The sequence below is a fragment of the Oreochromis aureus genome, linkage group 7, assembly GCF_013358895.1.
Source record: "Oreochromis aureus strain Israel breed Guangdong linkage group 7, ZZ_aureus, whole genome shotgun sequence".
Classification (NCBI taxonomy): domain Eukaryota; kingdom Metazoa; phylum Chordata; class Actinopteri; order Cichliformes; family Cichlidae; genus Oreochromis; species Oreochromis aureus.
In genome coordinates, this window is record NC_052948.1 from 49908276 (window position 1) to 49980364 (window position 72089).

At 40.6% G+C, this 72089-nt stretch overlaps 3 protein-coding genes across 5 annotated transcripts; all 3 read right to left on the reverse strand.

The window, feature by feature from the left end:
- Positions 1 to 1247: 1247 nt before the first annotated feature.
- si:dkey-34e4.1 (carboxyl-terminal PDZ ligand of neuronal nitric oxide synthase protein) lies at positions 1248 to 51398 on the reverse strand. 3 transcript variants are annotated; one of them, XM_039615865.1, is made up of 12 exons: positions 51181 to 51397; positions 50766 to 51084; positions 48987 to 49058; positions 25091 to 25183; positions 24926 to 24984; positions 23431 to 23539; positions 22652 to 22793; positions 21136 to 21308; positions 16695 to 16856; positions 15524 to 15728; positions 14413 to 14743; positions 1248 to 3345 (listed from the first exon to the last, which is right to left on the reverse strand). In XM_039615865.1, exons 2-12 carry the CDS (start codon positions 50868 to 50870, stop codon positions 2781 to 2783), a joined length of 2016 nt encoding a protein of 671 aa, XP_039471799.1. In that variant the 5' UTR covers positions 50871 to 51084; positions 51181 to 51397; the 3' UTR covers positions 1248 to 2780. The 3 variants fall into 3 exon arrangements, 2 of the variants coding, with proteins under 2 accessions (XP_039471799.1, XP_031610488.1); XR_005613989.1 differs by adding an exon at positions 7157 to 7408 and having other exon boundaries at positions 3210 to 3345; positions 50766 to 51398; XM_031754628.2 differs by having other exon boundaries at positions 50766 to 51397.
- Positions 51399 to 59007: 7609 nt separating this feature from the next.
- On the reverse strand, positions 59008 to 66585 carry cacfd1 (calcium channel flower domain containing 1). Its single transcript, XM_031754541.2, has 5 exons — positions 65969 to 66585; positions 63603 to 63675; positions 62925 to 63050; positions 62661 to 62768; positions 59008 to 62261 (listed from the first exon to the last, which is right to left on the reverse strand). The coding sequence occupies exons 1-5, from the start codon at positions 66075 to 66077 to the stop codon at positions 62171 to 62173; spliced, it is 507 nt and encodes a 168-aa protein (XP_031610401.1). The 5' UTR covers positions 66078 to 66585; the 3' UTR covers positions 59008 to 62170.
- Positions 66586 to 67269: 684 nt separating this feature from the next.
- On the reverse strand, positions 67270 to 70341 carry ptcd2 (pentatricopeptide repeat domain 2). Its single transcript, XM_031754702.2, has 10 exons — positions 70216 to 70341; positions 69749 to 69841; positions 69534 to 69663; positions 69320 to 69437; positions 69138 to 69216; positions 68945 to 69036; positions 68734 to 68847; positions 68566 to 68640; positions 68366 to 68479; positions 67270 to 68044 (listed from the first exon to the last, which is right to left on the reverse strand). The coding sequence occupies exons 1-10, from the start codon at positions 70322 to 70324 to the stop codon at positions 67823 to 67825; spliced, it is 1146 nt and encodes a 381-aa protein (XP_031610562.1). The 5' UTR covers positions 70325 to 70341; the 3' UTR covers positions 67270 to 67822.
- Positions 70342 to 72089: the final 1748 nt, after the last annotated feature.

Here is a 72089-nt window from a genome sequence, read left to right on the forward strand (position 1 = left end):
CTCACACACACACACACACACACACACACACACACACACACACACACACACACAGCTTTTATCACTGACCTCGCTCCTGTCCATACACAGACTAATGACTTTTCAGCGGCATTAATGGGCATATAAAGGACGATGGACATCTACTTTAAACGGCTATGTAAAACTGAGGAGCCGAGGCTTTGGCGTGAAGCTGCCTTCCAGCTTCTAAGGGCTATGTTAGATTGATCGCAGATCAGATGCAGTCTTCTATTGAATGGGCTCACTGAACAGGATGGAAACCACCTCTCTGGAGAGAAATAGGAGAGAGAGGAGGGACAAGCTGCACAAGCATCCTGCATTATTGATTATCCAGCAGGGGAATTCCATGTTGAAGGTGAGAATGAAGGCACGCAGGGACCATACACAGCTCATTTCTTATCTCCAGACCGTAGCAGAAGTGGTTTTGGAATCCTTAGATCAGAGAGGTGCACAGGGAAATAACAGCATTGCCTTCTTTGTTACAACTGCATTGCACTGAGGCCCTGAAGGCTAATAAACCTGTCAGTCAGATGTTTGCACCCTGAAGCGACAGGGCACGCTGCAGAAGTGAAGTTTGCAGGCTCATGGACTAGAAAGAAGAAAAAGCTCACCTTCAAAAGGACACCTTGGGAGCACAACGCCTTGGAGAAAGGGACAGGAAGTGTCGGCAAGCCTTGAAAATGTTAAGTGTGTGGTAAAGAATTTGAGAGGCATGAATTCTTAATGTCAAAAGGGACTGTAATGAGATATAATGAATGCATAGCCAAACAGGCCAGAAGAGCTGACCATTTGTCTGTTCTGCTTTCCATTCAAAGCAAGGAGACGAAACCAACAGCACTGTCAGTCTTTAATTGGAATCCAGCCGTGAGCTGCTACAGTAGTTCCTCAGAGCCGCACCTGTGAGCTGATATCTTACACCGCTGCGTTACTATTTGCACTGTAATCTTCTCAAAGTGCCTTCAGCTCTGGCTGTGGTTCAAATGATGTTGACTGTACAGCGGTTACAGGAAATTACACTGAATGAAAAGGCGTGTGAACAAAGATCAGCAGCAGATTCAAATATGTGCAACGACAGGAAATGTAAGCAGTAAAGTAAGCACAGTTTTCTTTGAACCCCCTCCTTCCATAGCACTCTTCTCCCTAGGTGTCCTGTGTGCAGAAGGTAACAGAAAGTAAGGGTCTAAGACTTTGGTTCTTTTCAGGTGATCCACAAATAGCCAGAAACAAAGTTTTTTCTTCCAGCTGTTTCTCTTTATTATTTTTTCATCCACATGTTATTGCTGTTGAGCTCCCTGCCACATGTAATGTTGGGAAAAGCCTCATTTCTGTGTTTTCCCTGTACACCTGCAACTTTACACTCCCCCCATGTGACCTTGTGTGCTTTACCCCTCATCTCCATTTATATTCACTTCTACTCGCAGAAGGTGGCACTTTATTCGACACCTTTAACAAGGCAACAGAAACGTTAACGTGAAGTTAAACAGATCCTGCTTTTCATCGTCCATTGTTCCGATTATTATCTCTAGCATTTTCTTCAACATTTTATCATTTTATTTATAAAATGTCAGACATTCAAAGTAACTCAGTTTATTGAATTTTTCAATCTGGTTTGATCTATGGTGGAACATTTTGGCATTTTCATTTCAACTTCATACAGTTATTTCTTTTATAACTAAACTGTTGGGATGAGAGTGCAGTTTGATTCACTTTTAAACTACTCGAGGTCCTTTTCTCTCGATCGAATGCCAACAATGTTCCCACCGCTTAGGTTAATTCACCCTGAAAGCGAAAGCAGATTTGTTGGGTATTCAAGATTTGACAAAGATAGAGGCAAAGAAGAGAAAATCCATCTGCCAAGCTGTCTTTCTCCAAGGTCCTCTCTGATTCCCCAATTATCTTCCCATTCAGTATCTTGTAACAGACTCCCCACTCAGACGGGCGCAATCCATTACTTTCATGGTCATTAGCTTCATGTCGAGTTTCACAAAAAGAAAATGCTTTTAATTCAAAAATCCCCTTTGGTTTTAAAGGATTGCATCCAAAACAAATCAATCGAATAGACGGAATACCTGCAGACATTCCACTCATTTTCCCAGCAGTGCTTTAAGGCCCACGAAATGCAAGTAAGAAAAAAAAACATTCTAAAACCCACTAACCTCTGAGAGTACAAAAACATAATGCACAGCCCTACACAGCTGTGCGCAGACCGCAACACATCATTTTCCATTTTTACTGACTTTCTTGTTCTTTTCTTTCCGCCCACCATCCCCCGTCGGGTGCTCCTGCAGAAATCGAGGCTTCTCCCAACATCAAAATTACCAGCATTTGCATGGTCATCGTGTATCGCCACTCTTTAGTTTGTACCACAGTGAACCATTATACAAAATAACCTTTTAACGTCGACTACTAGCAAAAATAAAACGTGTTCCCTCGTTGGCTTTGAATTCTACGCTAAATTGACTTTAACAGTGCAAGAGGTGCTACATGTATTCTGCTAAACATTCTAGTCACTAAAAAGTAAATTAGCTCATTGTTTTATTACAAAAATACTAAATCTGTCCACAGGCTAATCATCTGTACAATAGAGTACTTTCCAGGAACTGGTATCAGCTACTGTGTGCCTGTACTGAGTCACAAGTGGGTGGAACGATTAAAGGCCCTGAAATAGAGCCCAGTGCAAACATAGGAGGGTCTGATAGTAAATATTAGATTAAAAGCTGATTGCAGAAGATGATGGAAGTTTTCCAGGGGAGCAATAGCTCCTAGCTCCGCTGAGGGACGTTAGGGTCTTCTTGGCTGCTCTCCAGCAGCTCATCCTCAGAAAAGCTGATGTGAAGGCAGGTATCATTCATCGGGGAGGAGAAGGGCAGCGGGTGGCCGCAAGTGTCCGACTGTGAAGTGAGGGTGGGGGCTTCAGTGGCATACGACTCAGCGGCTGAGAGAACGGTTTCCCCCCTCTCCTCCAGGGGACTGTTACAGCCACTGGAGGCTGTTAAAAACGTCCCACGGTCCCCGAACAGGTCGTCGTCGTCACGCAGGGGCGACAGCAGGGACTTGGTTTCGGAGCGCACGCCCGAATCCTCGCTGGCGGAGCAGGAGCTGCTCTCGCCGTTGCTCAGGGAGTGGAAGTCGCCGGATGACAGTGAGCTGGGGGTGATGTCAGGGAACGAGACGCTGCTGCTGCGGCTGGGGGCCGCGTCGTTAGAGGTGACCTCTGCGGGCGTGGGCGCAGCTGCGACCTCTGACCCTGGAGACAATGTCCTGCTAGCTCTCTTGCGGTTCATGGAAGGTGGAGGAGGGTCGAGTTTGGGGATTATCTGCTTGCACCTGTCGGTGAGAAAACAGAGGTTAGTGAAGGTTAGTGAAGCCTTCAATCGGCTACCATGTTGAGAAATTCACAGTAGATTCATGAGCACATTTTCTATTGTTTTTTATTTTTTTGCTTATTTATATTCAGCATCATTTTCTACATTACTAGTAGAAGAATGCACCTCGAGCCAGTTTTGCTCCATCAGTCACATTATACTCCATTAACCTGAGTGCACTGTGGTGTAAGCTGCTACTACACGACACAGTGACTCTGTTTCTGGCTCCCTGTTGTTCCGGCTGTCTAGGAACTTATCTACGTCCCACAGCTTCTCTGCTGGGGAAACGGAGGGACGGGGGAAGAAAAAGAGCCAAAGACTGCGGGAGGGGAAGCGTAAAGAAGCGAGGAAAAAGCTGCAGGCTTTCCCCCATCACGCAAGCCAGAAATAGCTACATTGCTCACTCGGATTTTACCACCATAACATCATGACAAGCACCAGTGCTCACAACCACACTCAATTATAGGCGTTCTCTTGGAAAATGATTCCTGACAAACACCCGATAACAAGCCTCACTTCCTCCTCGACTCCTCCCATTTACATTATAACTGTGGCTGCTAACTTCGTTCCCCTGAGAAATCCGGTCCGTGGTTGAATCCTGGGCTGAGTAATGAACTTATGTGACCTAATGATGTATTTACCGTCTCCACACGAGGATGATGATGACAGCTACAGTAATGGCAAACATGTAATGATGGGGAAAACATCTCCTGAGATAATTATCCGCCATTTCCTACACTAACAAACGGAGCAGCACAACGTAGCGCAGGAAGGTAAAAGTCAACCTGAACTCCACTGACTCCAAAGGCACAGGGGGGTATCATTAGTTAGCCAGTGTAGCTGCGGGGATTGCAATGCAGTTGAAGAAAAATGTAGCAATGAAAGGGCCGGCATTATAGTTTGTTTCAAAGGTCGTGGTTCCCTGAGAATGGAGCCGACTGCTTTAGGATCCCTCGACTTTTCCTCAAAGGACAGCATGTGGTAACTTTTTTATTTTCAGTTAAATGTATTGGAAACTGTTTTTATGGACTGACGCAAAACGTGGCACCTGCATCAATGGTGGCCACAGGCTGAGTTTTAATGAGGTTAGCAGGTTAACAGTTGTGGGTTTCCATGAAATGATGTTAAGAAATTTTTGGTGGAGACATTCATGTTTATACTCAAAGTAGCACACATAGTGATCCCTAAAGGCAAATGAATCCACTTGATTCTTACTCATATTTAGCTTGGTTTTGGGGTGGTAGGTTCACTGTTCACGCACAATCTGCTCAGCTACCGGTTTGATTCTGCAGCAGGTTTAAATGGTGTTATTTTTAAAGTGCTGCCAATTTGTGGCTTGGATTCCAGCTGGATTGAGCATCAGGCTATTTTCTTTTCCTCTACTTTCTGTCACTATTTTGATTTAGCACTACTCTGGAAGACCAGGACATACAACTGGGATTAGTGTTGTCAAAAGAACCGATACTACTGATATCTTTCAGTACCAAAATTCTGAAAATGTGACAGTACTTTTGTGTTTTTGCCTTAAGTACTGTAGCAGGCCTTTGTACTGAAGCTGTGAGTCTTCTGGAACTGAACGAGATGGAATATGCCAGAAGGTGTTTTAGTTTATCCTCACTTGCTAAAGAAATACAACAAGAACACACACAAGCACAGGATAAACTACACTTGGAAGATTGTGACTAGTACAGCTGCTGTAATGGCTCTGCCACGCTCATTAATAAGAAGGCTGGTATGGAAGTACTTAGTACTCGAGGTAGATGACCAACCAATTCGTCAACCAATTCGCCAAAGTTCCAATACTTTAGCGAACCAATTAAAACAATTGACATTCAACAACATCCAAAGTTAAGTCAGCTATAGTGCTGATTGGCTAAATTAAATTAAATTATTGCTTCAATAAACGCTCAAGCTAATGTTAATGTATCTAACATTACAACTTATAATATTGACATTTTAAATAAATACTCTGCCCACACCATGTCTGTATTTTAAAGTTACAGTGTGTAAAACCTCACCACTAGATGTCAGTAGATTTCTTTACCCTTCCCAATTCAAGTACACAATCCTAGCTATGGTGACCACCGTTTCTTTGTAGTGAGTGTAGAATGTCAGTCTGCTAACCCTTTCTGTTGTGAGTGAAACTTTGACATTTAGCAAATAAGCTCTCATACATTGTGAGAATGTAATCAAGTTGTTTATCAGAGCGAAAGCGTGATTAGTAACATACATCAGTCTAATATTAGCTGGCATGACGTTAGCTTACAACCAGCTGTTGCTGTTGTATAAAACATGTATTATCCTTCACATCTTGAGTCTGAAGAGGTAATTTTTTATATATTATTATGTATGAATGCCATAACAGCTTTCATTCCATATTATGTAGAGCTGCAGAGTATTAGTGATTAAACAGTAAATGCTTTGACGAGGAAATACTGAAAATAGGTCACTGAACTTTAAAAATCCAATCCTCAGTTAGTCCCTGTCAGGTGTACAGAATACAAGACGAGCTAAGGACTGGGGTCAGACTTTTGACAGTGAAATGGCCCACAGTGGCCCACAGTGATCAAGTTTTCCAGTGCTCATTATCCTATAAAGTTGTACAAAGTAAAGTGATTATTATGAAAGGACCTGTAATGACAGTACAAATACAGTTCAAAAGAGAATATGAGTCCTTACTTCTGGTGTATCATTTGATCAGCAATTAGATTCAGCTGATTTCACTGTGGATTTATCTTTTTGTGACAATGCAGCTGGAAAACTGCTACTTCCACTACTTCTAAATTGAGGCAGGGCACAAAGACAAGCATAGTCACAATTCCCGGCTGATCTCAATGCTAGCCAGCAGCAAATGACTCCTCAGCAATCTTCTACTCATCCAACTGGAATCTCATATAGGGTGTGATATTAAAGCTAGTTTAGTTGTTGTGCATCTGCCAGCTGCTTTGGATTCCACCCCAGCTCCTCCCTTAGTGCTGTGTGTGACTTAATAAATGTCATATTGGTCAGTGACTGCCACTCGGATCTGTGCTGCAGGTCTTGCGGCTGCTATGGGAGGAATGCTCCCCGTTGGCCTTTCCACGTTTCATAAATGCTGATTAATGTAAATTAATGGTGACATAAATACAGTTCTGTTTTGACTGTAGTGGTCCTGACTGAACTTTATTAATTACAAAATTTATGATGGTTTCTTTAATAGCTGCTTGTCAAACATGCAGCAGAACAGTACGTGAGACTTCTGGTGCTTTATGGCGGTGGATGGTCTTCTCAGATTCTCTCGGTAAATCAAAACATGCATGTGACAAAAACACACACTCACACTCTAAAATATCTCACAGAGCTGACTCTAACACATCGAGTCTAAGACAGGTACATAAAGATGTGCCGCTCCTCCAGCCCTGCTCTGACAGTTTTACAGCTCAGGCCAAACCTCCACAGATAAAATAATACCACGTCTTGACAAGAACGTTTCCTCTCTTCCGGCAAAACCGGGAGAGACAAAACAATCCAACAAAAGGTGGAAAACAGAGACAGAAGTGCTGTGCATAAAACATTTGTGACTCATTGATTACCTCAATGCTAATGCGGCTTCTAAATTTGCAGAAGCACATTTGAATGTAAATAGAGGTTACGCAGTCATTAGCAGAGAAATCACTGGTGAGACCTACGCACGAGCCAGCGAACACCCACACTGTTCATCCACTGCATGCACAGCCTCATGCTTGTGCCACAGACACATGCTCCACATGCTGGTTACCATGAGTAATACTCACATAGAGGGAGGAGAAGGGGCAGAGAAGAGGAGGAAGAGGAAGAGAGGAAGGGGGCTTAGGCAGTGGCAGAGAGCTCCCCGGGCTCCCAGGGAGAAGCAGGTTGGTGCAGTAAACGATGAGAGGGATGGGGATGGGGACAGGGCGATGAAAGGCATGAGCTGGGGGGTTTTAAGGCAGTGGCTGATGAGATCTCATTAGGAAATGAGGGATGGTTAGAGGAAGAAGAGGATGAGCAGGAGCGGGTCCTCACACCTGTACCAAAGAGAGGCAACAATTAGACGACAGAGAGTCGGGGAGCTATGCATGTGGAAGGAATAAAAGCTCACACCAGTGATTTCACAGGTGGTAACATCTAATACCACACAGTGGCAGACAGGAATGTAGGTATTCGGTTGAGCAGCTGGGTGTGGAAGTATTTTCCCCCATTCTAAACTCAACTTCAACAATTCAATAATAACTTCAGTGTTACATAAGGTGGAAACATGCACTTCCCTGACTAGAGCAAAGGTTTTTCCATCAGTCTGACTTGGTGCGTGGTGCTGAATACAGCTGCAAATGCCAGCAAGAGGTGAAAATCAGAGAGATAGCACATTCAAAATGCTTTGTGGCAAATACGCATTTTACAAAAGTCACCTTTAGCTGACCTGAAATCCAAAGGTAGCATTGCAAAGCACTGCATGACCTCAATTCCCAAAAATTTGGAGTGCTGTATAAAATGTAAATAGACACACAAAGCAAAGGTATGCAAATCTTATTTGCAATATAATGTAGAAAACATAACCAATGTTTAAAATGAGAAAATGCACCAATTTAAACAAAAAAATAGGGTCATTTTGACGTTGATAGTAGCAACACACCTTCTAAAAAAAGCTGGGAAGTTGGGAAGGGGCCATATTCACCATTGTGTAGTATCCTGACTTCTTTTAACAATAGTCCATAAACATCTGGGAACTGAAGAGACCAGGTGCTGGACTTTTGGGAGAGGGATGTTGTCCCATTCTTTTCTGGTATATAAATCTAGCTGCTCAACAGTCCTGGTTCTTCTTTGTCATAATTTTCTATTTCATAATGGACCAAATGTTTTAACTTAGTAAAAAGTCTGGACAGCAGGCAGGGCAGCACCTGGACTTTTCAACTCCAAAGCTGTGCTGTTTAATAGCTGGAGTAAGCCGTTTAGGATTGTCTTTCTAAAATATGAAATGCCTCCCTTGCAAAACCTGTTTGCACCTTTTAGCAGTCGTGATGCTTTTGAGATGTGCAATCTGCAAATTATGCAGGCAATAATGCACCCCGATACAACCAGAGATGCAGTTTCTATTCTTTACTCCAGAGAATGCAGTGTCCATGTTTTCCAAAAATAATTTCAGCTTGTCTAACCACAGAACAATTTTACACTTTAATTTAGTCCATTTGAAATGACCGTTGGTTCAGAGAAGACAGCTGGATTTCTGGACCATGTTCACATATGGGCATTTTGTTACATGTTAGAGCTTTAACCTCTATTTGTGGATGGAAAAATGAACTGTGTTTACAGACAAAAACTTTTGGAAGTGTTCTTGAGCCCATGCAGTGACTTAAAAGACAGAATCACGCCTGTTTTTAATGCCTTGCTTCCTGACGGCCAGAAGATCATGGAACTCCAGTATTGATTTTTATTCTTCTTCCTTACGCACAGAGATTTCTCCAGATTTTCTGAGTGTTTTGACAATGTTATGTACTACTGATGATGCTATTTTCAAATTCTTCACAATTCTACATTATTCTGAACTTTTCCACAATTTGTAGCACCAGGTTTTTGCAGACCAGTGAAACCACTGCCTGTAAAAACCATGTTACTGACCTGTTAACCTAGTTATTCCCCCCAACAGCTGTTTCTTTGTAGTGCTACTTACTTTTCCAGCCTTTTTTGCCTTTGTCAAATTCAAAAAGCGCTAATACCATTTTACAGACTTTTGTTTGTTTATTTACATTTTCACAGCACTTGAACATTTTTGGAATTTACTTAAAACTGAAAGGATTACTGTCATTCACAGTGATGGTTATCCTAACACTGTAAGTTACTGCATTTTTTCATGTATTGTAAACTGTAATAATTGGACTGAACACAAAACCTTGAGGCCTATCAATTACCTTACAACAGCAATGCAAGTCAACTACTTTAGGCATGCATAAATGTCATTCATAGCATATTCACCTACATTACCTCGCCTGAAAACAATTTGTGGTTAAATTAAAAACTTGCAAACAGAGAAAACAAAAGCTGCTGGTGTAACTACAGTGAAATATCTCCAAGCTGCTGTTGCTTTGCAGCTAGCTTTCTACATGCTACGTTAGCGATCCTGCAAGCAGCTAATGATGCATGGTTTGAACTGAAACGTGCCAGCTCTGACATCCAATCCAATCCAGTTTTTCGAGTCAGGACTGAACTGAGCTCACGACTGGACTCTATTAGAGTGGATTGGTGCATTGCTACTTGGTGGCACATGATAAATCTGCAAAGTAGTGATTAATTTTCCTTCCAGAACTCAAAAATATCACAAAAACAAAATATCTTCTTAATAAAAAACTTTTCACAGACAAGTCTATTACTGAGAAATGGTCAGTAGATGGAAACATGGAGTACCAGTGCCTTTTCACTGAATTATTTTACTACCAAAGATGTGTGGCAGCCTTTTCACTGTCTGTTCTTGAACTAATAAATCTCACATGAAAATAAACGAACAGAGCGGAGAGAGGAGCAAAGGCTTTTTAAAACATTTATTTACAACTGAAGTATATATGACTCATTTTTTTAACCATTAAATAAAAAGGAACAAAGCAATCAATCAAGAAGAGAAAGAAGAAAACTCTGGGCCTTTGGAAAAGCATCTTGTTTTTCTACAGAAACTAACACTTAACCCCAGCCGAGGGTGTTGGTGAGTTGTCCGTGTGGGACGTTTAAGTTTGTAGGTGGACGAATGTGAAAGTCTGCAAAACTTCAAACTTCTACTAATTTTTCTGAAAAGCAGAAACCTGCCAATTAGAGTGCCTGCCAAAGCTCATTCTTACAAACTTTCCAGCTTTGCAGACATCACATTCAGCCCAATCTGAGTCTGAAGGCACGGATGAATCTTGCTGAAAAACTGTCAAAAAACATTACAGTAACTGTTTGTGAAAAACAGCATGTAAATTCAGCGGACAGTATGGGTTCTGCCCAAATGCCTAAAACCATTATCCAGTACGCTCCCATCGCATTCGTGCAATCAAATTATCAGCCGGCGAGGTCTGATAGTGCAGCTCGGACACAGAGACCATGATGTGATGAAGCAGCAAAATGAAGAAAGGATGGAGGAGAAAGGAATATCATGAGACAGGTCAGGAAATGTGATTATGCAACATGCAGTCCTGTCGGAGAGAGTAGAAGAGAATGCAGTGTATACAGTGCAGTGTATGCCACGGGAAAGTATGACTCACTTGTGAATATAAGCTGGCTACTATATGTTTCTGTCTGAGCTCTGTGTGGGCAGACTGCAGCTTTTAGCAGCATTGTGGCTCAAGGGATGTCAATCTTTGGTCTGTCTACCACAGGTAGAAATATCTCAGTAACGTATGGATTGACTCAACATTTTGTACAAACGTCCGTGCACTCGGGAGTCTCCGCTGACTTTAGTCATCCTCTTACTCAGCTCAAAGTTGTGGCAACAAAGTGTATTTTAAGCCTACTATAACATCCTGTTTTGATCCCACTCGTGTTGTGTAAAGGTTGACTCACTACACGGCTGGCTATACACCGAATGCTATAAGCGGCGACGCACAGCACCGGGGACAGCTGGCGAGCTGAAGAACACACATATGCATTTGTAGGATAATGTGTGGCGATTTTGCATTAACAGTGCCAATAGATACTGTCGCTCTGCTTGACCAGTGCTAGATATGGGAGCAAGGGAGGGCGGGGAGGGGGGTAAAGAAGAGATGCGAGGGAGAAGATGGCACTGGAGGACCTGTCTAGTTGTTCGCAGAACATAAAATTGGGCCACTCAGGCTGTAAACATTGATCCGCTGGGGAAATCCAGAAAACAAAAGCAAATGGAAGCAATAAAATTTGCTATGCAGCGGGTGGGGGAGGGCAGACACAGGAGGAGTCTCACTGCGTCAAAGGTAATGCAAAGGAGTTTGGCAAACGGGTGGAGGGGACACACACAATAACACAAAGGAGATGAAGTTTCCATTTTTCCACTGCCGCCCCCACCTCCCCTCTATTTTTCCTATGCTGTAGCAAATTTACAAGATCTGGCTGGGGTACATAAGCTTCATCACATCACCTAATCTAAACAGCAAAAAAGGTCAAAACTGTTTGTTGTGTATTTTCTTTTCTTCTGCTCAGCTGTAACCCTGACTTTCATCACTTTATTATGTTGTTTGTGTAAATTTCAAGATTGCTATTTACATAAAGATGATGTCACTCAGGAGAGGACGCAAACACAAGCCAATACAGGAGGAGGAGGAGGAGGAGGAGGGTGGCAGCCAGGGAAAAGTCACTTTGGTGGTACGTTCCTGAGCTACTTCGTCTTTTAAAATAGAAAATGTGGTGGGGTAGTGAAACAGCGGGAGTGAGAGAGCCTCGCATGCGAGCCGCACACTCCCAGAAGAATTCAATATTCAGATGGAAATGTACAGTAACAGGACGGTTCTCTTTGGAAGACGTCTGAGGTTAACCTTTGTTTTTTCTTTTGCTTATGCAAAAAAAAGAAAAAAAAAGATAGTAGCAGGGTAGAGTTTCAGGTTGTGAACGGATGTGAGTGGGGACTGGCTGGGACTCTGTGCTGTAAGAAACCACAGGCTATGAGTCTGGATAAGCACAAGCAATCTGCCAGGTCAACTTCCCATTTTCCTCCTTCACTGTTTTGAAATCATCTTAAAGATGCTCTGTAGAGCCAGTTTAAGTGTGTGAATGAAAGGAAACTGGATAAAAAGGAAATTACCAAAAGAGTTTATCCTGACTGAGAGCTCTCCTTGATCTTTTGTAGTAAAAGTTTAGAATAGGAAGGATTTAAACCTCATTAAAAAGTGATTATACACAGTAGTTCTATATATGTTTCAAGGCGTGTGTGTGTGTGTGTGTGTGTGTGCGCACGGGTATCACTGGGCGGCATGCCAGAGAATTTAGATGCCGAGTCAAAGGTAAAGTAGTAAAAGCAATTCACAATATAAAATGTGCAAGCGAGAAATGGAGCCTCGAGGAACCCTGAAAAGCAAAACACATTAATAATGAATTATTGCAAGAAAATGATCACATTTACTGTCCTTATTCTCTCGATGTGTGGTTTAATGGCTTCTCAACATGAGTTTATTTCATGAAACAGAAACACGAGGCCAGAGTTTAGAGCTGATGGAGTTTCGTGTGTTTCTCTTAAATCTCATTCCCTCTCACGAGCAACTCCAATCCCCTCTTTGTTTGTCTAACCCGAAACCTTCTCTCCCCCGTGTTCTGTAATCCCCTGACTGCAGTCACACTTTGATTAGCTGGAGGCGTTTTCTGCTGAGTCGAGCTGTTCCCCGCTAATAACACTGAAAGCTAGCGGATGTGTATGTCGCTGCGTAGCCTGGTTACCCCAAACACAAACTGACATAAGCAGCATGCATGGCCATTAAAGGAGCTTAACGTTCGCGGGAAATGTTCAGCAAGTTAGACGAGGATATGTGTGCTAAATATCAATCTATACTCCTTAGTTTAACTTAACAGGAGAAACGACAAATGCTGTTCAGTCCAAAGTTAGCAAAACCCACCTGCTAGCATCTTTAAAGGTTACCAATCCAATCAACTTTTTTGAAACAAAGTTCTGCTTGTTATTACTTCTCAGTTTGTTATAATACTCCACATCCTTCATATTTAACTCTAGAATACTGGTATACAGAGTTAATGGTGCAAGGTGGAAAGGTCCTGTGGCTGCACACTAAGCCTAAATCCTCACCACTCTTCCACCGTGCTTGACAGTTGGAATGAGTTCCTGTTTGGTTTGTTTTTCACCAAATGTGCCACTGTGCATTAAACCAAAGGAGATTTTTGCAGAATTCTCAACATTTGTTTAGGTGCAACTTTGCAAACCTAAGCCATGCTTATGCATTCTTTTTAGAAAAGAGAGGCTTTTTCTTGCCAACCCGTCCAAACAAGTCATACTTTTCCAGTGTTTTTCTAATTGTACAATCATGAACTTTAACATTTAACATGCCAACTGAGGCCTGTAGAGTCTGAGATGTAGCTCTTGGGTTTTTTTGTAGTTTCTCTGAGAATTGCACAGTCTGACCTTGGGGTAAATTTGCTCCTGAGAAGACTGGCAAGCGTCTTGAATATTTTCCACTCTTAAATCATCGTTCTCACTGTAGGATGATGGACAACTTGTGTGGAAATGGCTTTATAACCCTTCCCAGATTGATGACAGCAACAATTGCCTCTTTCAGATCAGTGCTAATGTCCTTTCTCCTCGCCATTTCGTTAACACACACTTGAATGCTCGAGACCAGCAAAACTGCCAAAACGTTTGCTTTTAGAGAGCTGTTCACACTTGCTGATGATGAATAAATCAAGTGCATTTGATTAGCAGCACCTGGCTCCTAATTACCCTCTTAACTCCTTTAGAAGCAATGAAGGTGTAGATAAATTTTTATGCACAGCATGTGCATTTGAGCTTTTACTAATTAAATAATTACACAGTGCAATATGGCATCTGTAGTTGTTCATCTGAGGTTGAATTTTACGTCATTTTAAGAGCCACATAATTTTTGTTCTTATCTCCTGATATGTAAAGCGACTGATTGACTATACAAGCCGTATTTCTCTTCTGTCATCATGGACATGTGAGATGGATGAGCAAAACTCTCCACGCCCCACCACTATCTGGTGGATACATTGCTGCTCTTATTACCAACAAACAGTGCTATGTTGGTCACACTGCTGTGAAGGCACAGACTCTGAACTGTTAGTGGCAGGGCTTTGCCTAAGCTAGATAGCCAAGGAATTTTCATATACCAAATTCCCCCCTCAGGCAACTGCATGTGATGTCCTCCACTCTCTGAATTCTTGTATGAAAGAATTCTCACTCTTGTGTATTTGAGGAAGTGATATGAACAATTTCCCAATGCTGGGATAAGCCGAATTTGTTGTTCGTAATAGTGTTACCGCAAAACAGAAATTTCCTTTAATATATATGTAATTGCTTCACTCCAGCCAACCAATATTATCTTTTTCTTTACAATAAAAATGAAGACAGCAGTCTTACTTTTCATCCAGGCTGGCAGAGTTTCGGGATGTGAACGGGACAATCTCATTGCCGGAGATCTCCTTGTCTTCCACGGCGCCATTTGCTCTGATGAAGGGGTCCAGGTCATTGTTGGCTGAGGCTGGTGGTTTGACGCCGCTCTCCATGTTAAGCAGGTTGAGGTAGGACTCAGCACAGCCCAACTGGGTGGGCGACAGGGGCGAGGTTTCGAGTGGCCATGAGGGCGTGGAGGTGATGAGCTGGTCCAGGGTCTGACTGTAGTGATTCTTCAGATTTAAGGACAGGGACTTTGCTGATGCTGACACTGAACCACCTGATGACTGCTGGCCATCTGAGACAAACATAACCGGAGACGAATCAACAAGAGGTATAATGACACGAGTCACCTGTAACCAGCATGCAGACTTTTTAGAATAGTTTGGTGCCTTTGTTAAGATTTATAACTCTCATTATAGAAAAGGATCTGCTTGTGCACTGATCTCAGGCCAGCCACACCTGAAGTCAGCAAGATTTCCTAGACTAGTATGGAGACACACAGCTCTGCCTGGTGGTTATTCATAGTTAGTTTGGCCATTCTTTAGCTGAAAAAGAACAAAGAATAAAGGCTGTTTTCATCACCTTCTCACTGAGAAGTAAGTTATTGCTGAGGGGAAGTGTTTTTAATCCACTGCACACAGTATGATTTATGCCACTGTGCGTTACACGGCAGTGCGTGGGGGGGGGGGGGGAATAACACGGTATGGGGTTGATGCATGGTTCTCGATCTTAATTTTCAAGCCTGTATAAAAGCGCAGCAGTCCTTTCAACGTAAAATCTCATCTGTCGGGTTGGCAGACAAAGACTCCTGTTCACTTTGGTTAAATTTCTCCAGGCTGAATTGCTTGACAGTTTATGCTGAAATTTCATCTTCCGTCACCACAAGCAGAGACGACAATGCTGGCAGGCGCGGGAAATCGGTGAGTGAGCGTGGCTTGTGTCGTGACTTTCATCCACAGGCCGAAAAAAAAAGGAGTGAGCAATCAAGACCGCAGCACATAGACGACCTGACCTGACAACAAATTACTCAAAAGGCAACATGCTGTTCTCAGCAGTCACCCCTCCAGTCGCCTACCGTGTCCATTAGCTTGCAGCTCCTGTTGCGGCTGCCCTGGGTGTGTTGCTTTCAGGGCGCGGGCCTCCAGCTCTTTCAGCTGCTGCACGAGCAGGGTCAGGTGTTGCAGCAAATCCCTGTTCTGCAGCAGCAGCTGGTGGACGCGGGCCTGAGCCTCGATACGAGCGGCGGTCTCTGCTGCCATCTGATCTTTCAGCAGCTGTACCTGGAGAGAGAACAAAGGCTGAGGTGTGTTTTGTTTGAGCGGGACCATTTCTGACCTGAGCGTGCAAAATGGAAACGTAAACAGTGTTCTTATACCTCGCACACGGTGTAAGCTCCAGAATTTTACGAAGACAAAAGTAGATTTACGTTACTTTCTATATTTATTATAACTAGACTGCAATGAGAAGTGCTGACATTCTGGCTGTTTGGGTCTAAGACTGACTAAGTGGTTGGTGCAGAAGACTTACTGCATTCAGATCTTTGTTATCATCATTTGCTTGTCTATATTTCAGCCCAGGCAGTGAGATATTAAGCTGCAATAACGGTCCTTAAATTACTGTGTCAGTGCTGCCCTCTAGTGGGACAACATTAATATGAGAAACGCAGAGAAGCACAGGTAATAATCTGTTTGTTGCTGTTTTCCCATTATGCAAATTCTGAATGTGTTCTGGCCTGAAGCAGAGAAAAGTCTACCTTATTTCTGTGCATTATCCATGTACGAGGAATTTTACATCTGAAATCACAATAAAATTGTTGCATTGACGTTGCTAAATAGGCCAAAGGAAGTTTAGTCATTTTTGCCATTAGACAAATTCACAGCATGAGCCAGGATCAACCTAAAAACTTACTGGCAATAGCAAAAATCGTTGATTTTAATTCTGAGTAATGAAATATCATCTTCAAAGTGCCACTAATCATTTGAAATCCTCCTGGCAGAAGAGGATAATAAAGATGATGTTAAAAATGTTAGTTATTTATGAAATGTGAGTAGAGACATTTACCACTTAATATCTGACGTGCAGCTAAGTCCAGTTACAGTGAATCTCATCTTAAAGCCTCAAATCTGTATTTCTATTACATGTACAGCACAGGATTAAAAAGTACTCTGTACTGTGGGCATAATGGGATTTTTGTGTCTGTGTCTAATGCTGTACACCCTGTAAGACTGTGTGTATATGATTCTTACCTGAGCAACAGCCACCTGTGTGTGCTGCTGCTGCTGCTGTAGTTGCTGCTGAAGAAGCTGCAGGTAGTGCTGTGATGCCAGCGGAGTAATAGAAGGAGAGCAAGGGCTGCTGGGAGTAACGCCTTGGGATGTCACAGTGAAGAGGGACCTTCGATTGAAGTCCTAACCCCAGACAAACAACACGGAGAGAAAAAAACACACTTATTGATGAAAACAGGCTGGCTTGGGATGAAGGTATGAGGTTTGAGCCTTCAGAACCCATGGTGCTGCTAGCTGCATGTCCTAGCTACATAACATGACCTATTTATAGACCTTGGACAGATTAATGCAATTACCATACTAGCGGGATACAAACCTCCCTGTTCTGAGTCCCCAAGACCAAGATAGTCATCCACTGAGCTCCCGAGGGGCCCCTGCTGTAACGCCACTTCTATAAGCTATATGCTCATTACCATATCATCTTCTCGTTTCCTTCCATCCTGCCTCCATCTGTCCTGTAACAAATTTTTAATGATTTTCCAGATGATCTCTGGTAGCATAAAAATTTCCTGGAGATATAGGGCATTCCTTAAGTAGCTTTTCACTTCCCCTTCTGCCTTGCACAGTAAGACGGGCAGATAGGTTGTGGGTTTCTGCATCTTGGGTATTGGCAGTCATCAAGAAATGGAGGTTTTGTATGTGTCTGTATGTGTGGTGATAGTTTCATGACAGAACATACATAGAAAACATATAAAACACAAGATTTATATGTGTATAATTACACCACTTGTTATTACTAAAATGAAATGAAATGAAAAGAAAATGTAAAGGCCACATCTCACCACTAGAGGGCAGGCAGAACACTGTAATGTACTTTCAAGTTAAGGCAGATTTTTATGAGAGGCAGCTCACTGGCATTACATTAAAGGTGAGGTTTTAGCTCTAATGTATCAATCTAATCAAAAATCTATTTGATTTAATTTATGTAATTTAATTTGTAAGCCACAGTAAGGTAGAAAGGTAAGTAAAAACAGTTACTCTCACAGGTTCTGACACTGACACAGCAAGTCTGCTTTACCACATTTTTAATCAACTATGAGCAACAAACTATAGTGATCATAACTTTATGAACACACCATTTTGTTCATTTTACACAAGAGCTTTCCATTTTAGTCTCTAACATACTTGGTATTTTTGAAGTTGATGGGAATTAATAAAAACTATGTCACATGCTTCAAGCCACCACTGGGATAGGCTATGGCCCGCACCTTAGTAACCAGTAACCAACAAAATGTACAACAAAAAATACATTTTGTTTACAGCCTGTTTTTTGGCTAATTAAAATTAGAATGGGGTGTAGCATCATAGTTAACACAGGACACACTGTGCTAAGCAAGCTAGCTAGCTAGAGCTAGAGTGCATCACCTTTGCTACTCTTTTGTTCAAACAGAGGCATGTCTGGCTTGAAAAACAAACAAACAAACCAAAAAGCAAGATGTCGACAGAAGGCCCTAGTTTCAGACTCACAGAGAAAACATATCAACTAGTAAGAGGTTGATGGCAGACTCTGTGAAACTGATTGCTAAAACTCCATTTTGCATAGGCATACAACCAGTCAGTGACACATCCCCTGCCTTCCACAGGTCACTAGTCAAACGTGTATTTCATAACACAGTAGGCAAACAGTTGCTGGAAGCTGTTGGTACTTGGTAGATAAAATTGGTTTCAAAGAGGTACAAAGTGCTGCACTGAAAAATTATCTGTGATATCTTTGGCTGGGAGCTGTTTTCTGCAGTTACCCACGGTTTGGATGTAAGTTTGCATGTCTTCAAACCCTTGCTAACTGCTCTACGAGCAGATACTGGTAAAAGTGCAACACAAACTGGAAATGGAAAACATTTGCCTTGAATGTAAAAGCTGCAGGGGTGTGGCACAACTTTTACTCTGAAGAGGTTTGTGTCAAACAGCATGGGTTGTACTACTGCCTGCAGAGAAGCTTTCTTTCACACGAACTACAGGCAACAAAGTGTTAGCAACCACAAAGAGCTTTTTAATCCAGTGCCCCCTTTATAAGCAATTTCACAGCAATAGCCAGCAACCACTCTCAAACCAGTTGGGGAATACACATTTTTCCCCAGTGACCAGAGGTTCTCAGAGGGTCCCTGACTTGTCTCTAGGTCTGTGTGACTGAGGCATAAGATGACGAACTATAAGTAAAATGGTAGTCTACAAATCAGTAGGTGACATCACAGTGGCCATGTCCATCTTTTATATACAACCTATTGGGCAAAAATGTTTGACTCTTCACTTACTTAAGAATTCTAGATAAGTAAGACTTTTTTAAGGTAATAACATTTTAAACTTACATTATTAGCTTAAAAAAAGTTATGAAAAAGCTTCCAATCGATGAAAATCAGTGTTAGTAGTTGTCTAACAAAATATATACTCAAAAAAGCAAGCTGATTTAACACTTCAGATGGTGTCAGGGGCATTCCTGTTCATTTCTTTCCCACCCTTGTGGTGAGTGTTATCATCCTGGCATTCAAATACAGCCAGCCCCTCTGTCATCTTTACTACAGTCTTTATTTCTGATATCAAAATCTCTCATTATTCCTTCCCTCATCTATTTTCTTCCCCTGTTGCTCACTCTCTCTTATTCCCTTCTTGCTTATCTTCATGGTGCAGATGTTGGTGAACCCCTCAATGGGATTACGGTGGCGTTTCTCAGAAAATCAAAGGGAACACGCTGGGTTTTTGGGATTAAGTGTCCCTCTTACCCAGCCAGCAAAAATATTCAGGTTCCTCGCTCCTATTGCACTCTCCCTCTTTTAGTAGCATGATAACAACTGTGCCTGCCACACTTGGCCCTGGTGACAAATCCAAAAGGAAGATGTCCTAACACACCAAAGCCTTTGAATCTTCTTCCTATTACTCTCAAAACCTTAAAGAAAGATCATCATCAGCTTTTAATTTCACAGGGATTCAAGCTCTGCCACATTTTAAACACAATCTAACCAAAATCTATTTTTTCCCACCTCATGTAAGAGTTATCAGGTTATTTTATGTCTACAATAGGCTGCCAAATAGCATCTTTTATTAGTCATGAAGAGCTGCAGTCAGTGATGTGGTCAGGTACTGCAGTAGATGAGAAAGCACTATACTGTACTTGCTTAGTTCAATGAGCCATTTGGCAGTGATATGCCTAGATTATAGTATCAAAACACCACCAGAGCCAAAGCAATGAATCAGAGTTGATGCCCTGCAGCTACAAAGGTAGAAGCCGTTTGGTGCAAAATGAAAGTCATCATTACAGTGTGAAAGCTCCTGCCTCACTCCTACAGCCAGTGTCAGAAATAAAACGGGAACTTCCACGTGGCAAATGTGGTGGAAATATATACTCCCATATAAAACACAGGCATTTATAGTACAAGTTTGTGAATGTGAAACTGCCCTTGTAAGGGAATTTTGCATGTCAAGTATAATAAAAATATTGGCATAGTGAAAGAGTTAGTACGCTTTCATAGAAGTGCTTGGGAGATAGTCTCTCCCTGTACTCTCCCTAAATAAGACCTGGCTGTGCTGCTTCTGACAATTTGTGTGATTTTTCGAAACAAACAGACTTTTTGTTATAACTGAGGTTGTGCTTATGAATGATGCCAATTAAGGTAGGTTTTTTTTAGCATCTTAGTCATTGTAGCATTAAATTAAAGGGGGAATTTTTAATCAGAGTACAGCATCAAGTCAGTTAATTTGTGGGATATGGATCAGGTGAGTTAGGGGGTTGTTGATCAGTTTCAGCTGCTTTGGTGTTAATGAAATTATCAATGGGGAACAATGGGACACCCCCCAAAACAGAAATGTTTTTGTAGGTGGAGGCCATTGAAATGGGTCACTACTGGTAGCATGAGTCTAACTCCTCCAGGATGGCACATCAATACGTGCCATTGCAACAAGGTTTGCTGTCCCCCAGCACAGTCTCAATAGCATGGAGGAGATTCCTGGAGACAGGTAATTACTCTAGTAGAGCTGGACAGCGCTGTAGAAAGTCACCCTGACTGTCATTAGGTATTGGGATGAAATCCTTGGATCCATCATCAGACCGTGTGTTGGTGCAATGAGTTCTGGGCTCCATCTGACAATGCCTGGCTTTATGTGGCAAAAATATGCACGTTTCTGGAGGATGAAGCAACTGATACCATCGACTGGCTCCCATGCACACCTGACCTAGGTCCAATAAAACAACAAAAACTGCCTCTCTACAGTAATCAAATGAATGTATGCAATCTGCTGATTACTGAGTGGAATACTAAGTGGCTCTTCAGAAAGGGAAATATATCATAAAATACAAATGATTGGAAATAACTCATGTGTATTACATGAAATATCCTGTGCTTCATGAATAAAACAACATGTTTCTGTATGTATGTCAAACCTGTTCCAGCTTTGTCTTACAGTATCTTACCATGATGGTCTGTCCAGGCTTGACGACGTTGAGTTCAGCCAAGCTCTGGAGAATTTCGCTCACTGCCTTCTCACACAGAGAGCTGCCAGCTGCAGGATCTTCTCCTCCTCGTCGTCCCTCGTGTTTGCTGTCCTGCTCATCTTCCCCTCGCTCTGCTCCCGTCAGTGTGCGACCTGTGGAGGAATACACAAAAATGGATCATCTCCACATCTTGTTCATGTTATATATTCTCTCACATGTCCAACTTAAAGAGTAATTTACTGAACAAGGGCCAATCAAACAAACACGGCCCTAATTTATATAACGCTATAATAAAGCTATTTCAAGCACACACATACCTGCCCATCATGAATAGCTCTCTGATGTCAGATAACCTTTCAGTCACTTTGAAAATTACCCTCATTACATGCAACACTGGCAATCACCCAGTTTTTTTTCTCCAGTAACCTGAAAGCTGTAATCATGGGAATGTTTCCCACTGCTTCCCCATCCTACACAAACTGTACTCAGCACGAGGCCTTGGAAAACACTGAAACACTACAAATTATCTTAATGTTGTTCCTTAGATTCATTTACATCCCGGTGTAACCAATCACGTGCCTGTTACCATTCAATCACTGTTCTAAATGAATCGGCTGGTGAGGTTTGACAGTTCAATTTATGCCATGAAAAAGCATGTAATCAGACTGAAGAAAGGCAAAGTCAAACGTAAGTGACCAGTGTGGCTCATAAATACTCACTTTTCCATTGCTCACCAAATGTAACGTGGAATGGTTTCTTTTCTTATTTTTAAGCTTGCCTTTTAAAAAAAATCTATGTTCTTTAAAGTCCTAAATCCTTAAAAACATACACTGTAGTCCACAAAACACACAAACAGACACGTGTTCAGAAAAGTACTAATACTAAATATGCTGGCAATCTCCTGACTTTTCCTTTAGTATAGTTTTTCATGTCACCCAGCTTTGGTTTATGACCAGAAACTTGCCAAACTGATGACTTTCCCCACCTTCCTCTACTTTTATGTATATGTCAACATCTCCATCCATCTCAATCAAGTGTAACCTTTAGTAAAACCGTAATAATATTTTCAGTTTTCTCTTGATATTTTTATGGAAGTTTTAAAAAATAACAACAATGCACCAACTGTATATTATAGCATTTAGATCAGGTAGGATAGGGCGAGTCGCGGGGTACACCCTGGACAGGTCGCCAATCTGGTGCAGGGCTAACACACAGAGAGAGAGACAACTATTAGTACTCACCTGTAGCCCTATTTAGAATAATCAATTAACCTAACCCCACTAACTGCATGTCTTGGGAGGAAGCCAGAGTGCTCTGAGATAACCCACGCAAACAGTGTCCATGGCCATTTGAGCCCAGGTACATCTTGCTGTGAGGTAACAGTGCTGCTCCATTTTAATGTCATATTTATTATAATAAACAAATAAATAAAAGCGTAGATAGTAAGCTGAATTAGAACGGATAGAATTGTGGATCGCAAAAAATAGTAAATCACCGTGGTTGCTGGGCTCCTCTGTTGACTTGTCACTTTCTCCGTCAGCCTGGCCGTCAGCGTCCTGCTCAGCGTGCTGCAGGCTGAGCTTGTGGCACACCTCAAACGCCTGACCTACTGTTCGCACGATACGCATGGCCTGTGTCTGCCACAGAAAAGAGGAACATTGTGATAGAAATCAATGCTTAGAGCAGAAGTACAGCACAGTGAGTCAGTTAAAGTGATCAGCCTAATATGAGTTTTAAATATGACCTATTAGTAATTTTGACACTTTATCAGTCAATTTTCATGACTGATGTGAATACAAGGGCAGCAGTAACCTGCAAAAAACTGCAGACATATAAAAAGAACCTATAATGGGGAAAGGTAAAGAGATCCTCGTCTCAAATATGCAGCCGAAATCTTTGTCCTTGAGTGCATCTGTTCTGTATTCACAGCATGCTGTGGATCTGGTAAGCCACCGAATATTAAATAAGCCACCACAAATTGAATCTTAAATCAAATTTAAAACCAAATATCGAATAACAGAGCTGATATCATCAGAATGAAATATTCTTGAATGAAACAGCAAAGTGAAAATCACAGAATACTAAACTACCAGACCTGACGTCTTCTGCACAGTGTTTTCTTTCTTCTGCCTCTAAAGGCGGCTATGCCCTTATAACCAAGCTCTGCTGGCCCTAACTTCAAATGGCTGTAACTATCATAGTGGTCATAGCGGAGATCCATAATAAGCTTTTCATGAGTCTGGTTAGAAGGCGTGTGAGCCATTCAAACTGTACCTTCTTCTTTGACTTGAAGACGTTGCATCTGAAGGAATTACTGGAGCCATCTCTTGCAATGTAGCTGAAAATCTTTAAGTCCTGGGAGTCATGTGATACGTAGAAAATCCTGAAAACACGACAGCTGATTTAAAAAAAACTCTCTCTTGCCTTTTAATGTTAGGCATTTGTGTCTAATAGCAAATAAATTAGTAGAGCCCCACTGATTTAGCAGCGCCAGGATATTTGCCTTTTGCTTATCTGCAAATAATTCGGTACTGGCGTTTATAATGGCTGAAAAAGAGACAGGAGAAACACCGTTCAACCACTTTGTCTGTGTTGATGTTGCATAGTTTGTCCACCAGAGGGCACTTTGCAACTTCCCCACTGGCAACGTGTGTTTGGAGCGCCACAAACAATCAGCAGAGCCAGGCAGAGCATAAATAAGTTAATAAATAAATTAATAAATAACTACACATGACAACTGAAAGGGATTTTTTATTCTAAAAGAAAAAAAGTATTAGTGGCTGTAACGTGATCGCAGAACATTGGCTTTGTTATCGGTCTTAAAAATCCTATATCATGAGGTTGTGGAGCCATTAATCAAGCACAAATAATTCAGCTTCTTCAGAATCAAGTAAAAGGGGAAAACTGTGCTCAAAGTGCTTTTTCAATGACAGCTGCTACTGTACTACACCACCGTGGCTTATACTGTACAGACATTATGTCATGGTTGATACTACACTACTACCAGTGCAGTAAACTGGCACAGGTCAATGTTTCATCTGCTTCTAGCTCCTCTACTGTCAAATGTCTCCACTGGGAAGCAGGCAAACAAATTATAACGACCTACTGCTCAAAAAGCACACTTACACACGCAGCAAGGATAATTACATTGAACATCACTAAGACCCTTGGTGAGGTGTGGTTCTGCCAAATGAGATCCTCCCACAGATTTATCCATAATTTACAACAACTTGCACACAAATCTCTGACTGCACACAAACCTTACTCCTACTAGCATCTGATATGCAGTACAATTTTGACACGTTAGAGTTAAATCGCTTGGGAGCAGGTGACATCTTCACCTGTCAACTGGTGACTGCTTGACTAAAAAAAAAATTAAACAATGACAGAAACATGCTTCATTAACTACAGTGCATGCATAAGCTGTCCCCTATGTATTATGAATGTAGCCTCGTTTTCCATATACTATAGCCACCCATTATGTATAGTAACGTACACGTGAGGACATGTAAAGCATGCAAAAGCTACATCCACTGGGCCCGCGATAAAGGACAAAATATCCACTTAGAGGGGTACACTGTATAATCTGTAGTCTACTCAAAGCAATTACTTTGGGTGAAGCATACATCAAGATGCAGAGAGCAAAGAACAGACTGTGCTGAATATCAGACAGTTTTATCCTCTGAGTCTATAACCGAAAAAGGAAAGATGAGATTTTATTGCTTGTTTATATACGAAGATATGAACTTGTTTTGAGAGGTGCACTGACCTGTATATTGGATCGTGCATGATCAGCATTTTGCTCTCATCCCATGTCCATTCCTTTCTCTGTGAATGAAAAAAAAGAGCTTATATCTCAGTTCTAATATACTCGTGGTGGTGGTTCCTTTCTGAATCCAGGAGAAAACGGTCATTTTGGATTCATGTAGCTTGCCTTCTGTTTCTTCCTTAGCATCACCTTGACCCCGTCCACAGACACCACGATGCTGACCTTTTTCTTCTTGATGTTCTTGGCCTTGAATTCGTACTGGGAAAGTAAATGAAAAAAAGTAGATCGGAATATTAATCATGCATACATAAACAGCATCTTATCTTTTCTGCAGGATAAAAATGTGACTGCTGCAGTAGCGCAGCTTTAACTAAGTAAGAATTAGACGGCACAATAGTGAATGATCATAGAAAATATATCTGTTATAGCAGTTTCCTCGTTCCATCTGTTTGCTTGCAGATGATTATCTGAAGACACGTGCAGGATGAATCAGATACCTTTGCAAAAATGCTTAGAAACTACATTCACCAGTCACTTTTTTAGGTACACCTGTTCAGCTGCTCATTGACGCATCTATCTAATCAGTCAATCACGTGCTCAAACCCAACACTGAATGTGATTAAAGGGATTTTGGTTGATGTAATTCACTTAAAATTCACTCTGACATTGTGTTTCATACTTGTTATACAGTCGTATTGGACACATATACCAACAACTCCAGTTCTTCACTGCAGTGAGAGATGTCTTGCTTTGGCAGGGTGGCAGCATTAAGAGGACAATCTCTCAGCATTAAAACAAAATCGGCAGTGCACTTTAATTTATCAGCATTTTTAATGGCTTGGCAGTTTGCAATAAGAATTCTGATCAAGCCTGATAAACATTTGGAGCCAAGAAAAAAAAACTTCGCCAAAGCACTCAGAGACAGACAAAACAGCACCTCAGCTGCAATGCAAGTCGAGTACATCGAGTATCGTGTTATAAAGACTGTGGCCTTGCAGAGCTGAACCACATTTCTTCTTGGAACACAAACTATCGTACTAAATTAAACAACATTTAAGTACAAGGGCTTGGGTATGGGTTTGTCTCCATCCTGTTAGCTGAGAAGTACACAACAGCTGTGTCTGCACCGAGTGACTAACACATTTCCACCTCATCAGCTGGCCAGGCACTCTGCCGAGGAAGTTAGCAAGTCTGGCCTGTCGACTCAGATCAGTTATAAATAAGAAGTAACTCTTGTAAGCTACCAGCTATAATGGCCTACAGTGAGGCCGCAGGCCACATCCATCTATCATGTCACAAAATGCCTATATTTTGTGGACTGTATTTGGTAACATATGCCTGCAATATGAGATGAAATTCAGCTGCAGTGGGAAAATGGCCCGTTTTGTTGAGACCTAACTATCTACAACATGACTGTGATTAGCGTAGAAAACTCAACTCAGCTCAACTTAAACTACTTCAACAGCTCACCTTCCTCCATGTTAATATAAAAAAAGCCTTCCAGCATCATTGAAGTTGCTTATCTAGTTTTATCAAAACCAAAGTATAAAAAACCCCCACTTTTTTCCCCAGTTATACAGTTTAGACGTGCAAGCCAGTAAGTACATTTTATGTTATCTTCAAACCTATGAATTGTCTAATCTTGCTCAAAGTAACAATTTTCTATATTTTTTTTTTACATTTTTCACACAATTCCAAAAAGTTCATCTAAATATGTGTTAAACCTGCAAAGTGCTGTGGTCACTTTTGTGGTACCAATTGTTTGCTACTACCTCAATACCCAATTCAATAAGGCTAAAAAATAATCTCATGTACTTAAACTTTATTAAAATGTAATTGACAATATTAAAAGATCATTTTAAAGTGCTGACATGGTTTGTTATAGACTGTGCATGTAAAATATTAGCATTCTAGTTTGTTAGCGGGACACAGCTTTAAAATGTTAGCTTGATTGGTGAGTAGCCTACTAAAGTTACTACAAGCTATAACATTAGTTGCATTACATTAGTTTAAGAACTTTATTTAGCATTAGTCACTGTAAACATTTTAGCCTGTGGTAAAAAGTTTATTTCACAAAGCAAAACCAACAATTTCAAGCAAAATATAATGCTTATGAGGAAAACACTGCAAAGTACCTCATTACCTGAGTTTCTTATCAACGAGTCAAGACAACACTATTGCGACATTTTTTTTTAAATTACAACAATGGAAATAAACATTTAATTGTGGCAAATTGGAAAGCTGCATATGACGTCTCACTGAAATGAAAAACGCACTGAAAAACCAGAATGCACAGAACAGATTAAGTGGCTTTAAAATTTGGACTCTCTTTTCTTTCTTCTGTATATCTGTAAAACTGATGAAAAGTTTAGATTTGGAAAACTCTGTCCCAATGTTTTCACAAATGTCATTAGATTTAATATAATTATAAAATAGTGGCAAACACTCAGGTGTCCAAATGCAGTCAGATTTATATATTTTCTTCTAAATCTCAGCAAAAAATTTGTCTGACAAAAGTAAATTTTCTATATTATATCGCAACTGTGATTAGACTTCAGCTCGATGAATGAGTAAAAAGAATGGAAGAGAAGAGAATATAAGATGTTCGCATGCAAAATAAATGTGAATAAAAGTATAGAGACAAAGAAGGGTAAGAAGCCTATAAAATGGAAGAGAGAACATAGGAGGAGAGGTGAGCAGATACAAAGAGACAGCCGGAAAGGAGGTTAAGAGACAACTGTCGTTATGTAAGGACCCCCCGGAAATTGTGACCTTTTAATTCAGCTACACAATGGCAGTAAATAGCAATTAGCTGAGCATTATGAATTCAAGACCTACTAGATACGATTCTGAGACACATCTGTGTTGTATTTTAACCTTATATATATTCACACTCAGAATGTCTCCACAGACTGAGAGTAAATAACTGTTGTGACTCGATGAAGTCATTTTTGTCACCTGTTTCTATGTTTATGTAATGTCTTTCGTGATAATTTTCTGCTTGTGTCTATTTGCCCCGCTCTCTCAGCCCTGGATCCATGGTGATTAAAGTTTCAGTCTCTAATTATACAGAAAGGAGTCCTGAGAGAGCTGATTAAACAGAGAATAGGTCTTTAAAGTGGAAGAGGACAGAGAAATGCACTGCAGAGACAGGGAGAAATGCTAGCCAGGATTAAAAAAAAAGAGTACTGTCACAGCCATAGCAGTGCTTTCAGCTAAATACTAGAATAGAATAGAATATAAATATTCTTTATTGTCCCTCATTGGGGAATTCACTTGTTCCAGCAACAAAGTGACAGGCAGATGGAGAAATAATAGACTCTACAGGCCAAATTTACAACACGAGAAAAAACTAGCACGCATGCTTGGTGTTCTCTGTTATATTGTAGCATCACAAGGCTAGTGTTTGGTCATTAACCAGAACTTAAATCTTTTCTCTTTTTTTTGAGAACCAAACTGTATAAAAAAATTACTATCAGCGAGATAATATATATACAGAATACACAATACAACTACTATGACAACGATTAAATCAATTAGCTTGCAAGCTAAAAGTAAGTCCTGAAAATAACAGAATTAACTTCTGTCAGATTTTTGGGGTTCCAAGGCCTAACAGATTATCTGCAACACACTTCTAATGTAAGACTGAGGAATACAAAAAACAGAGAGCCAAAAAAAGAGGGCTGTCAAGGTCATGGTGGTGCTTTGAGCTAAATACTAGCATGCAGCATACTAGCATCACAGTTTAGCATCATGAGGCTAGTGTCTGGTCATAAACCAGAAATTAAAACCTAAACAACACAACTGCTATGACAATGACTAAAATACTTTAGCTTGCGAGCTATTAGTTATTATTAATCTCTGACACTCTACCAGTGTTTTTTGTCCTGCCTTCCTCCCCTCACCCCCAACCGGTCATGATAGCAGCCCCTCCCTGAGCCCAGTTTTGCCAGAGGTTTCTTCCTGTTAAAAGTGAGTTTTTCCTTCCCACTGTTCCCATTGCTTGCTCAAGCAGGGTCATTTGATTACTCTGTTTTTCTGTGTGTTACTGTAGGGTCTTTACCATACAATATGAAGTTCTTTTAGGTAACTGCTGCGGTGATTTGGCGCTATATAAATAACATTGAATTGAATTGAATTGAAAATTGAATTACCTAAGTACTAACACTAACAAAACTAACTTTGGGGTTTTGGGGGTTCCAAAGCCTAACAAAAATCTGCAGCACCAATCTAATGTAAGACAGAGGAATACAAAATAGAATAAAAATATCCTCCATACATTGATCTACAGGTCTAATAAACACCAGCAAAGACAGGAGACACGAAACTACCTTTATACTGTACTTGCACAAGGATGTGAGAACACTCACGCAGCTCATTTATAATTCACAGTTTATGCCAGCATTATGGTGAAGCAAAGTGGGATTTTGCAACTTCATCCAAATTATGAAATTTTTATATTTCCTTTGCTTAAGTGCAAAGTGTTTTGAAATATTAAGGCTTTTTATGCACTTGCATTGTTATGGTTTTCCCGGTATTGACAGCAGAACAAACAATTAAAAGCTCATGACACAAGATGCACTAAGCCGTAGTGTATGTCAGCTCTGAAAACCCTCAGCATATTTCAGAGAAGAGCTTAGTTCACTTTAGCGCGCTGCTACGGATGATGAAACTTTCTGAATTAGGTTAGAGAAATTTAGGTAACCAGATTTACAGGCTCACGTGAGAGGAATAAGATCTGAAATGTAATGAAAGGTGCATGACTAATGAGGACTGAAGAGACATGCAAAGGCACATGAGCTAAAAATCTCCCTTCAAAGACTTAGGTTTTAACCATAAAACTTTAGTTGCAATGCTGACAGTGAGTGTTGCAGTACTACAGCAATGTAAAAGCTCAAGGCGAACATACTGAGAGCATTTACTTCAGACCTTTCTCAGCCTGGATGTGAGCATTTAAGCCTTCAGACTCATCAGTCTTCCCAGACAGCGTAACAAATTCAGTCAGCGTTTCCTCTCTGCAATCTATTATGAAAGTGTCAGACAGAATAGTGATGGAAGTTGCTATGTGCACAAAACGAGGAAGGGAAAACTCGCTCTCAGTAGAACATTTCAGATCACTGTTATATTTTGTTTTGAGCCAGCTATTTTACAACAGAGAAACAGAGGAAGATTAAACCAAAGGAGAGAGATCAATCACTTTTTATTAGGAAAGTGTAAGCAAGCCAAGACAAAAAAAAAAGGTTACAGAGCATTTTCAATTTGTGAGTAATTAAATATTTAATAGTTCCAAGGTAATGAGAGCCGCAGCCAGATCAGATACTTAAGATTCTTTATTTGACAAACTGCAATGCCCTCACAATGATACTAAACTTTGGAAAATAGCTTTAATCTTTAAGACTATCTATTTATGTTCTTTTAAGGCCTGCAATGTTAGTACACGACTTTGTCCCAGACTGAAATATCTCAGTAGCTAGTGGATGGATTACAGCAGTTCTGACATTCATGTCCGGAAGACAAATCCTGTTGCCTTTCCTAATTTTCCCTCGAGCGTCACTGTGACGCTATGTTTTATCACTGAAATGTCTGCTAGACTTTGACTAGCTATTCTTTAACTGTCCAGGCCAATCAGCTGCACCTTTAGTTCAGTGTTAATGAGCAAACGTTACCATGCTACATGCTAAGCAAACACGATAAGCATTACACCAACTAAGCATCTATTTTTTTATGGAACAACACGCAGCTATGGCAGAAGAAAATCTCCACTAAACCATTAGATTACCTTAAATACAGATATCAGAAACATAATATTATAAACCTCTGCTACCTAAATTAACCCTGTATGGTGATCATGGGAGAATTCAGATAGTGTTTGTATACAAGTAATGCCCATTTTCACCCTGAATGTGGTCAGTAATCTTTCTATTCTTAGTATTCTTACTGTACATATATAAATATGAAAAAGAGACCAAGATGTGACTGATATCCCTTTTTTCTTGAGAGGCTGCAGAGCAAAGAACAGAGCTCCCAGTCATTATGTGGAAGTAATTACACTGCAGATACTGTAAATAAACCTCCGGGTCCTGAATGGTACCTGCCAGCAACCTCTAAATGAAAGGCTGCCGAGTCCTACAGTTAACATTACTCGATTCATATTTCAAATTCTGGCTTCTGAGAAGATTAAAATGAGAGGTTGGAAAAGGACATTTTTCCCCCCTCCTGCTCGATGTTAATGGACATTTTAAGAATGAATGAATGAGGAGGGTTTTAGGTTGGGCAAACAAAAATCATGGAATGAGAAGGGCGCACCCCCCGCCTCCCACTCACAACCCCTCCCTGCTTTCAGCAATCCTGAAAAGCAGTGGAATGCGAGGTGCATTGTGGGTCACTCATGCTCCCCGTTGTACCATTGAATCCATACAGGAATCCACAATAGGCCCTATAGATCGCAACCTAGCAACGCCTTCATTATAATTCCCCAGATTTGGGGAGTTCCAAGGAATTTCACTGCTTTTTTCCTGGATTCAGGGTACAAAGAGATGACTGTTGGGAGCAGAACTGAGGCAGGAAGACACACTAGCTACCCCAACAGCTGAACATTTAACATGAAAATAAAGATTTTTGTGGAAGAGGGGTGGGAAATCAAATTACTGGGGGAAAAACGAAATTCAATTAAAAATGAAGAAAATGTACTTTGCTGCATTAGTTTAACAGAAAGTGGAGCTTTAATCGCTGCTGCCAGTCACTCCTGAGGCCAGACAGGGAGGACAGAGTGACTCTCACGATGGCAGAGATGCCCAAACCTCCTGGCACGTCTCATCATTAGTCAGCAGGAATGTGTGTGTCGGTGCAATTACCCCAGAAGACGACCTTGGCCTGGATCAGAAATGGAGGGGAGTTTTATTTTTCTTTACCCTGGCTATGTTACATTTATATCTATATATATATGTGTGTGTGTGTGGAAAAATTGAGGGGACAAAATGAAAAGAAATAATGCGCGTGCTGACTGCTCTCTACTGTGTAATGATATTACTCCTGTTTGCAGCCCCCAGTGAGCAGCAGCAGTCATTTCCCGAGAGAGCGGGTGTTAACAGAAAACAGAATACTTAACAGCCTGCTAAATGGGGGCTCCTCCATGACAGCGAGCTTACACGCAAGATGGGAGGCTGTTAAATAACTGCAGCTTTTTCTCTTTAGTAGAACGTGGCACAGTGTTGATCGAAGGGCTTTGTTTACGCTGCTTCACCATCATTTACTCTTCTTTAACCTGACCTCAGCATGTTTATTTTGGGTGACAGTCTTCTACGGGGAACACAGGCATCCACAGCTGGTCCCGACTCTCCACCAGCTCCATCTGGGAGCTCCAGCTGTTACCTTTCTAGATAAATGACTTTCATTACTTACACTGCAAGTCTGTTTACAGTGACTGACAGACAGAATTGACCATCACAGCTCATGCTCATGCATCTGTGCAGGGGGGAGAGGAAAAGAATGAAAGTTTGGGAAGCGAATACAACGGAGCGCATGGATTGATCGCCATCATGTCGTTCCGTTTAAAACGAAAGTGGCAAGGTCAAGATGCAAACCTTCCACGGATTGTAAGCAGCGAGCGTGACGTGAGATGTGAGTACCTTTGGAGAGGATTCAACTACACTTGAGGCAGACTTGTCAGAAGAAGCAGCTAAGCCCCAGTGCGGGCCAAGGCAGGCACTCCTCGAGCGTTGGCGCCCTTGGAGTGAGAATGGGCGCACGCTTGAGTGAGTCACTGACAGGCACGGTGAAAGGACAGCCAGTCCCAGGGCGCTGACGGTAGCTACTCGGGGTTAGTCACATGGGAAGGGAGGAAATACAAAGGAACAACCTGAGCATGCCAAGCACTTGCACTCAATGAGAAACAGGCTGAAGGTGAACGAGTAGCTGAGGCTGTTATTCAAGTTATTTCACAACTTAGAAAAACCCTTATCTTGAAAGAGTGAGTTACACACTTCTTTGTGTTTCAGGTGCGCTTTAACACGTTGTGTAAAACAGAGGAATTAATCAGGCATGTCCTGACATCTGGAAAGATGGAAGCAAGGGCGAACTGTACCAACACGCATCTCAGTACCTAGTGGTGCATTAAGAAACAGTGGCAGTGTCTGAAACTTGTGCAGTTTCGTTAAAATTATGGGAAAAATCTACATTAAATGTGATAATATGAACACTTGTTGGTGTTTTGAAGGTCATAATCAGACTTATTCCAAAGAGTGTGGGTAAAAATGATTAATTCTTGATAGATAAACACAGTTCTCAAGGAAAGGAAATCTGGCCCTAATGATGAATCTGAACAGCTGAATCTGTTGGATAATTTTACCTGCTCGGTATTGTTGACAACAGTGATGCAAATAATAGCCTTCTGTATCATTTATAAAGCGCACGGCTGTCTGGATACCACTCAGGATCGATTTAGCCAGGGGTTTATATTACAATAAAGACGCCATCTAGGCCTGGGTGTTTCTGTTAAAAAAAGCACCAATGAAAACTGAAACCAAACTGTGTGTCTGAAATGACAGGTGGAGCCACTGGGGCAACAGGGCATCATACAGAAAGGGGGTAAACGAAGGCATCTGGCTGATACAGAGATGCTGAGTGTGACTCTGTCCAAAGCAGTAGTCTGGCAAAGCAGCAGTCAGAGTAATAGGATTACTGGGATGAACGCTGTCAGATCACAAGCCATAAAATCCCCTTAGCACCCAGTGCAGGGGGGGCAACCATCAGCGATCTACATCCATACTGTAACAGAGCTTGTACAGTACTATAGGCTGACTAATAAACACTTGTGTATGTAATATCTGATATCTGAAGCTGAGACCCAGAAAAAAAAAAGTTTTGATATTTTTAGATTTTTTGAAAAAGGCTCTGATTTCCCCCTCTAGAAATCTGTGTGTTTACACATCACTTTGTATTTAATAATTAGTCACTATTAATCTCTGGCTCTCTTCCACAGTGTGTAGTTTTTCCTGTCTCCCCCCAGCCATTCATGGCTGCTGGCTGCCCGTCCCTGAGTCCTTCTTCCTGTTAAAAGAGAGTTTTTCCTTCTCACAGTTTCCAAGTTCTTGCTCATATGGCGTGTTCTCTCTGTTATTGTCTGTACCTCACAATATAAAGCATCTTAAGATATAACTGATAACTGATTGTCAAAATAGCTGGTAAAACTTTTTTTTGTCAATCTGTTAAGCATTTCATTTCAAACCCTTCGACAGACTGGCGACCCCGCCTCTCGCCCTATGGCAGCTGGGATAGACTCCAGCCCCCCTGTGAACCTTAATTGGATAAACGGAAGAGAATGGATGGATGAATGGATACTAATCATTTCAGTAGTTGTTCTCTGTGTGCTGTCTCTTTGTTGGGCTAAAAACAAATCATCTTGGGTGTTGGGGAAACACTAAAGAATTTAATCTACAAATAAAATAAATAACTAATGTACTATGTAAGCTTCACTTAAGTTATAATTACTAGTAGCCATGCTGTAATTGATATGCATCGCATATGTGAAGAGAGCAAAGGCTCTATGAAGGTGGAGCTTGATTGCAGGAAACCAAGGAAAATGGACACATGGCGCAATTATTATGTAGGTGATGAACCATTTACTAGAACAATGCAAGGTTTGAGGTCAGTGCTTAATCACATGCTAACCCTGTTTTAGGGAGGCAAACATGGGGTGTGAATCAGGGTTGCCCGCCATCTGTGCCTTACATGCAAACATCCCCCAAAAAGTCCCCTTGAGGAGGCTTTAAGAGAGTGTGAGAGCTTTCATGAAGCTCAGACGTGAGTAGCTTAAATCTATGACTGAGACAGCTTCTCATGCAGCCCACTACACCAGCAACAACTTGTCTGACAACAGAAGGCAGTGCAAAGTGTGCCACCACATGGCATTGATTGATGACAGTCAGCTGCTTTGTACTTAGTGCTGTCTGCAAATTTCATTCCAACCCGACTGCATCCTTCTACAAGACAGGGTTAACACTGTATGTATTAATATTTAAGTGAACTGTTTAAATCATTGTACGATTCACACAATACCTGGAATGTAACTACAAACTCAAACAGCAGGGGTCAAGTGGAGTCACAGAGAAAGAAGAGACTGAATCTGGCCTGCATTCATTTCATTACATTAATCAGGTATCTTATTTGGTGTCTTCATTTCGCGGCCCTGAGTCTTTGAGGTCCTTCATTAGTTGGACGCAATCAAAGAGATCAAATACACTGAATGCCTTTTGTGCAGAATCAAAGGACTTAGTGGAGATGAGCAGTGTGCAGTCTGATAACCAGGACTATTCCTGTACTGTCCTTTTCACTTATTACCCAGAAGGTCTACAGCTTTTCTGCAGAAAAGTGTGTGTGTACCCCGACCCCCGCTGCACACACTCATACACATTTGTTTGTTGTGTAAAAGAATACATCACCAATTTTGGGATTTAAACGGTGGGGTTTAAACACTCAACCTCACAATCTGTGATGTATGGTGGTGTTTAGAGGTGTTTGTGTTCTTGAGCGCCCTCTGCTGGACAAACTATGCAAGTGTCATAAAATAGCTGAAGGGTGTTTCTGACATGTCTTCACTTCTCTTTTTTATTTTTTATCAGCATTATAAATGCGAATATCAGTATATTGGCATATAATCAGTATTTGCCAATATATCAGTCAGGCTCTAGTGGGCTCACTGGAGAAGGAGCAACAAGTAACTAGCTTGCTTAGCATAAGCTCTGAGATAACTTGTTCAGAGACAAGAATTGAGATTTCCACACTGGTGCTCTGTTCTACATTACTTAACCATACATCACCAGATTCAGAAGAACTACATTATTTTTACACTGATGAACTCAGCTGATTGCAAACAGCCCATATATCCAATTGACAAGCTCTAATCTGGGGCAATATGAGTTCAGTTTAGCTCCTTAAAGAAGCAAGTCCCCTATGTAAAAAACAGTAAAAGAGAGCTAACATATTAACTGAAGTATTCATAAATACCACATCTAGACATTTGCCAGTGAAATTCCCCAAAACAGAACAGACCCTCTACCGTTCTTGTGCATGAATGCATAAAAATGATTGGTTTCTAGTTTCAGCTGCTAATTGGCTCTTTGGGGGACGTGATGGAGCAACCACCATAAAGGAAAAATTACATTTGTACCTGATCGTGGTGCTAAATGAAGTAAATTACTGACTGATGGCCTTCTGGGTGAATTCATGTTTGTGCTTGTTTTTTAAAGACAATCAGTAACTGCAGATGCATTCCATATAAAGTTTATTGGGTTTAACGTGGCAGTAGAAGTAAAGGATTTATTCTCTGGAGACAAGTTTCATGGCAATCCATCTAATACTCATGGGATTTTTCAGTTTGAGCACAAGTGCTCCCCAATGGCTGCTGTGGGAATCTAATTAGATTTTCACAGATAGCCGGCTCTTCAACAGAGACAGAGGTTGGTGATATGACTGACATTAGATTCGACTGCGTCCAAAGTTCTTTTACAGATGGTCAGCAGAATGAAATTGCTAGCTGGTATAATGGAGTCAGGATAATTCTGGAAAGCTACAACATGTTCTTGCACTTGTCTGATGTACCTAATCTAGGTGATGGTGACAGGAAATAGAGACAAATAGACATGAAAAAAGAACAAGATCTAAGGAGCTTAGGCTTTATCAAAGCCACCAAAGACAGGCAGAGAAAGTGAGAAACCAGACCAGTCAAAGATTACACAGAAATTCAGCTGGGATCAAATTATTCAAAGGAAGCACAAGAAAACATGAAAGAGTTCAGAGTTTAGGAAATTGAGATTCCGCTCCCAAAATAAGCTAAAGCCTCCAGTGCATATCATTATACAGCTTGTGGGCTGTCTCTTCCCTCATTATTCATTCAGTTCTTCTGCCCTGATGGCTTGATGCTAGTGAAGATAACAATGAATGCAGCAAACAGTTTCTCCAACTTTCACTGCAGCAGTTTGTTACATAAAATCTGTAAAGGAAATCACAAAACATGAAAGCCTTGATCTTTCTGTCTTCAGTCAGACTACTAAAAATACGACAGTTTTTATTTTATCAGTTAAAACCTAAACTGTTTATGCGGCAGGAACACAGTTCTTTGTAAGACAAAGATATTGTTAATAGATAAGTATGAGCCTATATTGGCCTATCACAGATTGGTATTGGCAGCTATTGTCTGTTAAGTGTGGATAATACATGCTGACACGATAAACTGGATAAACTCACAGTTCACAAATGGTGAGATCATCCAGTAGATGGACTTAAACTATTGTTTAAAACACTCTCAGGACTGTATGTAATAGAGTATGCATCAAAGCTGGGCAGATTATGATTATAATCAAGCTTTGTCTATCTAGTTTGTGAACTGTTCAATGACAAAGAGGAAACCCCAACAATCACAAGTGCTGAGCAAGCTCTTGGTGACAGTGGGAATAAAAAACTCCCTTTTAACAGGAAGAAGCCTGCAGCACAACCAGCTGGAGGATCAGGAAGGGGCAGCCATCTGCTGCGACCGATCGGAGGCAAGGGGAAAGAGAGAGAATAAAAGATGCACTGTTGAAAAGAGCAAGATATTAACAATAATTAATAATTAAAAAAGAAATGTTGCACTCACCTTAGGGCTGTGCGATATGACCAAAATCTCATATCCCGATATAAGAATTCTATCGTCCCGATAACGATATAAATCACAAAAATGTAACATTTTCTGTAAATTATGTGAATCTCGGGCAGCTCGACTTGCGGGAAGTGTTTCCAGCCGGGCGTCATGTAGCTGGAGTCAAGTATTTTAACAGATGCATGAAACGATACATTTTTAGACATAAGTGGTAACGGCCGCCGTTTTCTTTGTATTTATTACACGGCGTGCTGCGGGGAAAAGCCTGTTCTAACGTTTGAGTCTAAGGTTTATTTTTTAGCACCTGGCGGCTCTTGTTTTGCTTCTCATCCGTAAATAATCTGCTCTTTCACGTGATTGAGTTTATTTTGAAAAGTCTCAACAGGATCTTGAGCTTTATTGTGAAAGGTTTATGTGGAACATAAACAAGCGGACACGCGATGGTGTTACCGTCGTTGTTGCTAACCGCAACATTGTCGTGCGCTTGTCCGTCCGTAGTGTGGTTATATTAAAGATAAGAGAGAGAAAGAAATTAAGAAATTAATATGGCCACTACAGTGACCATCAAAACGATGAAAAAATATTGCCGTAAACAGTTTATTTTGCGACACCACGAAACAAACGATAGCGTAAAATGAAACGATAGACGTTTTTATATCGTCATCCGATATATATCGTTATATCGAACAGCCCTAACTCACCTTATGCCAAACAAACGTTTTATTTGAAGTGAACATGAAAAAAAGCTGTGATTGAGAGGTTTGGTGCTACAAAGTATTTGAACAATTTGATATATGTTTGCTACAACCTAACATACATATATAATATATATATATGTTAGGTTGTGTGCCTCAAAGATATTTACGTTAATACAAAATCTCCCACTGAACATCATTGTTTGAGTATGACAGACGCTGGTTTTCTGGCTCTGCCAATGTGCTATACAGTAACTGGAGAATTATGCTAGATTGGCTTTAGTTTGTTCACTGGTTGTGGGTGCTGTCAGAGGTACAAGCGAGTGGGAACAATAAGTAATGGCAATCTGGCACCTTCAGTTATTAAGTTATTAAATCTGATTGGCAGTTTAATACATCATTTTATAATTTCTCTTGTGCTGCAGGCTGATTCTACCAGCTGATGCCAAGCATACACTCAAATCAGAAAGCAGTGGCACCACAACGTCTTGCCTGCACACGCTCCTCACATGCTTTATCCTCTTTACATCAATCCTGTACGTGGATCCAGATGTCAATAAAGCTACGTTCAGAACCTAGCTTGTTACTCTTTTTGAATGGGCAGGTTATTTCAAACAGCTGAACAAATGTCACCATGTGAGTGTGTTAGTGAATGTTAGACACAGAATAAAGTGCTTTGTGATTGGGTGAATGGGGCTAAAAATAATGTGCCTTTACCTTCAATTAAGCACTCGAATGTGCTTTCTATGTATCAAGCCATAATACACATCAATTTGGGACTGCCTTTTGAAAATGCACAGCTTTTATTTCAATTAGATTTGTATAACAGGTTTAAATGCACCTTAAAACAAGGTATATATTAATTGCAAGTAGGGCAGGGCAAAATGGCCAAAAATATTTATCACGATATATATTTGAAAATTTGCGATAACGATATAACTGACGATATAATTGATTCGAGACAAAATACTTTACAACTCCACAACTTTATTAGTGCAAAAAAAACCCCATCAATTTATTTTCACTTAAACAACAGCAGCTGTTTTTTATGTGCATTAAAGCTAAAAATGTAACAGTGCAAATGTAAATTCTTTGCTGACAGTTTAACCAAAAGGCATTTCCAGTGGAAACTGGCCGGCATATCCTGAGCATAACCATGTATAATATCTACAAAACTTAAGAGGTTATACACACACAAGCGTAGCTTTGTACTAAAACATTTTTTGACAGTACCACATAAAATCAGTTCGAGGTCAGTAAGCACAACCAGAATTCATACATAAGGCGCACGGGATTATAAGGGGCACTGTCGATTTTTCAGAAAATCAAAGGATTGATTTTAAGAGTGCCGTATTTCCCGCTTGCGTGCTCTACCAAAAATTGTGCTTTGGTGTGATGGACGAAAGCCAAACCAAACCAGTTCCAAACCACTGAAGTTGCACCATTTTTACAAACCATTTCTGGTTCATCTGTTTCATTCAACGATCCGCTTTCGCCTTTCTCACTCTCCGTCGCCGCCATGCTTTTTCCGCCATGTGCATATGAAAACAAAGGCACTGCGCATGCGCGTTTTACCCATATTCTATCGCGATATTTCATTTTCTTAACATTGCCTAACATTATATCGGTATTACCATGAACGGTATGATATGGCCCAGCCCTAATTACAAGCCACTCCTATAAATCCATATAAATACAAGTTTAATATCACTGTCACAGACAGAGGTTAAAAGACCACGTCTGTCACAGCTCAGCTTTGGGAAGGAAAGAGATGGTGACTAAGATGAGGTGAGATGAGATAAGGAAGGAAGGAAATAATTTATTGCTTGACTGACTGACTGATGAAAACACTGAACCACATTCATGTCAGGAGGAGTGTTGGTTCACCTGAGTTGACGAGTTCAATTCAAACTGGAAATTAGCCATGCTTTAGCTGTGCCTCCAAATATGGAAATCATAAATTTGCTACATTAAAGGTATCAAGACATCCCAAGTAAGCAGTAGGAAGCTGTTAAAGGAGCAAGAGTAAAGTGTAACCAACTGATGCAGGTTTTGTCATCAGTACGTTTGCATCAACCTGAGCTTAAACCTTAACTGCTTTGTGCATATTTGAACCACGGCACACCTGAGACAGGAGAGGAATGATGAGAGGGAGAGTAGTACGGTAGTAAAACAAAAAGAAGATCAGGGTCTTGGGGAGCTGAATGGGGGGAATGGAAGATTGAGACCTTCAGGCTTTATATGTAGCGCTTCGGAAGAAGATGAGAGAAGTGAAATAAATGTGCAGGCACGCACACCCACACAAACGCGCACGCGACTCCAAATCACATTTAGAAGTAGGGCAGCCTATCCTGCCAGCTCGAAAGCCTGCAGCACTTTCCTCAATCATTATCCAACAAACGATACCAAAGTACGATAGGCCCAGTTTTATCTGCCTACTCATGCTAAGGAAGAATGCTCCCAGGCAGAGAGGCACAACTTCCAAACATATACACGTATATTTTAAGTAATATGACAAACGGAAATATGTGGTAAAATCGACTTTTTTTGTTGTGACTATGAAAAAAAGACTTTTAACCTTGTGTGTCTTTAAAAACTGCAGGCACATTATAGAAAACATAGAGTGCTGCTTCTTGGTCTGATTAATCTGAATATAGAAAACAGCACATTCACAGTTCGTTCCACAATGTTTCTGACTCATCTTTAAAAACATCATTACACACTTCTCAGTCTTAACTGCACTCTCCTCCACATCGAGGAAGAAAAGCAGGTTTGTGGAATGCTTATTAGTTTGTTAAATAAGACTGAAATAACACATTTACATGAATATTTAAACTCTTGGCAATGACACAAGTTAGACTGGCACATCCTGCTTCTCTCAGTGCTCCTTTAAATCATTTCACAACTTAACTGTAGTTGAGCTGTGCCTTATTTAAACTTTTTTTGGACATAATTGGAAAATACGCCATAAAATTGAATTCCTATAGCACTGAATTAGCATATTGTTCCTGTTAAAAACTGTTGTTTGCCTAGTCAAGATTGGGATGGAAAACCAATTGAGATACTTTGGCATGACCTTAAGCAGGCCATTCATCCTTAAAAATACTCCAATGTGGCTGAATTAAAACAATTCTGCGAAAAAGAGTGGGCCAAGCTTTCTCTACAGAGTTGTGAAAGACTCATTGCCAGTCAGGCTTGATTGCAGTCCTTGCTGCCAAGGGTGACACTACCAGTTATTAGGTTTAGGGGACAATTACTTTTTCATACAGGGCCAGGTAGGTTTGGATAGCTTTTTTCCCTTAATAAATCTAATATTAAAATATGTTTGATGATCTACATGTAAGTGTGACACAGGGGCACAGCACTGTATCAAGTATTTAAACTGAGCTCAACCTTAAACAGCAACAGCAGTCACTACATGTCACTGAGCCACTGCAGGTAACCATTTTTTCATTATGAAATACAGTTTAAAAAAGGCAGTGAAGAACAAGACAAATGTTACGACTGTACCTATCAGATGGTGTTCATCCTCCTTGGAGAGTTGCACATATGCAGACTGGCTGTTCTGTCTATCTCAGCACAATGAGTGTTTTAGCAGAGGGGGTAATTTGGTCATTTGTACTGTCCTATCCACCTGGAACTGGTGTCTAACAACTTTTCTGGCAGGAACCTGGCATATGTGTTCTCACAATACACAGAAGCATATCCACCTGCTGGTTCGTTGACTTTAGTTGTGTTTGTACTCGAGATTAGCTACGGCAGGCTTTGTTGCAGCATTAACAGTGGAAATAGGCAGGCTACAGGAATGCTCAGGTTCTGGCTATACACTTTCAGAGACCATACCACCGTAATGTAAATCATTTTGTATCTAAAAATACTTAAAAACACACTCCAAATAAGTTTAACTGGTGAATATAATAAAACCTGAACTGTGTGTTGAGGTACAGAGTCTAATGGACAGCGAATGCCTATGGAAAACTGTGCCTTCAGGCTCTGCAACAGGATTGAGTTCATGGTTTTAGAAATGTCTTTTCCGTTGCTTCGGGTGAGTGTAGTGACATCAGAGTATACAAGACCTGACTAATTGCGGCGCTGAAAGAAACAGCATAGCCTTAGGGATGATGATGAAAGGAGAAACTTGTGTGTCTGTGCATGTGAAGCTGGTACTGGAGACAGGGACCACTTACTAGCCGTCTGTCCAACCATGTGAAGAAAGACTTGTTGTCCCTTTAGGATATTTATCTACCCCACACACACTATCAGACAAAATCAAATATTACATAATATATAGTGCTCGCTTGTGTTGCATATTTTGAATGTGGAATAAAGTTTCCGTGAATTCACTTCCAGCGCACGTTACAGTGAAGCTGCTCTCATGAGCACTTCAAACTGTTGAATTTTTACTACAAAGTCAACCGAATTCCACTGAATTATACAATCGGCGGATTTTGTAAGGAGACAAAGCAAATCTGGATGAATGCTTCACATCAGGGTCAGCTTAGGTTCATTCTGAATGATGGTTACATAAGACAAGGATCAAAGGTACAAATAACCTTCAGAATAAAAAGCTTTGATTGTGACAATTTAGAAACAAATTAGTCTCTCAGCTTGCAAGCTTTATTTCAGTGATTCACACGCTATCCCTATGAGTCCTGTTTACTGGGGGTGTCACAAGAACAGATATTCTAGTAGGCAGTCCATGTATTTTTCCGTAGTACTACAAATACAAGGGCTGTAGTGCCATTTCTTAACGTACTAAAGTGCACCTTTGGCACACACATGCACACAGTTATCCAACTAGTGTATCTACAGTGACTATTTACAGTAGACAACACAATCATATGGTGGTAACCTTGGGTGTAGTTATATCTGTAATAGCCTATCTTCTTCCTCTCCATATTCTTTTGGCTGCTGCCTTTAGGGGTCACCACATTAGGCCATCTGCCTCTATCTCACCCTACACCTTCCATCTTCCTCTGCTCCACATTCTGCCTTGTTTTTCAGCTTCCTAAAATTCGGCTATTAGTTTTTGCAAACTGCAGTACTGAATACAACTTTTACAAAGGATAAAGACAACTTGTCACATCAAAATAACCAGATGCTGCAGAAAAGAATAGCATTCATCCTGTCAGTTTGAGTATATTTAAAAATTTTGTTGGAATGTGTTCATTTGATTGATTTAAAATATATCTAGTAGCACGTGCATTACTAAGAACGTTGGCATTACAAAGGTATCGGTACTGTCTACTAGATTAATTGCACAGTGACTCAAACTTGGTGACATCAGCTTTACAAAATATAGATTTTCTATAGCTAAAATTCTTCTGTGCCACTTTTTAGTGTTACCAGGCTCAAACACAGCAGGTCACGAATTGTAACTTTTTACTGTTAATCAAGAAGACGGTACCACTGTTCACCCCGGGTAAATAAAAGATGAGTGTATCCTTTCAAAGCTGAGATCATGTCTAATCCACTACACATATAGGTCACCGACTATGCTCTTGTACATCTGCCATTAAGCTAGCATGAATACAAAGTAAAAAAAACAATAACCTCTCATTATTGTCCATGCCTCTCTGGAAACAGAGTATCCCCCCCATTCACACATGTGGTGACCAACCACCCCCACTTTGCTGTAGATCTACAACTGCCTGGAATTAAGCTGTGCTTTCATTTCTCCCCCGGCTTTCTGGGACATGCAGGGTGTGTAGCTGTTTTGGAAAACTGTACCTCAGGAACTGTTCATGTTGAGTCCTGAGTGCAGTTCAATCATACCTGGCCATGTTATTTGATTATCTGAAATGTTTTAATCTAACTTTGAGTCTACTAAAGGCTTTGAGCGAAATGCCTCATTTATGAACGTCACACTCATGCAAAGTCAAGGTGCTATGACTAAGTGGTATGTTTAGGAGCCTTCAGGCACGGGAAAACATTTGTAATGGCTAGTTGCCAAAATTTGACCTTTAAGAATTAATGGACGATGGAAACAGACTGGAAGGAAATGAATACTAATATTTCGGTTATTCTCTAAATTATTTGTGCCACTGCCAAATAAGCTGAGCACTATCACAGTGATGCAGCATGTTGTATGACAACTGAGTGAATGAACAAGAAGAATTAAAGAAGATGGTTAAAAACAAACGCACATGCTTTAGACTGCAGATTCCTTAAATGTGTCTGATGACTTGATGGTTTTTGACATAGACTGTATATAAAAGATAGCCAGATCTTCTGGTTCTGGTGTTTTGAAGTATTAATGTCTACAAAGGGCTCCAGAGAAATTATTAGAGTGGAGTTGATAGTTAACAAATACTAGCTAGCCTTTTCTTGCTATCATACAAAATATCACAAATTCTAGCACAAATGCTAATGCGTCCTAGATAACTTTCGCAACCGTCCTTTTGCAGTCAACTGCAGGTGAGTTCATATTACTTGTTCTAATATTGTCTTAGAAATATTCCAAAAAGGCACAAAACACCAAAAAAACTTGCAGACTTCCAGTTAAATGACTCAGACTTAGGTGTAGCATAGTAGACAGATCTCAGTTAGTGGCCATGGAAGTGCAGTATGTATGTTAAGCACATGCTTTTCTTATGAAGGTGTAAATGAGCTCAATGGAAGTCTGTAGGATTAGATTCATATTTGAAGCCAGCCTCAAGTGGTGTTTGGAGGTACTGCGGTTTTTGGGGTTTCCTTTTGTCAAACCCTGAAGTTGCAGCTTGATAATTGTTGACAAAATCCTAGGCTGCTGGGAGAAACTGGAAGAAGTAATGCCAGTACTGCACACCAATATTTACTTACTAAACAATCAGTTACTGTCATGTCAAAAGAACCAAAACAAAACAGTTGTTCTACCTGCAGTCGGAGTTCAGTCTGAGTATAAAATAGGCATGATAAACAAAACTCGACAAAGTAAAACTAACTTGTGTAGAAAGTTCTGCTGTACCCCGTGACAGGTTCATCCCCCTCGACAGCCCAATATCTGCATCTGACACAATCATGACAGTTCAGCAAGCTCTCAGAAGACTAACAGAATCAGCGAAGCCAAACTAAAACAGAAGGAACCTGGAAAAAAAAAAGGTATCCTTTCTTCTCGCATGGCAGACAGGGGCTCTTCTCATGAGATGATCCAGACAGACACAGAGACAAATGCAGAGAGAAAGAAAAGATGTAGAAACCTGACTCTTGGCGGTCTGGGAAAGGAAGATGCATCCTGATGGACACGTGCGGCAGGCTTAAAATCCCATTAGGGCTGATCAAAATTCAAAGAGAAGCATGCGTAGCCTGCCCTCAGCCTAAAATCTATTCCTGTCAGCACTGAGTAGATAGCCAGAGATGGGCTAAATCGAGGCAGTCTATTTTGGTAGGGGAAGAGTGAGGGTATGGAAAGAAAACAGCAGTGGAGAGGGGGGGTGAGGCGGGTCGGGGGAAAATGAGAGAGAATAGCCTCAAACTTGTTTTTCTTTGTAGAGAGACTGTGGCATCCTGTAAATAGCACATGTTGTCTCCCAAAGAAATTCCATTACATACACACGCCCTTTTTCTGAGGCAGTGAGCCGTGGAAGACAGCGAATCTTTCCGTGTGGATGCAGCAACACCAGCCTTTGTTATTCTGTCTCGTTAATCGATTGTGGAGGTTGTTAGAATACAAGAGGTCTTACTATTATAGAGCACTCAACCTCACACACACACACAGACTCGCAAACTTTCTATGTCACTGGTCACACTGAATGAAGCAAATTCAGAGAAAACCAACACAGTATGACCAGTCAGCCATAATGGGAGGACGTCTAACAAAAAAAGCGACTCTGAAAAGATCCACAGGATACAAAATTGTGTCTATTCACTTTCTCTCCGTGGGAATGGCAGGTGTGTGAGTTTGTAAAAAAAAAAAAAACAACCCCCAAAAACTAGCACGACTCCTGCGTTCTGTCAAACCCAGATCCACTGTTTATACAAAGATGATGGTCTGTGCTGTCTGCCCTTCCTCTCTCTCTTCTCATGTTTGCGCCTGCTTTCTCACATCCACTGAGACTAAAGAGATTAGCCGAGGGATATGAAACGACTACGGCTCTGCCAGCCACCGCACAACCCTGCTAGATTCCAGGACTTCCTCCTCCCAAGTCTTTCTCGCGCTGCCATCAGTTCATTCCTCACTCTCTTTAATCATGCTTTGCTCCGCGAAGTCTCTGCTCAGTGCCTCAGCCAAACGGTCGCGCATTAAATTAAAGACGAGGCTCTTTGCTTTTGTAAAAAAGGATGAAGTGAAAATCAGGAAGGCTACTCAAAATACATCTATACAGCGCTAATTACATTTCACTTGGAAAACAGGCCTAAAACATAAACTCCAGGAGTATTTGGCACGTCTGTGTTGACTTTATTCTTTTAGGTTGCTGCTTAGTTTTTGCTGACAAAATCTACATAAAGGAAACAAGTTGGATTAAAAATGGTTTCTTTCTCTAGAAGGTCTGGTGAGCAGGCAACCATCTGTACGTCACACAACTCGGTTCCTCTACAACTGTTGTGGATGCTGGATTATGCTGTTGAGCTTAGACCCGACTGATATATCGTTAGCGCCCATATATTGGCCAATATTAGCTATTTGGTGATATATCAGTATTGGCATCTATAACAGCCATTACATGCAAATTTATAGAGTTAAGAAGTGGTGATGTTGCATAGTTTCTCCACTGCTGGCAACATAACAGCTGGGCAGAGTATAAACAGGTAATCCATGTCTTGTGACAATAAAGCAAAATTATTTTTAAACAGCATTTTTATATTGTCTTAAGTATTTCTTCTTCAGTCACTGTGTGTTAATAGACCTCTCTGCACTGAATCATACTTGTTATTAATCTCTGGCTCTCTTCCACAGCATGCCTTTTATTCTGTCTTCCTTCTCTCACCCCAAGTGGTCGCAGCAGATGGCTGCCCCTCCCTGAGCCTGGAGGTTTCTTCCTGTCAAAAGGGAGTTTTTCCTTCCCACTGTCGCCAAAGTGCTTGCTCATAGAGGGTCATATGATTGTTGGCTTTGCACTAATGGGGGTAGTGCAAAGGCAGCATCGCGGACAGCCTGTATACATGCAGAGAGTGTTTGTTGTCAGATGGAGACGGCGTGAAAACTATGTTAGGTGTTAGGTATGTCAGGTAAATAGGGTGGTACAGTGGTAACGTGGTGAGCACTGTTGCCTCACACTATGAGGGTCCCGTGTTCAGCTGGGTCCTCTCTGTGGGGAGTTTGCATGCTTTCCCTGTGCCTTGGTTGGCTTCCATGCATGTTGATGCACGTAGTTGTGAACACATGAAAAAAGACATAAAAATTATACCAAATTGTTCGAGAGCCAGACTCTCATATTTACAGTCATCAGGAGACTATTTGACACAAATCAGAGCTTCAATAATTTCCTATTACGTCATATATCTGTAAAATACACTGATAGTTGCAGCTTTAGCAGCTTTCTTTGGCTCTGAAGGGAAGTGAATATACAGATATGCACAACCCCAACATGTATGCATCCGAATGAGAGCACACTCTTAGACATGAACATGAATAAGCACTAATGGCAAATTGTGTATTTTTAAATGGGAGCATCACAAATACATAGTAAACAGATCTCACTGTGTTGTACATTTTTGAAATGTACAAGATGATCTTTTTCTTGTAGCAACCAGCAGCATCTTCCCTCCTTGCCTGTACCTGCAGCCTGTGCTGTATCACCCTTATGATCATGTTTACTCTACACCTTTATTGATTTACAGGTTTGCTGGAATTGTGGTAAATTTAGAGGTGTGTTATCTTCACCCTCCAACAGCTTTCACAGGTTTATAGAGCAACCCTGCTTTTTCCAGATGTAGGTTTGCATTATGTTTATACAAATGCGGTTGTACAAATGTTTATACAAATTTGAAGTTCACACTATTGGAGTGTTATAAATTCACCCAAAAAGGGTAAAAAGAAAACCCCCAAAAGATGCTTGCATGAGTTGCCTTAAATCTTGTGCATTTTTCAGGGGGGTAAATGCACATTATGACTTTTTAGTAGCTCACACACACTCAGCTAAAGCTAAGAGCTTTGTCATGTTTGAACCAAGCACATCTAGTGAGTCACACTTAGATTACAGGACCAGCCTGGTTGCCTGATTTGGCTTTGTGTTAGCTTCCTGATGAAACTGCCGGCCTTCTGGGGGAAAGATGATAGTAACAATGATATGATTTTATAGCTAGGAGGGGGACGGAGAGGGGGGTCATCATCTTATACTATAACGCTGATTTGAGGAAAAAAAACAAAAACTATCCACTCAACAGAATGCAAAAATCAAAAGCCACAGACTGAGTTTGTTCAAAGGCAGTCACAACATGCGTGTATATAATGCGTCCCCTCAAGCTCCCCATTTTTCAAAGGGGCAAAGAGACACAGCAAAGACAGCCACACAATCCACCTCAGCCCTCTTACTTTTTCATCCTTGCATTGTTTTCCCACGTCAGAAGCCATGACATGCTGTCCAGGCAGCACATGCGTCACTGCCTCCTCGGAACAAATACCTTCTGACAGCAGCATGCTCTTTTTTCTTTCTACTGTGTGTGCAATTCTCCTGTTATTGTAAAGATAGTTTCTGTCCTCCATCAAGGCCCACTCACCGCTGGACTCACACACTGATGAGTGTGTGAGTCTGTGTGTGTGTGTCTTTGCTTCGAGGCTTAAACATAGGATGACACTGTTTTTGGATCTTACCCTGATTCTCCTCATGGCTGCCACGATCTCCATCCGACTGTTGGGCCTGGGCACGTCAAGACTACCCACGTACTGAAATAAACACACACACATACATACACAAAGCATCAGCGTCAGGTATTATCCCATGGAAAACAACTGCACGATTAATATTCCTTAGGCACAAACTGAGATCAGTGTATCCAATCCCTCGTGCTTCTACTCCCAAAGCCATTCTGCCTTCACAAGATTAAATGTGCAGTTTCTTTTTCCATTTTCATCCTTGGAAGATAAACAGCCTCCCGAAGACAAGTAAGAGAGGGGGACTGTGATCAAACGGCACCAAAATTAGGGCTCACTTAGACTGTTAACTTCAATAAAGGAAAAAAGCCATCTTCACCGAGCCTGTAACATGTGATACTCCTCATCCCCAGGACATCAGTAGCTGGAGCAGGTTTTCACTACCGGAGAGATCAGCTAACACGGCCAATCACAGATTTTCTTTGCAAAGTGTCAACCAGGGTGTCTCTATTTAAGACAAAATGTGTTTAATGTATGACAGGAAAAAAAACCAAACAAAGCAAAGCTATGCCTTTTTAATGAGCTCTTTGTGGCTTGCATATATTTGAATCCATGCCTGTGTAATTATGGGGCTCTGGGGATAATGACGCCTTTGATGTCTCCATCATTTTACAGTAAACTGTCTGAGAGCTTCAGCAACACTGGCCTTAATTTATTGTTTACTTAGTTAATAGGATTTTCCTTTTTTTAATTTAATGACTCATTTTCTTGTGTACATTCTGCAGCTCACGGTGTTTGAATTTAGAAATGCATCATGCATATGTTTTCTTTTTGTTTGTTTTTTTGGGGTGTGTGTAACAGAATGGGGAGGATTCATCTTTTATATTTTACTGTTTTTATCTGACTGAAAAGTGTTGTATAGTCACAGTAAATATCAAGTTTGTGCTGTGGAGTTACGGGACATTCAGCGAAAGAAAGGAACAGTGACATCACCCTGCTGCTGAGCAGGCCCAGTGAGATACAAGATACAAGCACCCATGTGAATGAACTTTGGACCAGAAACACTCCCTTTCTTTAACCCTTTCGGTTTGCTGATCAAACGGAACAACAAACAGACCCAAAATACAGTTAAAGACGCATGTGCCTATGACTCACACAGCGATTAGTCCATCAATATGACTTTGTGCAAAGTGCCAGATATTTGCTATTTTCAGCTTCTTTTCCCGTTTCACATAAACGGAAACCGAAACTTTTGAAGTCCTGCAATGTTGATCTGACAAAAACAGCATGATCTAACATCACTTCCACATCTAGGAAACAGATTTTGTTTTAATTATCTGTTCACATCTATTGCAAACCATTACTGCTATTATGGGAAATAATCTAAAAAAAAAAGCAACCAATGATGAAAGCAATCACGAGCTGCTCCACTATAAAAGCAATCATTAAAGCTGAATACTGTCTGGTTTCTTCGCGATCACCTTAATAATTCAGCAAGTTGGGAAAAGCCCCCAAATGCACTCAAAGCATCAAAAAATGATCATCTATCGTTATCTGCTTTTAGACGATTGAGTCATCCCACATCGGCTCTGAGTCCTGTCTTTAACATTTTAGACTTTCGATGTATGCGTGCACTAATAAATGTGTGACCTGAAGGCAAAGCTACCATGTGTTCAAACTTCAGCCCAGTGCACCTGCCGCTCCAGCAGCACACAGCAGGCTCATGCAACTCTGAAAACACTGCATATTAAAGAGGTTCGGGCTCTCTCCGGACTTCACCTTGGCTTGGAAATATATCCCGTGCTGGTAAGCCTCCTCGTTGTGGAGCGGCACCCTCGAGTCCGCCACATCATCCACCAGGTTGTACCTGTTCCTGGCGGGCATCGCGGCTTTCCCGACCTCCTTTCCCGGCACAGTAAACACGGTTCAGCCGCTAAACAAACCGGACTGGAAGCGCTACAGTCCCCATGTGTGCGCAGGGCCCGGCTCGGAGAGAGAATTCCCGGCGGAAACGCGGTCCATCGTCCCCGCTCCGAGCTTCAACAAGGTCCCAGGTCCTCAAGAAGGACAAAACTGCGCGCCTCTTCTTTTTTTTTTCCTGAGACAAAAAAACCGAAAAGACACTTGAGCGAATTCTTCTACACGCAGTAAGCCTCTGATATATAGGAAAACAGCACGGATGTTTGTTTCCCACCGGGGAAATCCAGCGTTGTTTCGCTCTGCAGGTGATGTTGCCTTCTGGCTGTGCTTTTTTCCTTATTTTTTTTTTTTTTGAATCCCGTCCTGTTGGTGGCAACGCTGCTCTCTCCCTCTCCCTCTCCCTCTCTCTCTCTCTCTCTCCACCTCTCTCTCTCTCTCTCTCTCTCTCCACAAAGCACAAAGCAGGTCCCTCATTGGAGTGAAGTTCCCAAGCATGACGCAACCCAGGAGCTGGGAGGAAGGCTGACGACTAAGTTGGTCCTCCCCTAGGGACATGAACCTTAGAAACCTTTGGAAACCGAAGTTGGGTCTGCTGCAGAAATAAAACTGTAATTAGCTGCTAATCACATCTGGACTAGCATCGATCACACTTACTCAACAGCGTCGGCCACGCGCAGCCCATTTTGATCTTAAGTGGGTCGAACCAGCGAGTCTGCCCGTTCTGTCAGTGTGAAGAAGTTATGTGTTTATTGCCTGAGATATCTTAAGGGGGGAAAAGTGAGATTTGATCTGTATTGCTCAGTTTTTCTACACCCGCTTCTCAGCGCCCATTGGATTTGACTGATAACATCCGCAGCGGGTGTCTTCTACATGATAAAGAAATGCTAATGTAGTAAATGAAAGAAATCTGTCGGCACGAGTCTTCGGGACTAAATTTCAAGGAACTTACTGTGAACCCTTTGTTAAAATAAACGAAATTTATATTGTAAGCATTAAAAAACATGTCTATTTATTGCTTAATTACTCTGGTGTAGTATGGATGGCTTGGCTTTTAAAGCTTACCTAAAAGTCCAAAATGTATGCCCTCCTTCACATTTTCCAAAGTCATCCAGTGGGCCAGATTTCAGTCTTTGCTGAGCAGATTTTGGTCCCTGGGCCTTATGTTTGACACACTTGATGTAGGCTATAGAATAGATTCACTTGCACAAAAGTTCTGTTAAATATCATGCAATAGTATGCATTGAATTAAACCTCAGTTAAAAGTATGACTAATACAAGCTTACTTTTATTTGGAAAACTATCAGACCACTCATTTACCCCCGCTCACCCACAAAAAAGAAAGAAATAAAAAACCCCTCATGCCATATATGCGCTTATTTCTTATTTCATCATCCAGTGGCTCTGTTGGACCATGAGCCCTGGGCTGTTTTTCTCCACATTAAAGACACCTTTCAGGTCTGATCAGCTCATGCTGCTGATCAAATGGCTGGGATTCACACACATCACATATGTCCGTTTTCATCAGCCCTTTGAGTTTTCTAACCAGAGCCTCTGTGAGTCTGTTCGTATAAGAAGAGCTCAGTGAGCCCCCTTTGCCTGGCTGGCAGATAGTTTTTGATGGTTGCACAGTGGCATGTCATTTTACACAATGTATGGCTGTATTATTGCACCTGCATTATAATCAAGCCAGTCCTTTTTGGCCACATTATAGAACAGCAATGTTATATTTGTTGCAATCTCTGATGCCCTCTTGGCCAGACAACTCTTTAAAAAACATTTTTAATGTCAATAAATTGAATTGAGGTTTGCAAACGTGAAAAGGACTGATTACATTTGCAAACAGCATATTACATTAATATTAATAAAGAGGCAGTGCATGCGTGACATTATGAGTGGGAGCTGAGGCCCCCTAAAAGTTTGAACCTAGACTCGCCCCTGCTTCATATCATTCCTGAAAAACTGATTTAACAAATGTTTCACAGATTATAACCCATCAAGTAATTTACACTTGTTTAAATATGTCAGTTGGTTTTTGCTTTGTTTTGGTTTTTTGTTTTGTTTTTGGCAAATACCGGAAATCAGCTTTTGGTTTCGTGATGAGAGAAACAGTGAATAGAGGGTTAATTCTCAGGACGCTCTTATCAGCTGTCGGTATTAACGTTAAGCCCAGTGAGCAGTCTGTAAGAGGAACATCATGTTCAGTATTTAAAGCATCAATAACAAAGAGAGTCATCCTTTTGTAGTACTAGTAGTAGCCGCTAATCTATTACATAATTAATTACTGTGTTAAAAACTAAGTTAAATACTCCAGATGTCAATGAAATTATGTTCTAGCGCCCTCTGCTGGCCGTTTACTATAAGTTACTGAATTTTAAAGGTAATTTTGCCTTTTTTCCAGCTGTTTTTCAAGAAAAAGTAAACTTCTTTTTCTTGAACTTGTCGCCTTGTTCTCCAGAGACAGCAGAGCCATAGACCTATAGAGACTAATCCCTGTAAATCAAATGAATGAATGAATGAATATGCATGAATGTGAGAAAGTGGAAGCCAGGTGACACAACTAAATCCCACTAAATCGGCACTTAAAGGGCAAGAGCTTAAAAGTGAGAGAAGAAAGTCTTGGGCAGACACACAAGACTTTTTTTCTCACATAATGCCATTTTAATTAATTGGTGACAGATGGGTAGAATTAACCTGATTCATCAAACAGGCATTAAGCATCTATTAAACCTAGATGTAAGGTCAGTGCTACAGATGGGGGGGAATCCAAGCAAAGAATCCATAGAGGATGTGGTTAAGCTGGTAATTTTTTTTTGGGAAACTGCATAACCTGCTAGCAGCTAAATCCTTTTGATTGTAATTCACACTTTTCTCTGGTTCTTATAAGTTAAACTGGCAGTCATGGTGCTGTATGTGTTTTGAGCTGTGCGTTCCTTTTAAATAATTTAATTTAATATACTTTTACAGTTTTAGGTAGCCCTTGTTGTCATTGACAGTCATTTATAGAACACCTTGAAACTAAACACAACTAAAACTAGCCCTTTCTCCATTACAGCTCATCACGTGTGAACATTTGTCTTCCATTTTATTGCATTCTATTTATCATGTTCCTCTCTCTACACAGTGTGTAATTAAAAGTATCATATTTTTGCTATTATGGTAACGACATCCAGTTACACAGAGAAGTTACGTCTGCAGCAGCTGTCGGAGTGGTGTTTTTTTAATACTTTTGCAGGTTATTACGCAGCCTATCAGTCTGTCTGTGTGAGACAAGATGCATTCCCAAAACGTCAGATTAAAATGAGCAGGATGGTCAGTGTGCTCTGACTGATAACGTCAAACATGTGTCTTTTCTTTCTGGCTGAGCATTAGATGAGATGAGCATTGCTTCTCTCAGGTCAGGTCTGTGTGACAAATGTGAAGCCACAGCTGATAAAACCCTTCAAGTCTCGCCACTTGGCAGTCATCTTGTCATACGCCTGGGTTTTTATTTTAAAACATTAATTATAGGATCATCAACCAAATTAAATTAAAAAGCCAAATTATATTAAAAGAAAAAAGTTTACTAAATTTACTGGGTGGTGTGGTTGTTAGCACTGTTGCTTCACAGCAAGAAGTCCTTGGGTTTGAATCCACCTTCTGGTGGTGCTTGCATGTTTCTCCCATGTCTGCTCTCTGAGTACTCCAGCTTGTTTCCAAACACATATAGTTAGTGGGGTAAGATTATTATATTAGATTATTATAGGTTATTTCTAAATTGCCCATGGATGTGTGGGAATGGCTGTTTATCTCTCTGCGTTAGCCCTGTGGCAAACTGGTGACCTGTCCAGGGTGTATCCAGTCTCGTCCAACCTCCCCAATGACCCTGAAATGGATAAACACATACATTTTTAGTAGACTTTAAGTGGTGTATGTCTGTATCATTGCTAATTGGTTGCCACGCATCCAGCAGGAATCCCATGATGTTATTGATCCCATAAACCTCTTAATTTTTTTCTCCTTTTTTAAAATAATGTTGAACTTATTTGAATATATCAGGCTAAATGATGGGATCGGAGAATAGGCTGACTGACATAGGGGACACAGGTGAACTGCCATTCAAGATGCTCAGGAGAACAAGAGAAACGTCACCACAACCAAACCTGCAGTTAAATGAGCTTCCATGTTTACCACCTGAGCTACAAGCTGTGCTTTAGGTCATTTCTATTTGCTTTGTAAATATCTCTGTCCACTGTCTGCTCTTCTGTAATCTTAGTATCTGGTCATTGTGAATATGATAAGGTCTCACAATTAATGATGTAATAGACTAATGGAAACATTCCTGTTTGATCTTATCCACTTGCAGTGCAGCTGATCTGCATCTGGCTGTATTAGTGTTATTTCACACTTATCTAATCTGCAGAACACATCAGGTAGCTCCTTGTCTAGTCATCTGACTTTAACAGCTGTTATTAAACACAAACCACACAGAAGACTCAGACCGTGACAAATCACAGAGTTCAGATAATGAAAACATGTGGAGACATAATTACACAAGACATAAACAGGCCTGTGATGGGAGCAGGTTTGCACTGAAGCATCATTGTATGTATGTATATGGTTAGGTCCATACTTTTTTGAAATTTTGCCCCTGTTTTTTCTAATCTAACGGTCAAGATGTGGTTGAAGTTCAGCCTTAATTAAAGGGATTTAACAAAAGTATTAAAGTAGATGATTGCAGCTTCACAACATCAAAAACACTTTAGAGGAAGTAGCTGTAACATTGTCAAAGTCATGAATTTAAATACAGAGAGCATAGAACAAGGTGCAAACCACTGGTTACACTTGAGATCAAGAGTGTCAGACTAGATAATACCAGAAAGCATCTAAAACAGCCTGCACTGTTCTGGAGAAAATTATTTAGAATAGATGAAACCAAGATGAAGTTGTATCAGAATGATGGGAAAGGAAAAAAATATGGAGAAGGAAAGAAGAGCTCGTGATCCAAAGCATACTACATTGTCTGTTAGACATGGTGGAGGCTATGTTATGGATTTTCATTGACGATGTAGCTGCCGCTGGGAGTAGCAGGATGAACTCTACAGAGATATACTTGATAATCCAAATGGACAATGAGTCAAAACATGCTGCAAAGGCTACCCAAGAGTTTCTCAAGGCAAAGACACGTATTCGTTAGTGGCCAAGGCAGTCACCTGACCTCAACTTAACAGAATTATGTTTTTCAGTTAATGAACACAAACAGACAAAATAGAATCACATGTTCAAACATGAGAACTTTATTCAGAATTCTCAGAGCAGTTTTACAGATAGCATTGTTTATGTGTTGCACATTCCAGTAAGCAATGCAAAATGTAATACTGATGTACTGTGAAATGACTCACTACAAAGGAAATTTAGATAGTAGTTTATAGGTAATTTATTATACAGCGTACTTTAGGGGAAATGCTGGTAAATCAAGTCAGACTGGATTTATTTTTCATGAGTTTTTAGATACAAGTAATTCAAAGAAAACGAATAAAAAAAGCAATAGTGCAGAGCAAAATGTAAAAAACAGGGAACTGTAGAGTATCCTTAATTTCTGTGGTATGACACTGAGATGTGAAGCATTTCATTTTTCTTTGATCACTGCTTTTAAATTTTAAAGTATACATGATTTAGATTTGTCCTACATGACAGCAAAAAAAATACTTGGTTTCAATTTCCATTCACCTGCAGACACTGATTCATGTTGACAGGGCATGAGAAATATCAAAAGCTTGCCACTGTAAAGGGCCACCACTCAAGATCAACCACAGTTGCAAACACAGTGGTTTGATTGGGTTGGATGACACATAGCATTATAATTTTTTTTTTTTTTAAAAGCCCAAATATTTTTGCTTGTAACAATACAAAAAGCAGAAGTATAAGAGATAACACTGAAATCTCTTTTTAATGATAACAGTAATATCTTTCAGTAACATCTATGTGACACATAAACCTTTCTATGAATCATCTGCGTTTCCACAGTGTGTCTTTTGTCCTGCCCCTCCCTGAGCCTGGTTCTGCCAGAGGTTTCTTCCTGTTAAAAGGGAGTTTTTCCTTCCCACTGTCACCAAGTGGGAACTCAAAGGGGGTTGTCTGGTTTTGGGGGTTTTCTCTGTGTTATTGCAGAATCATTACCTTACCCTACCTTACAAGCACCTTGAGGTGACTGTTGTGATTTGGTGCTGTATAAATAAAACTGAAATTGAATTAAATGCAATATACAGTTGTCACAAACACAGTTTGTGCAGTCTAAAAAAAAATGGCACAGAGGACCTCACGAAAAAGAAACAATTTTACTTGCTTTCATTTGGTTTTTCAAAACATAAAGGGGCCATTTTTTCCAAGATTATTATTCAAAGTAAGGCTTATTTGTCTGAAAGGATCTTAAAATGTCAGTGGGAAATTGTTTTATTAAGAAAACACAATCAAAGGCGCCCAAAAATATTCTAACACTTAGCAAAATTGCCCCCCCAAAACCCAAAACAGCGTATAACAGAAATCTTTTTATAAAATCTTTTTATAAAATTTAGTCTTTCATCAGTATTCATCTTCTTGCCTAACTCCACACTTCAGACAGAGAGATGCTTTGTCTTTTGAAGCTTTCAGAAGGAGCAGGATGTTCTGCCCAGATTCAACCACAGCTGAATAATTTAAAGAGGAAAAGGTTCTACCTAGCTGCAGTAAATGGAAATAACATTTGAAAAAGAACTGAAAAGAACCATGCGTGACTGTGACATATCATATTTACTTTTCCCAGGTGTACAACTTTTTAACAGAGTAATCATTATTGGCAAATAAACAAAATAAATTAAAATAAACACTTCCAGTTCGAAGTGTTTGCATATGAGAACAGCAGCTATTCAATTTAATTCAGTTTTATTCATAAGGCGCTAATTCACAACAACAGTTGCCTTAAGGCGCTTTACATTGTCAGGTAAAGTCCCTTTTAACAGTTATAAATCTAACCAGGACCCCTACGGGTCTTAAAATTCGGTAAAGACAACCTCGGATGAATGACAAAAGCATGATATATTACACCACATCACTATTTATTAAACAGAAACCAAACAAAAACTAAGAGGCAGCGTATGAATACTAAACATCGATCGACTGGCAAACGTGGCCTGCCATCGGAGGGCGGCCGCCGGGCCCGGCACCTTCGCCGGGGCCTTCGGGCGGTCCGTTCCTCCGGCCCGCAGGCTCGCCTCTAGAGCCGGTCGGGGGGTCCAGCGTGACGGTCGGAGGGGGTGGTGGTTCCCGGACCCCGCCCCATCCTCCCCACAAAAAAAAGAAGAAGAAGAAAAAAAAAAGAATACTAAACACATCCTTACTGCTTTCTAAGGAATCACTCCCACTTTTTATAGAGAAGTTCAGGAGGTGTGTGCATCTCCATTAAAAAACAGAAGTTTTGGCAGCTTGTTGACATCAGCAAAGATCTTGTCGATGCCAGTCAATCTGGGTGGGGTTATACAGTCATTTAGAAATAATTTGTAGCGTGTCATTCTACAGTCAGAAAGATTATCCAAGTGGAAAGCATTCAACACAGTTTCCAATCTTCCCACGAGTGGATGACTGCCCCAAGGTCAAACTGTGCATTACTCCACAAAAACCCAAGAGCTACATCTCCAACTCTTTAGTTAGGATGTTATATGTGAAAACATTTGACAGTAGAAGTAGAAAGCAACTAAACAAGAAGGAGAAAGCCTCTTCTCTTAAAAAGGAAGATGGCAACACAACTTAAGTTTGTAAAGCTGCATTTGAATAAACTGCAAGATTTCTGGAAGTCCTCTGGACAGATGAGACCAAAGTGGAGATGTTAGGCCGTCATTTTTGAGTAAGTAAGTAATGCATGTCATGTACAGTATGTACCTAATAAGACGATTTGGTAAAAAGCCGTTTATTTTTTATTATGTCCTTATACACGAAACATTTGAAATGACAGAGGACATAACTGCAGTTAGAAGTTAGATGGGCTCTGACATTAACATAAAAATGTAAACTTTGACCTGATCATCATGATAGAAGAAATACAAGCCTGAGAGTGATACAAAAAGGTACAGAAGAAGCCAACACCACGCAGTAGTAGCAATTTTGTTTTATTCACTAATTTGTAACATGATCAGGATTCACATCACAACACACATTATTCACATATCCCTTACAGCACAAGATACACTCTACATCTGCAGCAATTAGTTTTGTTGTGGATGGCCGTGGACAGAGAAAGCAGTGTTAAAACAGTAGTGGAGCGCTTTTATAGTGTTAGACTTTAGCATATCACTAGATTGGATGTGTGTGAAGGCTGTTTTGTGTGCGTGTTAACTGCATGACAAAATGCTTTTCCCGTTGGCTCGGGTGATACAGTAAAATCGTAGAGTCAGACTTCGACTATGACCTACGCACAGGCTGGTTTTGTGTGCTGTGCACTGTTAACTATGATACCTGAGAGCTGATGGTGATGGTATGAATAATTCACTCAGTCAAGACTTAAGGTAGAAACAGCTGTAAGAGGTATGTGTAAACACTTATTCCATCATTATTACTGCTAGAACAACAATGGCAAGGCCCAAAAACAAACCACACACACGGTACACTGGTGAGCACTGCATACCTCATTTGAGTGAAACCATTGCTGTGGTGACTGTGTGGGATACAGACCAATTAGTCCCTGAATCAAGACACTTCCCTTCATTAAACTGTGGATGGGTTTTGGTAGAGCATAAGAGAGCAGTATGTCAGACACAAAGAAATCAGCAGATACTTATTAACGGATTCTAATGTGGGAAAAAAAACCCCCAGCTACACAAAGATTCCCGAATGAGTGCACAGTTTTGCTCCTCGTTTCATGACGTTTCACAAAATCTACGTGCCACAAGTTGGCGACTGGTCTCTTGAACGTTAGCAGCACAAGCAGGTTTTGCCATTCAAGTGAAAGCTACACAAATACCTCAACTGAGCTTCAGCCAACTGAAAAGTTAATGTATAAAAAGCACAAAACAAAAATAAAGATAAAAGGTCTCTATCTTTGGATGCACCAGATACATTCTCCAATGTTAAAAATATCCCTCAAATATGACGTCAAGCTGCAGTTTAGACCTGTGTGTGCTCAGAAGCTATGCTACCGAAATCACTGGCCAGAGATTTATAAAAGGTTTTGGTTGACAGAGATTAAGTGCCTAGACCGAGGGTGTCAAACATAAGGCTAAGGGGCCAGAATCAGTCCGGCAAAGACTCCAATCTGGCCCACAGAATGGCTTTGATATTGGACTCTTAACTGCATTTTCATGAGCTTTAGAGCTTTTTCTACACATAAGGACCTCCCTGATTGGCATCCATACTAGCCTAAAGTAATTAAGTAATAGATAAACAATTAAATCACAGAAAAGATCGTGTTTTTTCACTATTTAATGCAGATTTTTTTTTCTACAGTGCGTCCACATTAGAATCAGCACAATCCTTCAGTTTTGTAATTACAGCAGAGCTACTAGAACATTTTTTTTCTGTAATTTCACACATTTATTTGTGCTCATGCGTTTCTTTCATATACTACAACAACATTTTTTGATCATGTAGAAAAATCTGCACTTTTCTGCATTTCAGGGATTTTTAAATGTGTAGTAAAATGTCTTTACACTGACAGAACAGGGAGTTTCAGGTCCACCCCACTTAAGATAAAAACAGGTCACATGTGGCCCATGACGTAAAATGACTTTGACATTCCTGGTCTAGAAATTTCTAGGTTGTTGATAAAAGGTCATGAAATCAAAACACAGCCACATACAAAAATATTATACGCAAATCATATGTCGTTAACTCAGTCAAACCAAAGAGGAATGTTAATTATCATCAGAAGACGATACACAGTCCTTAACATTTCATGACTCAAATACAATAATACATTCTGGAGTGACAGCGCCTATCCCTGCAATCGCTTTTTATCGTCCAGACTTACTAAGTGGGGCAAATTAGTGCATGAGTGTAATACTCAGGGAGTATCTATAAGCGTGGTTAGTGTTTTTTCTGCATTAAATATTGCCGCAGGTAGCAGTAAACTGTGTATCGTGTGATTTAAATATTCTCCTCCTTGTATTTTGTGCGTTGAGAAAGAAAACTTCCAGAAATACATACGCAACAGGGACAGTCGCAAAGGTTTGCACCTCTTAAACGCAATCTTGTCGCTGCAGTGTCATTGTGAATATTGACAGAGTTATTTTTTTTGTTTTTAACGCCAAACCCAGTTTGCGCCGGTGCAACATGTTAGTAAACATAGCTCGAAGTTCTCTAGTAGATTCAGTCTCAGCCTTCAGAGGATACAGAAAATAAACCTGTGTCTCTCTAGATGAGCTGTGGCTCATCCGCAACTTGAGAAGGCTTCCCTCCCCAACTGATTCTGAGTATTACCGAAGAGTGAGCTGACACATGTGTGATGCACATCGTGCCTCGCAGCTGCACACGTAGCCTCCTGCAGCTGAAGAGAATCCCAAATGTGACGAGCCTGATCTGAGGACAGCTGAGAAAAGAGTCACGTTCTTCCAGGCAATAATTCCACTCTCCCAGCTCTGCGAGGGCAGCTCTGTTTGCTACAATTCCTGTTCGTGATACATGCGCTTCTTTACCTCGGGACATTGTGCATTATTAAAGTGTAATAACTTTTTTTTTTAAACCCGCTGATGTGTTGTACTGCTGACCCTGTGTACCACGCTGTGCCAAAACAAAAGTATACCCACTCTGGCCACACGGTTGTTAAATTGCATTGAGACACGGTGCCACAGCAGGGAGGCACACTCACACACAAAGAAAGCACAGAGGCAAATTCCTCTGACACACAACTCTGAACTGCAGCCTTAAAGTCAAAGTGAATAACCTGAAGTCAAATATGTACAATTTACAATCACATTAATTTCTGATCAAATTTCCTGAAAGGCTTTATGGGCGACAACAATGTCAATTTAAAAAAGAAAGAAAGAAAGATAAAGGGTGTATGACTGACACCAGCAAAACACAACAAAACATAAAAACTAAGTTTTAAATATAAGTGATCAGGTCACAATCATGAATCCCGTTTATAGGGCAAGTACCAAATAACAGGCTGAATCAGTTGTACAGGTGAGCGCAACAAGAATGTAACATTTAAGTAAAGAAAGGGGTGTGGAGAAAGAGGTAGGATGGATAGAGGACAGGAGAAAAATCCCAAGTGTAAGAACAGAGGAGGAGGGAAAGAAACAATAGCTGGTGAAAAGGCCTCACTCTGGAGCCCCGTTTGTCGTTCCTGTCATCCTCTCTTCGTCCCCCTGTTTCTGATGCTGCAGTCTGGCGTAAGTCACTGCATCTCCCCTGGAAGAGGAGGGAAAGGAAAGACAGGGGTGCGGGAGAATGATGGTAATAATAAAATGTTAAGTTCAGGGAAGTGTGGGGCAGAAAAAAAGAAAGAAAGAATGACAGGAATAGATGACACTGTTAACCGCAAGGTTAATGGACAGCTCACCTTGAAAAGTGAAAAGTTACTTTACGTGAATAAGCAACAACAAAAGAAACCACATAAATCACATTAGATCTGTTAAGAGCATTTAAACTTGAGATAAAAAACATGTTAACTTGTTATAATGACACGCACTGTGCTTAATGTGAGAGCCTGTTTCAATGAGATATAATGTGGGTGAGATATCAAAAAACACATTATTGCACAGTCTGTACTGTGTAGATTTTTCAGATGCATTGTATCGTCTTTCTTACTTTTTGCCTAAAGAAGCGAGGCCGTACAGAACTCCTGTAGCAAAGGCGATGGCGTTCCCAAACAAGGTTGTAAAGGAGAAACTCAAGAATACAGGAAACAGAGCCATCCTGAGAATAGGCAATGTCAGTAAATCTGATTAAGTACATTTCCAAGATTATGTGCTATGTGCATAACTATCAGAAAACCCAAGTTCCAAAGGTTTTTTTAAACATTTTTCCCCCATATAGTTCATTTCTGTCTCCAGTGGCATACATCATCCTCACCCACAATAGAAGAAGGCCTTCTGCCAGGGTTTGAGTTTGTCTGCACGAGCTGCGACCGCATTAGCAAACTCGATGAACTGACAACAAAATGGGACTTCACAGAGGAACAACACGAAGGCGTTCAACCTTGAGAAGGAAGGAGAGGATACGTAAGCACGGCAAGGAGATCATTCTTTACCCTTCCCTTTCACTAAAAACAGCAGCTAGTTGGAAAGGGCGTATTGTACTGTCATGGAAACAACAAGTTCTCACTGTGAGACGGCTAACTAGATTGGAGATATAGTTACCACTTTATCTGCTTACAACTTAAAAATCATACCTAAAATCAAGAATTATTAAGGCACTTTGGCACAAGATGCTCCAAGTTACTCTTCATACCTCCTTTATTAAAGAAGTAGGTGTGGTTAGGTGGCTATATGAGACTTCTGCTCAATATCAATGTATAGTGCGCTGAAAGGCTCATCATTTGGTGTCTATAATCATTACTTTACACAAACTGGACCAGAAAAGGCAACTTTCTGATTGTCTTTGAATGTGCTACATAACCAACACACAGTGTTGCCTGAAAAGAGGTCATTTGGTATTGTGTTACTGCTTTTTCACCTCTGAACTGTCCTTTAAACTATCTACCTGTGTGGCATGTGAATATTACAAAAGTGCGACAGTAATGGGACTTACACCATCCACACTCCAGCAGCAATGTTTAGAGGGTTCACAGTGACACAGTTCCACACTCCTGAGATGGCACAGGCTGCGTGATTTGGACAGGACAAAACACAAAGCAAAGGGCTGTTATTATGATACCACAGACAGCAGATCATGATAGAGAAAATAATCCGTCCCATACATCCGGCTGAAGCTGTTAATACAGTTCAGCCACTTCTGTGTTGAAAAATGGGAAAGTTGTCATGTGTAAGCTGCTTAGTGACGTGGAAAATACGGAACATACGAATGCAAAAGGACAACAAACACAGAAGAGCTCTCATGAGCGCTACAACTGTGCTCTGCGTTTGTTCTGAAACAAATAAACGAAAATCAAATAAGCTGTTCAAATACAGCACGCCTATCTTGATGAAAGGGCGATTATGAAACAAGGCCTGGCCCAGAGATTAATTACACAGAACAAATTTGACAGAAGTCAGGTCAAAAATCAAAGCAGACTGCCTTTTTTATGTACAAGAGAATTAGTTTCAGAGTGTTTTAATAATAACTGCATCATAACTGAGGCTGCGTTCCTCTTTTTGGCTATCATTTGTTTGAAACCTTTCAATCCTTTTGCTCGCAGCATTTCTCCCACAGTGATTATGATAGACAACATCTACACAGTGTGAGGAAGATTTTCCACTGCTAAGAAGCAGAAGGTCCACTATTGTATGTAAAAAACTAAATATGTGTACAGCAGAAAAATGAGACAGACCAAAAGCTCAGTAGAAAACAGACGGCTGGTGATGGTGAGTTCAAAAGCTGTGTAAAGAAGCCATGTCTACTTCCTACATGTGGGGATTTCTGGCAGGCTCTAATGTAGCCAACTTGGCACCTCACACATCACGGATGTGTGTGAAATAAAGCAATTAACACAGAAAATAAACTAATGGTGTAAATTACTGCCAGTTTGATTCACACTAATATAATGCAGTCAACTATAAACACAAGAAGTGCTATCTAGATACATGATATCCATGTAGAACAGAACAGGTAAAGTTTTGGGGTTGGCTATTATTATATTGGCTATTAATATCTTCAGTCTGCTGTGTGTGCTTGTATGTATCCACTACATTGAAATTACTTCCATAACTTCATTTCACATGTGAACTCCACAGCTATTAAAAACAATGATATATCTGAAAAAAAATCTCACTGCTTCTAAATCTGATGGTAAATATTGTATTAAGTATTAAATAGTATTGAGGATTGGATTTTGCAGAAACGGGGAAAAAAGAGCTGGCAAAAAAACAAAACAAGAAACCCCCCAAAACAGAAATCCAAAAGGTTATTTGCCAATAGTTAATGTTACAAATAAAAATGATAAAGCTGTAAAATTTTGTTTTAGATAATTTTAGAAAACTTAAATTGTAATTTACTTCCATCCTAAAAGTTTATGTATATTTTATTAGCATTTGCTGTATCAATTAATCATAAACAAACACATTCCAGTTAAAGATATTTTTGAAATGTAAAAAAACATCTTGCACAAAATCGTAAAAACCCTTGAGTTCAGAATACCAATTCATGTCTGCACAGAGTTGTATTTTTAGGGTGGTGTCGTGAGTATTCAAGTCTTGCAGTTTTCACCACTGTGGTAACTAAACCAAACAACACCACAGAGCAGCTTCATGCTGAAACTCATCCACTGCACCTTCAGACCATCCAGCTTCCTTAATAATACAGAAGCCACTGAATATGGAGCTGTTAATGTGATACAGCCACTGTGACTCTGGTGTCACTGTGAAGGAGAGATGGATACAGGGAGAGGAAGGTTGGCTGCAGGGATACTGCAAAAACTGCAGCTCCAGCAGTTACATTTGAATAAATAAATAAATAAAAAGCCTCACATGAAACTCCTGAGGGGAATACCTGAGTATGTGCGTGTACATTGCGGTTCGTTTTGGCAGAACAAGCTGCTGTGGCATGAAAAAACAAAAAACAAACAGGCGGTGCCCAGGAGCGGCTGCTGCTGCAGCGAGGGGGACAAAGCAGTGACAAAGCTTTCGTTTAGTGGCTGTGCAGTTAAATTGCGGCATATTCACAATCTAAAACAGATTTTTCGTTATGAAAATGCCATGCCATGTCACTCTGCAGCTGCCCCTCATCTGCATACTGAGGAGGTCACACACACAGTATCAATTACGGCGTAAAGATTATTCACATAGCTGTCACACAAAATAAGTAAATGTCGTGACCTGGCACACAGCAGCAGCAGTGGTCCTAGTGCACAGTCTGTGGTATTAACTAAAGCTAAGCGTGTGGTCATGGCAGGATTTGGGTTTCTGTGGACGTAACGTTATTTACTCGAGAAGTGACATAAGACTTTGACAACTACTTACATATTCCTCCCAAAACCCCAGCTATTTTGCAGAGCCATCTGTACCACCATGTCATTCCATCATCATCCGGAGCGGATTTTGTAGGCGCTGCCGTCTCTTCGGTACTCATTGTGTTTTTCTAGCTACGTCCGCTAAAGCTAACCAAAGCCAGTATTTACAAATATCAGACCACCCAACACCCAAATATGAAAATATAAATTAATGTAACAATACCCAGCAAACTAATTCCTAACTATCTTACTCCGACCTCGCGGTCCCTTCGAATAGTTTTATATCTTTTTCAGTTTATACGTCTTTTTTAGAATAGATTATTTTCTTTCCTTTGTCTGCTCCAGTTGGGGTCAGCTGCCCGATGTTACGAGGAGCTTCTACACAGGCAGTCCCAGCGAACCGGCAAGCTAACGCTAAAAAGCACCGCCACCAGCGGCCGCTAGGCGAGGATGTCGCCGCACCGCCTCATATGGCTTCAACTTCAAAATCAGTCACATAAACGAATAAACAAACACGCTCTCTTTCTGCTGTTTCCTTACTGTCCACCCGCTATGTTCACGTTAATTTAGCAGCTCAGTCTTTCGCCTTATTACGTGTTCAATAGACGTAAGCGGTGCATTGTGGGAAGGTTCCGATGTACGTCACGGTTTGTTTACATCCGGGCGAATTCCTACGGGCGGGTTTGGTTGGCATTTGTACTTTATGTATGCTTGTTACAGTAGAAATACTAGCATTTCACATCCATCTGTTGGCATTTTAATAATTTTCTACTAAAGTAATCTGTTATTTTTAAGGTGTGGCATTAGGTGCTGAGAGTGTACACTCAAGACCAGCTGTTTAGTACCATTTAAGACCTCTCGCATTACCATTCATACTACGCTAAATTACATATTTAAATTACAGAAAAGCTCTTTTTCAATTTCTTTTTCAATATCTACTAAATAGAATTTTTTTTTTTTTTAAACATAAATGTTTCTGTAACACATTTCTTTCATTCTTTATAGTACAGGCCATGTAGAAACACTGAGATGTACCATTAACATTGAATTTCTTTTTCTCATAAGATATCTCAGGGATTTTTAAATGTGTAATTAAATGTCTTTAGACTCACGGGTCTGGCCCACTTTTTTTCATTCAAATAGAAATCCAAGAGACACTACTAAACCTTTAAACCACACTAAAGATGTGGGAAACATCTAGTGTTGACTACGGGAAAAACTCACAACATACCCAGTGTTTGACTTTACAATTGCAAGTGTCCTCTTCAGAAAGTATGAGAAAGCAAAATCATTTGATTCCAGAAACAGCCCAAGACTTTAGATTTTTAATAAATCTGTCTTTGATCACTCATGCATACACATAACACACTTCTCCCCCAACAAACAAAACAAAACAAAAAACCCACTTATGACCTCCAAACGAGCCTTACAAATAAACCTGTCCCCGTTTCTGATTTCTTGGTAGCTAACGATAGTTAATGCATATGACTCAGCATTAAAGATGGCAACCTACCTTTTCACAACAGTGTTGCTTTGTGCCTTCACATAATAATTCATTAGTCTGAGAGTTTGCACAGGTACTGTGAATTTATTTTAAACACATTTAACATAAAATATTAAAGTGTTCTTTATTGAAGATTGCACAGGCTCTGTCAATGATGCTGATGTAGTAGAAAAATAAACTTTCCTCTTGGCAATTTTGCTTCTTTAGGTGCAATGCTATGGGCTGTTGTATCTGCATTGGCGAGGACAAGCACGTTTTAATAGGCTGCTGTTCAGGGCCCTTAAATATCATATGAGTGCTTTTATAGCATCAAAGTCAACTCTGGGAAATGTCCGAGTGTTTAAATGGCCCACTCTGGCCTCACTCTGACAGTAAAGTGGACTGTAGAGGCTTTAGAGTTCTCCGGCTAGTTCTCCTCTCCAGTCCTATTGGCGCTGGTTTCCTCTTCCCTGTGGGCGTGCGGCACAGCATGTCATCGAGCGTCTGCTGAGTCACCTGACCGTCTCTTTCAAGTTGAGTCACTACCTGCTCCATTTTTATCATGTGTGGCCTGCCTTGACTCCGCAAACGTAGCAAATCCACCTGAAAGGGATGACACCAAGTCAACTCTCGGGCAGATGATTTTTCTCTGAAGCTTGAATCAACAATGTGAGTAACATTTCCTCAGAGTAGCTCAGATTAATAATAACAGCACAAGGATACATCAAAATTCCTTTGGAATAGATTTTTCCAATGTTTATCGCAGAAAAAAAAAAAAAAAAAAAAAAAAAAAAAAAAGTGTAGAACTTTAAATGCACCACTCATCTTGTACATAAACATTTACACTAACAACAGTTATGTAACCCTAACCAATCTCCTGGCAGCTGTGCTAGTTTTAAGTAGCTGTAGCTGTGTTTCACTTACCACCTCCTGAGAAAACTCTGGCTTTTTTACAAAAGATGGACTTTCTGGCAACATGGCTGCAGAAAGTATAGAAACAGCCTCTGCCAACGCGCCAGACATTGTTAATATTAGTACCTAAAGAACAAACAAATTACACAGAATGACAGGAAGAACTAATGCAAGAAGTAATGCACATTACATTTTACATGCTGCACCTTTACCTTAAAATTTTGGCATAATCTGCTGTCGGTGCTCATAATTTGTGAAAATAATGACTGAGCCTTTTCTAGGTCACCCTGGAAAACACACACAGAAAATAAAATAAATGATGCTTTAAATATGTGCTACATCTCTCTTCATGCATAAGAGGTACTGAATGTAAAACTCACTCTTCGAAGTGCTAGTGCTACAGCGAAGCAGTAAGTATGCCTCGGGATGAACTGCCCTCTGGTCTGTTCCTCTTCTATGAGTGCGATGCAGATCCGGTAGGTCTCTGCCGTATTCTGACCAACACAAAAACAGGGCATCAGTCCAAATATAAGAATAAATAAGGTTGTAATGTTAAATGAAAATAAAAGATTAAAATATCTGAAACATTACCAGCTTATAGCAGGTACCAGCTGCTAATGTGAGAGTGTCTTTGTTGAATGGTATGCCTTGGCTCCTCATGGTTCTTAGAACCTCCAAAGCATCTGCAATAGTTAAAAGTTTGCATTATTATATAAATATCATAATCACTGTGGGAGAAACCCTCCCCCAAAAAAAACCACAGGAGAGTTAACCTGTCACTTACTTTCAAAGGAGCCTTTCATGAACAACATGTCTATCGCTATATTAAAGGAGGTGGTGTCGTGGAAAAATCCTTTCATGCTCTGTTCAGACAGGACAAAATAAAATGTTATTAGTCAAACACTAAAGTATATGCCCAGTCTAGTTATTGTTGTAAAACTGAAGTCTGGATGTTGTACAGTTCACCTTATCCGTGATTGTAGCAAAAGCCATGCTCTCCAGACCCAACTCATAGCACAGTCTCATGAAGAGAGGACCAAATTTGAAGTCTCCATACAACAAGTTACGATTCTCTGTGTGATACCTTATGAGAGCAAGCCAGCAATGGGTGAGTGAGGTTTGGCTGGGTTGTTTTTTGGTCATTAACAAAAATCCCTGTAAGTGAATGCTGCACGCTTACCTGTAGATGGCATCTCTGGCTATCTGCATGTCATCTGCTGACTGGCACAGGTGAAGGAGAAGCTTCAACTCATCCCGCAATATCAGCTCATTCCTTTGCAGCTTCTGACTGAATAGGTTAATATAATTCCCTGTAAAGTTAGGTTTACACAAAAAGTAAGTTTTATACGACATAAATTTGCAGAGCTGTGCCAGTGACAAGAATAACTACTTCACCTTCCGATCCACTGACATGGTGAGCCACTGCCAGCTTCCTTTGCTGGAAGTCTTGTAGCTTGATAACATCTTCCGACAACAGATGCCTTTTAGCTGTAGGGTGGTTAAAATGCGTGGTTGAATCCATAATCAGTTACCACTACATGGCAATTATATACGGGCAAAAATAACAACTATACGAGAAGAAAGCCCTTACGAGTCCCTGTGATAAGGTAGCCTTGCATAGAATAACTTGCACAATACTCACATAGCCAAAGAGAACAACAGTGGCAACAGTTAAGCTTTTAAGTCCAAATTCTGGTGGACTTTATTTCAAGTTCAGTATCCCCATTAGCAGCTGTACCTTGCTTTAATTCACGTGTGCTTGCTTTACAAGGTGCTAGCTGCCCCCGCTATGCAAACCACGCAGTTTTCATACTACCTTTTAAAGAGTGACAACATTTGTTGGCGACTTTTGTTTGTCTTACCTCCTATGCAGCCTTCAATCCAGCCTAGCTGTAAAACACCGTAAAAAACTCCTTTAGAGGGCTCATATAATAACGACCGACAACATTTACAAAGTCTGCCCAGCGCCATATCTACCACAGGCTGTACCATGGCAATGAAATCAAAGGGGATGTTATTGGTAATAATAAAGCAAGGTTTTAAATAAAAAAAAACAAAACAATTTCCGCCCTGGGAATTAAGCCATATTAAAATAAAACACTTAAAAATGTCAATATTTTATTTAATCTGAAAAATATAATTAGTTATTATTTTTAATTCCTTAATGTGGTATTTCCAGTTGGTATGATCCAAAATGGCACCGCTTAATGACCCGGCTCAGTTTTTTTAAGCAGGTCGAAGGAGAACAGATTTTTCATTATACATCAGAAATAATGTGATCGTCATTTAAAACGAAGCTTTAACTATATTCTTTGAATCGTGGTTTCCAGAAAGGCCACGCGAAATTTTATTACTCAACAAAACGACATCAAACAGGAAAATGTGTTTATCTGTTAACCAACAGGTGGTGCTGTTGTGCTACAGAACATTTCTGGTTTGGCGTCATTGCTTGGAGCAGCTACAGAGTTTGTACTGTACCCACACAGTGAGGTATAATATACACATTTTAATAATGTAAAATGCAGGGACTAAGAAAGTCAGATATGAGCTTACACTCATATGGTATTATTCTTTGTTACTATATTGCTGTTTACTGTAATAGAATAGAATAGCTTTTTATTGTCACTGTTACAAGAACAATGAAAGGCAGTTTGGCATTTCTCCATGTGTGTGAAGTACACAATAGCGTAAGTATTTACACAATAACAGACAAATTTAAATTTACATGAGAAAGATATGTACACCTGCAAGTATACATGCACATACATAGATATATGTATATATACATATATGCATTGGTACATACATACACACACATATTTCCACATACACGCTTACATCTATATACATACACATACATGCCATCTAACTAGCAGGTGCATTGAGAGGTGCAGTGTGATCAGTGATGTTGCACATTGAGTGTGTGTGGGGGGTGATATTACACATTGAATGGGGGGGGGGGGTGCTGTTCCAACTATGCTAAATAAGGTTATAATAAATACAGTTTAAAGAGGCAGGGGTGTTGGTTGCATTGAAGTATAAATAGAAATACGATTTATAAATAAGGTGTAATGTCCATGAGTGTTGGCAGTGCAGTTATCCTCCAATCAGGGTGGAGGCAGGGCATGTTTGACAGCCTGTGGGTAAAAACTTCTGTTGAGTCTGTTTGTCTTTGACCTGATGGACCTGTAACGTTTACCAGAGGGAAGGGGGGGGAAAGTGAGTGTCCAGGGTGCGGGGGGTCTTTGATGATGATGCTGGCTTTCTGCTGATGTCTGCCTGTATAGATGTCTCTGAGGGGGGTTAGTGAAGTGCCGATTGCACGCTCTGCTGCCCTCACCACCCGCTGCAGTTCCCACTTGTCCTCCGCGGTGCAGCAGTTGAACCAGAGTGTGCAGCAGTAAGTCAGAAGGCTCTCAATGGTGGAGCGGTAGAAGTTTACTAGCAGTCTTTGGGGTAATATTTGTTATTGAACAAACAATACATTTTTTATTTATATTTAAGTCATTTCCGGGCCTGTTTGACATTTACAGTGCTAAGATAAATTCACCTCCTCTGAAAAATGTTTTCTTCTGTTTCAAGCTATCATTTCAGATCCCCTTGTCGCTTTGGGCTCCTCTAGGTCTATATTTTTAAAAGGTGAATCAAAAACTAACACAATGTTCTCTAATGAGCAAACACCTATATCACACCAAATCATATTTTGCACTTACAATAAGACAAGATAAGATAAGAT

Bases quoted from the DNA above. Each gene is read 5' to 3' on its own strand.
- si:dkey-34e4.1 (XM_039615865.1), bottom strand. From the start codon at position 50,870: ATGCCCGCCAGGAACAGGTACAACCTGGTGGATGATGTGGCGGACTCG. The intron at 49,059-50,765 runs GTGAAGTCCGGA...TGTTTATTTCAG, and splicing joins GGATATATTTCCAAGCCAAG to TACGTGGGTAGTCTTGACGT. The intron at 22,794-23,430 runs GTACAGTTTGAA...TTTCTGTGGCAG, and splicing joins TCTTCAAGTCAAAGAAGAAG to ACACAGGCCATGCGTATCGT.
- ptcd2 (XM_031754702.2), bottom strand. From the start codon at position 70,324: ATGGCGCTGGGCAGACTTTGTAAATGTTGTCGGTCGTTATTATATGAG. The intron at 69,037-69,137 runs GTAAGTGACAGG...TAACTATTGCAG, and splicing joins CATGAAAGGCTCCTTTGAAA to ATGCTTTGGAGGTTCTAAGA. The intron at 68,641-68,733 runs GTGAGTTTTACA...TGTGTTTTCCAG, and splicing joins TAGCACTAGCACTTCGAAGA to GGTGACCTAGAAAAGGCTCA.
- cacfd1 (XM_031754541.2), bottom strand. From the start codon at position 66,077: ATGAGTACCGAAGAGACGGCAGCGCCTACAAAATCCGCTCCGGATGAT. The intron at 63,676-65,968 runs GTAAGTAGTTGT...CAAATCACGCAG, and splicing joins TGGGGTTTTGGGAGGAATAT to CCTGTGCCATCTCAGGAGTG. The intron at 63,051-63,602 runs GTAAGTCCCATT...TTCCTTCTCAAG, and splicing joins GCTGCTGGAGTGTGGATGGT to GTTGAACGCCTTCGTGTTGT.